This window comes from Pantherophis guttatus, chromosome 8 (genome assembly GCF_059756535.1).
Source record: "Pantherophis guttatus breed Tessera chromosome 8, ASM5975653v1, whole genome shotgun sequence".
In the NCBI taxonomy this organism is placed as follows: Eukaryota; Metazoa; Chordata; class Lepidosauria; order Squamata; family Colubridae; genus Pantherophis; species Pantherophis guttatus.
The window spans coordinates 24,259,612-24,323,798 of NC_142070.1; the positions used below are offsets into that span (position 1 = coordinate 24,259,612).

The 64,187-nt window shown below is 39.8% G+C and overlaps 3 protein-coding genes across 3 annotated transcripts; 2 read left to right on the forward strand and 1 right to left on the reverse strand.

Annotated features, from left to right (window-relative positions):
- The first annotated feature begins 3,090 nt into the window (after positions 1-3,090).
- On the forward strand, positions 3,091-9,979 carry OSTC (oligosaccharyltransferase complex non-catalytic subunit). Its single transcript, XM_034442254.3, has 4 exons — positions 3,091-3,574; positions 6,347-6,440; positions 7,894-8,091; positions 9,123-9,979. The coding sequence occupies exons 1-4, from the start codon at positions 3,436-3,438 to the stop codon at positions 9,139-9,141; spliced, it is 450 nt and encodes a 149-aa protein (XP_034298145.1). The 5' UTR covers positions 3,091-3,435; the 3' UTR covers positions 9,142-9,979.
- A 20,537-nt stretch (positions 9,980-30,516) lies between these two features.
- Positions 30,517-33,426, forward strand: LOC117679866 (uncharacterized). Its single transcript, XM_034442149.3, has one exon. The coding sequence runs from the start codon at positions 30,517-30,519 to the stop codon at positions 33,424-33,426; it is 2,910 nt and encodes a 969-aa protein (XP_034298040.3).
- Positions 33,427-38,415: 4,989 nt separating this feature from the next.
- Positions 38,416-56,845, reverse strand: ETNPPL (ethanolamine-phosphate phospho-lyase). The gene is made up of 13 exons (XM_034442256.3): positions 56,505-56,845; positions 54,179-54,297; positions 53,057-53,216; positions 51,993-52,067; positions 50,568-50,661; positions 50,163-50,279; positions 46,788-46,870; positions 45,192-45,417; positions 44,610-44,764; positions 42,489-42,578; positions 41,921-42,051; positions 40,065-40,132; positions 38,416-39,521 (listed from the first exon to the last, which is right to left on the reverse strand). The coding sequence occupies exons 1-13, from the start codon at positions 56,555-56,557 to the stop codon at positions 39,387-39,389; spliced, it is 1,506 nt and encodes a 501-aa protein (XP_034298147.1). The 5' UTR covers positions 56,558-56,845; the 3' UTR covers positions 38,416-39,386.
- Between the last annotated feature and the right edge of the window lie 7,342 nt (positions 56,846-64,187).

Here is a 64,187-nt window from a genome sequence, read left to right on the forward strand (position 1 = left end):
TCAATCAGTTAATATATCATCTGAATACATCTTTCTTTCTACATCTTACTCCTCCAATAACTGTCATTCTTAATATTGTCATTTCATTATTTATACATTTCCCCCACATTTACTTTTCTGTTAAAACATTTCTCTATTCAACACTTTTATCCCACCCCAACCCTTTTCTGCATTTTAAAACGGAGTTAAAGTGTTACTTGCAATTTTTTTTTCCTTTTTTCTCCTGATTTGCTCTGTCTGCAATCAAGGTAAAGATGTTAAAAAGTCCCCTCATTTATTTTCAGCAGATTTTGGTCGCGGCTTCTAGCTCCGCTTCAGCGGAGTCGTCCCTGGTCCGGAGCAGCTTGACAGGCTTCAAAAGGGAGCCCACACCCTTCGTGCCCCAGGATTTCTCCTAGCGCAGTTGGGGGGCTCTACCCCCACTTGTCGGCTCTTCTCTCTCCCCTTTGCCCGGGGACAGGGTTCCAAGCCTCCAGACAGCTGTTTTTCGGCTGTTCTGGGGCTTTTACGGAACCGGGGATTGGGCGCTCGTAAAAGAGCGTCTTCGAGGCTCGCGGAGCCAACCGGAAGTCCCGCACAATAATCTTGTGAAGGGTGGATGGACAGTGACTGGTATCAAATCAGCCAGTAAATGCTATAATTGATTTTCTCCTTGATGGCAGTTCAGCACAACCACTGAACAGTGTTAAGTATAACTAATTACCTAGTTAAATATTCTAATAATGACTTGTTCAAATGCCTTTCCAAATATTCATTACAGAGGTGGGTTTCACATAATTTTACCATCTGTTCGCTGTGCATCGAAAATGTGAACAGGCTTGCTTCACTTGTGCATGCGCCTTCCACGCATGTGCTTTGCTTGCGCGCACATCTTAGAGAATATAGCTAAATAGGACAGCATGTCACCACTACCAGTTCTCCCAAACCGGCTGAATACCACCAGTGATTCATTAATTTTAGAAGACTTTGCTGACCGAAAGAGAATTACAATATTTTCTAATTAAAGTATGTATTGTGAATGAGCATTGATAAGTGTTCGGTAACCCTTCAAATTTTAGGTAAGTAAAATCTTATCAGATAAAATAATCTTTTCATCTAATTACCCAGTCTCCTGATTTTCAGATGCCCTTGGAGAAAATCAAACAAGTTGTGATATACAATAGAATTTGATATATCTGTTTTTGTTCCTCCTGTACCAAGCCCACATAGTTCTCATTGTAGTTTTTATAGAAGTCATACGCTTCCTTAGCATAACACCCCAACTAGTGTACAACTATAGGAAGTAGAATCATTTTTAAAAATTAAAATGAGATTCAAAAGTTTATTAACTATGAAGATAGAATAATCTGTTTTTTTAAAAAAATTGGTAAATATCTTTCAAAACATCATCTTGATTATACATTCCATGTGTTTTAAGATAAATTCCTGCAATATGTATTGGATGCATTTGACAATGCATCTAGAGTTGGCAGAAGGATTTGAATCAAATATGCAAAGAGCAATGCTGACCATTTCTATAATCTTCAATTACTGTTGCTATTTATTTTCTGAAGAGAACAACCTAAATGTTTCATTATTTTTGATGTCAAAAATAATCAGCTTGTCAAACTGAGAAAGTAGTATAATAATACAGAATTTATTTTCTTTAATCACTTATAAGGGCCAAGTGTTTAATTTGGGGATATTTAAACAATCACCCTCAACATTGTAGCTTTGAAATATTTTGAACTACATTTCTCAGCATTCTTGACAATTGGCTTTGTTTTTTCAAGTTTATGGGAATTCTCCAAACATCTGAAGAAAGCTGCATTGGAAAAACATGTTTCAGATCCAATGCTATCATTTGCATTTTTATGGAGGGAATGAATAGCACACATTACTTTGATAGCTTTAGTTTGTGAATTGAATTTTTTCTTACCTGGTCTGAGCTATTAGTGTTTCCAGAAGAGACAGACTAATATAATTGAACTGCAAACATACATATAGTAGGACAGAGTCCAATGTTAGGATTACAGCATTGTATCCATAGACTTTGACTTCATATGTTGTGCTATGTTAGGCAAATCACAATGGTTAACAAATCAGAGTTTAAATACTAAACCAGAACCAACAAATGAGTCACATGATGTGAGAAACCGCTGGTATCTATCAAAGGTAAATTCAGAATAAAAGTACTGTATATAAAGTTTCATAAAATAACTACCATTTCATTTTATGTGTGTAAATGATTAGGCTAAGTGGCATGAATAAAATGGAAAGTAATGCTAAAATAGTGGCTACTGCTAATGAAAACCAGAATTTAGAACTCTTAAAAATCAAGGGCTGCAAAATCAGGGATTTAAAATAAAGCACAACTACTAGATTTTTAGCTGCTGAGCTCTTAAGAAAACCTGAACCACTTTTCTGTGTCTCGAGATTCTGGACATATATTCAGCAAAGAAGTTCCAAATCTTTCAGTCAACCATTAGGGAACTGACACAAAATAATAGCAGGGTTTTAAGAGATTCATAATTCTCGGGCGAGAGGTAGAGAAGAGCCAAGGGAAATTGGGTGAGAAAAGAGCTGAGTTAAGGTTGGAACTACAAAATTTGCATACATCCAGAATTTCATCTCAGCCTTAAAGAACGTTACATCTCCATATTTATTTAATTGAGGTTTAGCCTATTCTGCAGAAGGAAAACGAACAAATTAAGAAAAATAGATAGGCTAGCGAAAGCATAGTTGAGCAGAAGCCCAATTTCTGTGAGGAATTACAACTATAGTTGTCTTAATTCAGGGGTCCCCAACCTTGGCAACTTTTAAGACTTGTGGACTTCAACTCCCAGAGTTCCTCAGCCAGCAAAGCTGGCTGAGGAACTCTGGGAGTTGAAGTCCACAAGTCTTAAAAGTTGCCAAGGTTGGGGACCCCTGGTCTAATTGAAAAAAACCTCATTGTCCCTCGCACAGAATTGCAGTCTCTGGCTGGGGCGGCATCTTTTCAAACCACCTTCCAGGAAAAATACACGTATTAAACTCCAAGCTATACCATTGGCTGGTCCCATTTTGATTGTGGGCGCGGCTTTTACGTCATCCACTTCCGCCAGGGCCACGTTTATTCATTAAATGACCACGTCGAGCATGTTTAAGGTCCTGGAAGGTTAATATCGGGTTAAACGGCTTTCATCACGATAGAATGCCACCTGGTAAAACTTTTCTACCAGTAACCTGTCATTAAAAACTCGGCCCTTTTTCCGCCCATCGTTTTATTCGCTTCGTTTCTCTCCTTTAGTTAGTTCGCAGCTACAGCGTTCGCGTTCTTTCCCTTCCAGGACATGACTTTTCGGCAGTTCCGTTACAGTGCTTACGGTGGCCGCGATAGGTCAGCCCCAGTTAACCGAACTCGGTGGGCAGGAAGGCAGCGGCTACGAGATTGGCGAGGCTGGAGCTGGGATCGCTATGGAGACCCTCTACCGAGTGCCGTTTCTGGTGCTGGAATGCCCCAACATTAAACTGAAGAAGCCGAGCTGGGTGCACATGCCCTCGGCCATGACGGTCTACGCGCTAGTGGTGGTTTCTTACTTCCTCATCACGGGAGGTAATGCCAGAGACAGCGAAGGGCTGAAGCCGACGGGGTAGGACGCAGAGGGTCCCCCCCCCCACCCCCAGGTGAAGGAGATCAGGAGCCGCCTCCCAGCCAGGCTGTACCATGTTGGTGGGGGGGGGGAGAAAGAGACGAGGAGGGCGACGCCCGAATACCCACCGCCTCCTCCGTCACGCCGGGGACCCCCTTTCCTTCCCCCGCTCGACCCTTACAGAGCCCTTCTGCCCCTGCCCGCTCCTAATGTAAATTATGCATGCGGCGAAAAAACACTCCGATGTTCCCTTGAAAAGTCTTTCCAGGTGACAAGTCTGTAGAGCAGAGGTCTTCAAACGTGGCAGTTTTAAGACTTGTGGACTTCAACTCCCAGAATTCTCCAGCCAGCTATGCTATGCTATGTTGGCTGGAGAATTCTGGGAGTTGAAGTCCACAAGTCTTAAAGCGGCCATGTTTGGCGATCCCCTCCTGTAGAGATTCCCAGTTAACCAGGTCATGGTTGTCCCAAAGGGACAACTCAGATAAACCTCCAAGTGGAGGGTGGTGGTTGTTGTTTTTTATTTCATCTCTTTCCTGACATCCCTAGTTGTCTGCAGTTCTGCAGCACAGCCCAAGTGCAAAGCCTCAATTTGTCCCCTCCAAGGCAAGGAGGGGTTTGTAAGGATAGAAAGTTATGGATCAGTGAACAATACAGTCACCAAAGAACAATACAGTAACAGTATCTCCTTCTGTTATAGGGAATTCCACTGGCTCAGCCACCCTTTGTCCTTTTCTGAGCTGTGCCTTCTAGTCAGACTAGACTCTGGCAACTGCCTCTCAGTAGCCTCAAGGAGTCTGTAAAAAGAATGCAAATGACCAGCTGTCTGCAAGGAATATAAATCCTTCCATTCCCCAGTCAGAGCTGAAGAAGCTTCTTGGATGAGAAGCGAAACATCTTCCAAGACAAAAACAAGAAAGTACAGTTGCCTCCTAAAAAAGCACCTTTGGAACAACCATGACCTGGATGACTGAGAATCTCTACAGACTTTTAGCTATGCAATTTGGGATGGACACCCTTGGAATGGTGTGGGAGTAACAATGGATTTCCACAGGAAAAAATTGCAGACTACAGGAACCAAGAGCACTACTCAGGTGACCCTGAGGACACAGATAAACCTCCGAGTTCTTCAAGGGCCCTCTAAAAAATGCAAATGACCAGCTGTCTGCAAGGAATATAAATCCTTCCATTCCCCACCATCCTGTCAGAGCTGAAGAAGCTTCTTGGATGAGAAGCGAAACGTCTTCAAAGAAAATACAAAGTCCAGTTGCCTCCTGAAAAAGCAACTTTGGGATTTCCAGGAGACAGGCTTCAGCTTTTTCTTAAGCTTGTGGTGTCCGAGCTGCAAAACCCCTGGTCTATAACTAGAAGGGTCTTCAGCAACCCTTACGATTCGCTCACTCTCTTCCTCTCTGCCATGATCCTTTCCCTTTTTTGCGGTACCTAAAAGTTTGCAGGAGAGCTATGAGTCCTTGGTGACTTTGGGATCGGACAGTCTCAAGCCTAAGAAATCTTGTCAAGAAAGGACAAGATTTCTATAAGAGATCCTCAGTCATCCAGGTCATGGTTGTCCCAAAGGTGTTTTTTCTCAGGAGGCAACTGGACTTCCTTGTTTTTCTTTGAAGGCATTTTGCTTCTCATCCAAGAAGCTTCTTCAGCTCTGACTGGGGAATGGAAGGATTTATATTCCTTGCAGACAGCTGGTCATTTGCATTCTTTTTAGAGACTCCTTGAGACCACTGGGAGGCTGTTGCTAGAGTCTAGTCTGACTAGAAGGCACAGATCAGAAAAGGAGGAAGAGTGGCTAAGCCAGAGGAATTCCCTATAACAAAAGGAGATATTGTTAAATTTTAGTTACTGTATTGTTCTTTAGTTACTGTATTGTTCACTTATCCATAACTTTCTATCCTTACAAATCCTCCTTACCTTGGAGGGAACAAATTGAAGCTTTGCACTTGGGTTGGCATATCTGTGCTGCAGAACTGCAGACAACTAGGGATGTCAGGAAAGAGATGGGGAAAAAAAACCTTTTACCTCTTAGTTACATTCTAGTATTTTTCTATATTTTTGTAGCCCAAGTCTGAAAAAGTCTACTCTGTATAATCAGTTTTGCTGATGGATGGAGCAGGGAATAGGCAGCTCCTCAACAGTTGTAAAAGGGTCATTATAAGCCTAAAAGAAAATTAACTGCAAGATTCCATATTTTCATTTAAGGGCTTGCTTGCTTAATTTTGCCACATTGAATTTTGTTGCATTCTTAAAATGTTTGAATACATTTTACATTTTACATTAAGTGCTTCTGTTCTGTATGTTGAAAATACAGTAAAATGTAATTGAAAATTATTTAGAAATCCCAAACTCCATTAGTCCAAGAAGGTAGACTTACTGAAGGTGAGTATCACTCACTTCTAGCCAATTTTGCACAAAGAAGGTTTGGATCCTCCTGTGTCCATGAAGTAAATCAAAGGACTTTTTAGAAGAGAAGTAAATTTTACTGCTAAAAATTGGCTGAAGGAAATTTGAAAAGTAGCTAACTAATAAAACCTTGATGGAGGGTATGTTTCTATATATTGCAGCATTAGAACCTGAGGACAGGCAAAAGTGATGGTTTTGAACTTTTAAGAAACACCTATGTAACTATTAGCAAGAGAATGACAGACTTGTGAACGCTACCTTCCTTTTTGGAAGAATTCTTTTTAATTATTTTTCTTTATAATTTTTTTTTTCCTCTGTAGGAATAATTTATGATGTGATTGTAGAACCTCCTAGTGTTGGTTCAATGACTGATGAACATGGACATCAACGGCCTGTGGCATTCTTGGCATACAGGTAAGATGTAATTAATATTAAAAGTATATCAAAATATTAAAAAATATTGCAAAATTATTATAGTGTCAAATCTCTTGTCTACAAGAAAGAAGGATTTTAGTAGCATATTTTCATTATTATTATTAATTATTATTGTTATTTTGGTACGGATGTGCAAAATTGGTTAATCTGAGAGGATATTGTTCCAGTGTGTTCTGGCAGATTTCATCTCTTTCTGGATTCTTCCAGATCATATTATTCAGGGGAAGGGGGAGTGGAGAAAATTGGGCAGTTTTGACGTAAATTCTAAGTAGAAGCAGTTCAAGGTGTTCCAGGGGTGATCTGACCTTGTGTCTAAAATGTTGTATTTGGAACACTTTGAGCTATTTCTGGATTATTTACTTCAAAAGATTTCTAAGTCTCACTCCCTGGAACAGCATAGTCCAAAGAAAAGCACAATAAAGCAGAACAATCTAGAATTCTCCAGAACAGTCCAGCCAAGACTGAAGAATTTTGTACATTCCTTTTTTAGTCTGGAGACCTTTTTTTCCCCCTTCCCAGTGCACTGTAAAGTCTATGTTAACTGCTTATTACATTTGTTTTTCCTGGTTTGTTTTATTGCCCTTTTTATTTAGATTTATGGTGTATGGATTATTTTTGTTCCTATTTCTGGTTTTCCCTTAGTTTCTTTTTTCTTTTTCCTGTTTTCATCATCTTTCTTTCTTTCTTTCTTTCTTTCTTTCTTTCTTTCTTTCTTTCTTTCTTTCTTTCTTTCTTTCTTTCTTTTTTTGAATGATCAAAGAAAATGAGGATAGCAGCCAGTGGACTATGGTGGCTGAAGTAGATATATTAAATGTGTGCGAGGGCAGTTTCCAAAAATGTTGAAAGTAAATTTGGACTTTGGTTCGCTCCAAATAATAAACGTTCAGCAGTTCGAATCCCTAGTGCCATGTAATGCAGTGAGCTCCCGTTACTTGTCCCAGCTTCTGCCAACCTAGCAGTTTGAAAACACATAAAAAATGCAACTAGAAAAATAGGGTCCACCTTTGGTGGGAAGGTAACAGTGTTCGGTGCGCCTTTGGCATTTAGTCATGCCGGCCACATGACCACGGAGACGTCTTTGGACAGCGCTGGCTCTTCGGCTTTGAAACAGAGATGAACACCGCTCCCTAGAGTCGGGAACGACTACCACATATGTGCGAGGGGACCCTTTACCTTCAATAATAAACGTTTGAAACTGACACCTATCCCAGCTCTTTCAGCAGATTTCTCACCTTGTTTTAATGCCATTAATTCCCTAATAGGTCAGGACAAAAGGCATGTTTACCTACAAGTGAACTTGTCAACATTGTTCTTTTGCCTATCCTGAGTTAGAGGATTATGGGGTCTATTGGTATAAAATTCCTGCATGTATAAATCCCACATAAATTTCTGGACCCTTCTAATGTTGATCATTTACTCATTTTATACGCAGAGTAAATGGACAATACATTATGGAAGGCCTCGCGTCAAGTTTCCTCTTCACAATGGGTGGACTTGGTTTCATAATACTGGATCGTTCCAATGCGCCAAATATTCCAAAGCTGAATAGATTTCTGCTACTATTTATTGGATTTGTGAGCGTCTTGTTGAGTTTTTTCATGGCGAGAGTCTTTATGCGAATGAAATTACCGTAAGTCATTTTTTTTTCTCAGATTCTTTTCTCCCTTATTCTCAATATTTGTTTAAACCAAAATTTAAATTAGCACACAAAAAGAATAAAACTTGAACATAGGTTATTTCAGATTATTTTCTAAAGACATCTTATTTGGAGAAACGCAAGCAAACACGAGTCTATTGGTGTACATTTATTGGGTAGGACTGGCGATTATTACATTTATAAAATTGTAGAAATCAGTTGGAGAAATAAACTATTAATATCTGAGATAAATGAATTAAATATTTTGAAATGCTATCTAGTACTGCATTTTCATAGTACTTTAAGATAATTCAGTGTCATTCCTGGATTAGAAACTTTCAAATAAAGAATAAGATTATGGTTAGTAAAGGTTTTCAGTCTAATAATTGAACATCCAACAAAACACATGTGATTGGTGGTTAATTTGCTTTATAGCCTACTACATATGGACTACAATACATGACCATGTCTTTACACCTGGTGCAGTGGTGGGTTTCAAAAAAATTTACTACCGGTTCTGTGGGCATCGTGTGGCATGCCTTGGTGGGCGTAGCTTGGTGGGCGTGACGGCAAAGATACTATAAAATCTCCATTCCCATCCTAATCCAGGGGAAGGTTACTACAAAATCCCCATTTCTTCCCGATCAGCTGGGATTTGGGAGGGAGAGAATAGATGGGGGCAGGGGCAGTCAGAATTTTTACTACCGGTTCTCTGAACTACTCAAAATTTCTGCTATCGGTTCTCCAGAACTGGTCAGAACCTGCTGAAACCCACCTCTGACTTGGTGCAAGGAGAATCTTCTGCAGTTCCTTTAACAGAAGTACATCTTGCATCTGATCTTTTTTATCCTTCTAAATTATTTCTGTCTTGATCAAGAATGGATTTGTGGTCCTTCACATGTTCTACCTCTGATTACTGGTACTGATAGAATAAGAATTTAGCATTATGTAATGGATTCAACTGTGAACTAAAATAGCATTGCTTTTCTTTCACATTTCCATTCAAACTTTTCTTTGTCTTCTAGGGGCTACTTGATGGGTTAGTGCCTTTTTGGATTGCTGCAGATTGAAGATTGTATTTCCTTCTCATTAGGAAGAAGAATGGATAGCAAAAATACATAGCCCCATCATTCCTATCTAAAGCCACAAGAGAGAGAGAGAGAATGAGTAGACTAACTAAAGGATTGTTTTCTCATTTTCTCCTTATATAAACAGGATTTGTTGCAGGCAGTTAAACAAATGTTTCCCCATTTTTCTTCAGTATTTAAAAAAGGAACATTCTCGGGCCTAAGTGTATTATGTCAGTACAATAGAATCACCACTCTACAATCCTGTTCCCTGTCCTTCATGATCAACCTCAGAGTAATAATTCTATACTTTCCTATCTCCTTGTGAGAGAATCTATTGTGAAGGTAACATTAACTTTTTCCATATTTATAAATAACAACTCCTGGTCAGTGATTGCCACTGTATGTTTAGGAGCTTGATCAGGAAAACAGAAAAGCAACTAGCTTTGTGTTCACCTTTGGATAAGCCAACCTAGAGGACAGAGCAGATCAATTACTTACAAGATATGAAAGAGAGCAGAGTTGGTGGATTGTGGAGAATGCCTGCATGAGGGTGCCACCTCCCTCTAGCATTACTAGCAATTGGTGCTTTAAAATATTCCAGGTAATACAGTCTTCTAGCCACTTGCAAAGGGCACTGAAAAATAACTGTTTCTGCACATGGATTTGTATCTGTGTTGTGTTATGAAGAAAAGATTACACTGACATTCATCTTAGTAGATGAATCTAAACATATGCAAAATAAAACCCTGAATTGTATGATAGTAATTGTTTCTTTAAATTTTTTGAAAACATTAAACATTTTTCTATTAAAACACTGTGTATATTGTATATATTTAGTGCTCTTTTACATTTCTAATAGTCTTGTGCTTTCCTAAGTTTTTTCTACATTTCATAGTACAGATGTGGTTTTTAGTAATATTCTCATTTTTATAGAAGAAGAGATGTGTTTATGAAGGCCATGTAGTGAATCTGTGGCTTTCGGTAGTTCCAGAAACGTTTGCATTATTTCAGATGTAATATTCAAACTAAGGCCGCATATAGATAAATATAAAGCAGGCATGACTATAAAGTTAAAAGTAATTGGCATCACTGATGTGACAGCTAATAAAATTAAAAAAGAAAAAGTGGAAAAAAAGCAAAGGAAAACATTTTAAAATTTGGATTTGTCATCTAAATTTCAATAGTAATAAGTTAAGAAAGTATGTTCAAAGATACTGGAGCAGTGAAAGACATATTTATGAGATTCCCCCTTAAACACACAAGACAGCTTACATTTCAAAAAATCAAAATCAAGTAAAAGCATAAAAGTCCATAGTAAATGATTAATGAAATGAAAGTAGACTGCTGATGGCTGTTTTAAAAGAAAACTATTGGGCTGCAATTCCAAAGCTATAAAGTCACTATAAATGAATAAGACACTTCACCTAAAAAAAACCCTGAAGATGTTACCTAGTCTGGTAACAAAACGTCTGGGAGCCAAACAGAAAGTTTGGAAGACAAACTTGTCTAAAAGTCACTTTCTCTTAATCCCAGAAAATAAGAGGACATTTTAGTTGACAAGATTTTTAAGCAGATAAATACAAACATTTTAAGACTTTAAAATCAGCCCAAGCAAATTTTGAAATAGTATGGAAAGTAATGTTCCTTGCTTAACTTTAAATTATTAACTGAGTACCAGTTTACAAATTCAAACTGTTAAATGGCAGTCCCATATATTCTTAGGGCAGTTCTGATGTATTACCAGATTGTGAATACTTTGGGCTTTATTATGTGGAGCCAAGAAGAAAAGCAAATCGCACCTGGATCAGAGTATATGAAAGTACATATAAACACTGAATAGTTTGGGTACAGAGAGTGGTGCAACTAGTCCAACATCAAATAACATTCAAAAGTTAACATTTATTGAGTTATAAAATTTACCTGGGAAGTCTAACCATTTTTCAGCATCCTCATGTCAATTTATAACTTCCTTTTCATCCATTTTTTCTTAGATACAAACCTAACATTTGCCGTAGTACCATTGTCTGACCTAACCCTACTATTTCCATACATATCTCTAAAATACTTCTTGCAACATTTCTGATGTTGGCTTCTATCTTGCTTATTCACCCTGTTCCTTGTTTAATACTTTTTATTCACTTGAAAACGTTTTTATTTTTATTAAAATTTCTCTGCATTTTAGTGTTATATTATGTTTTTTTTAAAAAAAATGTCTTCCAGTTGGCTTTGGTTCCTTATGTCTATATGGGCAAGTTCATGGAACTTTCTAGACAACAATTTCAGGAGTGGTTGGCTATTGCCTTCCTCCTAATGCTAAGAAAAAGTGACTGCTGTGAAATCATCCTATTGGCTTCTATGTCTGAAGCAGGAATTATTATTATTATTATTATTATTATTATTTATTAGATTTCTATACCGCCCTACTCCCGAAGGACTCAGGGCGGTGCACAGCCAAACAATAAAAACACATACAATACAAAATTTAAAAAATAGAATAAAATCAAATTAAATAATTTTGGCCCCGACAAATTTAAAACCCCAAACTTTTAAAACCAATTTAAAATTGAATATATAAATACTAAAAAATATTTAAAATTTTAAAAATCTTTTATAAAAGAGGGGGAAAATTAGGCCAGGCCGGCCTGGTGAAATAGTAAGGTCTTTAAGGCGCGGCGGAAGGTGCGCAGATCCGGGATCCTCCGTATCTCTGGGGGGAGCTCGTTCCAGATAGTAGGTGCCCCCACAGAGAAGGCTCTCCCCCTGGGGGCCGCCAGTCGGCATTGTTTGGCTGACGGCACCCGGAGGAGCCCCTCTCTATGGGAGCGTACCGGCCGGTGGGAGGCTATTGGTGGTAGTAGGCGGTCCCGCAAGTACCCGGGTCCTAAGCCATGGAGCGCTTTAAAGGTGGTAACCAAAACCTTGAAGCGCACCCGGAAGACCACCGGGAGCCAGTGCAGCTCGCGCAGGAGAGGTGTTACATGGGAACGCCATGTCGCTCCCATTACCACCCGCGCGGCCGCACTCTGCGCCAGTTGGAGCCTCCGGGTGCTCCTCAAGGGGAGCCCCATGTAGAGAGCGTTGCAATAGTCCAGGCGGGAGGTGACAAGGGCATGAGTGACCGTGCGTAAAGAGTCCCGATCCAGAAAGGGACGCAACTGGCGAATCAGGCGAACCTGATGAAAAATCCTCCCGGTCACGGCCGTCAAGTGCTCTTCTAAAGACAGCCGTGAGTCCAGGAGGACGCCCAAGTTGCGAGCCCTCTCCGTGGGGGCCAATGATTCGCCCCCAATAGTCAGTGATGGCGTCAACTGACTATATCGGGACGTCGGAAACCACAGCCACTCAGTCTTGGATGGGTTGAGCCTGAGCCTGTTCCTCCCCATCCAGATCCGTACGGCCTCCAGGCACCGGGACATCACTTCAAGGGCATCGTTGGGGTGATCCGGGGTGGAGATGTACAGCTGGGTGTCGTCAGCGTACTGATGGTACTCCACCCCGAAACCACGGATGATCTCGCCCAGCGGCTTCACATAAATGTTGAACAGGAGAGGCGAGAGGACCGACCCTTGCGGCACCCCACATATGAGGGGCCTCGGGGTCGACCTCTGTCCCCCTGTCAACACAGACTGCGACCGGTCAGAGAGAAAGGAGGAGAACCACCGCAACACAGTGCCTCCCACCCCCAACTCTTCCAACCGGTGCAGCATGATACCATGGTCGATGGTATCAAAAGCCGCTGAGAGATCTAACAGGACCAGGACAGAGGAGCACCCCCTGTCCCGAGCCCTCCAGAGATCATCAACCAACGCGACCAATGCCGTTTCCGTGCTGTACCCGGGCCTGAAGCCCGACTGGAACGGATCCAGATACGTCGTTTCATCCAGGTGCTGGGGGAGCTGTTGCGCGACCACACTCTCAACAACCTTCGCAACAAAGCGAAGATTGGAGACCGGACGATAATTTACCAACATTGCCGGGTCCAGGGAAGGCTTCTTGAGGAGAGGCCTCACCACCGCCTCTTTCAAAGCGGCGGGAAAGTCACCCTCACTCAGCGAAGCGTTTATAATCCCCTGGAGCCAGCCTCGTGTCACTTCCCGGGAAGCCAGTACTAACCAGGAAGGACACGGGTCCAATAAACAAGTGGTCGCGTTCAGTCTACCCAGAATCCTGTCCACGTCCTCAGGGGTCACAGGATCAAACTCATCCCAGATAACATTCTCAAGACCTGCCCCTGTCTCTCCCCCTGAGACTACCCAGTCGGAGTCCAAATCCAAGGAATAGAACTTGGTTTCCCTATTACCAGTTCAGCATCATAATTACTAGTCCAGGCAACACACCATGAGAACAGAACAACAGAACAAGCTGGAAGGGACCTTGGAGGTCTTCTAATCCAGCCCCCTGCTCAAGCAGGAGAACCTATACCAATTTAGATAAGTGACTGTCTAGACTTTTCTTAAAAACATCTAGTGATGGAGCAATCACGATTTCTGGAGGCAAGCTGTTCCACTGGTTAATTGTCCTCACTGTTAGGAAGTTTCTCTCTAATTCCAGGTTGCTTCTCACTTTGATTAGTTTCCAACCATTGTTTCTTGACCTGCCCTCTGGTGCCTTGGAGAATAATTTTACCCCTTCTTTCTGGCAGCCCCTCAAATACTGGAATACTGCAATCATGTCTTCATACTTCAGCAGATGGCAGATTAGCTCACCTTGGCTAAGGAGAGTTGAGTACAAGTGGTGCTTATTACCACAATTGAATCCAAAATTTCAATTGCTAAGCAAGACAGTTGTTAAGTGAGTTTTGTCCCATTTTACTATCTTTCTTGCCACTGTTGTTAAGTGAACCACTGCAGTTAAGTTAGTAACACTGTTGTTAAATGAATCTGGCTTCCCCACTGACTTTGCTGTCAGAAGCTCAGAAAAGGTGATGTGAAGACCCCTGGACACCTCAACCTCATAAATATAGAGCAGTTGCTAAGTATCTAAATTTTGATCAGGTGACCATGGGAATGCTGCAGTGGTCGTAAGTTTGAAAAACAGTCATAAGTCACTTATCAGTTCCATTGTAACTTCGGTCACTAAACAAACGGTTGTAAGTTGAGGACTACTTGTACTTTGAGAGTGATTGATGTTGACTAAATTGGAATGTTGAAGAAAATTATTTCTATAATGCTACCATGATATACTTGAATATAGCCATTAGAAGTTGAGTTCAACTTAAGGGCACCTTTATATAATAAAACTATACCATATTTTGGTAAACGCAGTCACCCTGCTTCTAAGTTACACCATTAGACACAAGTACCAGAATAGGGTGCAATTTTGGCTTATCCTTTTTATTTCCATGCTCCATCTTGGAACATAAGAATGCATTTTTGTTGATTGATGTTCACTTCTAGTGAATTCAGTGGAAGCTGGTCATCATATCAACATTAAATAAAGAAGATGTTTTCAAAAAGTTCTGGCTGGTAATTCACACAGGATGTTTTTTTATAGCTTGCATTCTTAGTTATAAATCTGTTATTTAAAATAAAGCCTATAACATGTAAGATGAAATAAAATTAAATATTGTACCAGTTCATCAGCAGGTGGCACTGCCTGCCCAGATTATGTAAATGGATAGTCTGTTATATACACAACAGTATGAAATCACAGCTGCCAGTTCTTTAAACTGTTTTGGCCTTCTTACACATCAGGTTCTTCACAAAAATGTAGGATGTTGTAATGTATCAGTCTAATATATGTGTGGATCCAAGCAGTATAATTGACAGTGCTTTTGTAATTGACAGATGGAAATTTTTGTCAATGCACAGTTTTTCTAAGTGCTATCCAAGATTTTCTGGTATGGCACCCACTGTGTCAATAACGACTGAAACAACGACAGCTGATTAATGCCATATTCTTTTCATTTTGATTTTCAGATCTTGACAAACTGATCTTGCCATTCTTTGTCTTCTACTGTACTATCCCCTGATATTACCATATTAATTTTCCATACTTTCTTCTTTTCTTTCTTCTTTTCAACTACAATTAAAGTTCAGCTTGTGTCCATTTAATCAATTCAGTAGTGTACTGTATCCATAGGTATGCCCAGGGATTGATGGCTTTGATGCTGTTTCCTCAGTTCAATTTTGTCTTTAGCAATTTTCTCACTCTTTGTATGTATTTGTTTTTATTAATCACATTTTTAACTTGTCCATGCTTGATGTTATCCAACAGAAAAATGGCCAGATACTTTATCCACCTATAGAGCCTTGTCCATGATTCTGGGATAGGCAGGTGTTGTCTAATAGTGTTAAAGATATCATCGCAGGATGTAAGGTGTTCTACATAAATGCCTTTTGCAATTGACTGATGGGAATTTTGTCAATGTCAATGCTGTTCATGTGTTACTACAGATACTTTGGGATTGTACACAAGGTGCCTATTACTACCATGTTTCCCTGAAAATAGGATAGGTGTTATTTTGGGGGGAACAGGGTATTGATACTACCTGTCTCTTTTGCCATGATTGTTCTACTTTTATTTGCAGGTCTTTGTATTTTGTGATTTTCTCCAATTTTTTCTATTCTATTCTGCTGACTCCAGATGTTCGCTCTCCAGACTTTTCTAAATTCTTATTACGAATTGTTAAGTCTGGAGTATTGTATGGCAGGTCCTTGTCTGTTTGAATTCTAAAATCCCAGACCATTTTAGCGTCTTCATTTTTTGTGGTTTCACCAGTTCTTCCTTGCAGGCAAATGGTATTGCTTGCAGATGTTCCAATTCACTGTTTTTGCTAGTTTGTCATGTCATTGCCTCTAGTCAGTATGTGTGACCTTCTGGCAGCAACTAAGTAAATGGTCCACTGTTTCTTATTATTATTAACCACTGAATCCTTAAGGACTCCAGTGATTTGTAGGTGAGAAACATAAGACACAATGCAATGAACAAAATATATATCAATAAAGGTCTATGAGTTACTAAATATAAAAAATAAAATTAAAAATACCAAACTGTAAATGGGGTCACAGCCCAAATGCCTTCCAGAAAAGTTCAGCATGAGCAGCTTCCAGAAGAGTGTTAACATTGGACTAACCAGATGCCTACTTCAAAAAAACCAGTGCAGTCACTCAAAAGCAGTCCCATCAAACCTTGCCCCTAAGTGAGGTGCTGCAAATTATTTCCCCCCCCCAAAAAATCAAACTTGCTGAGCTAATTCCAATGGGAGAAGCCATGTAAAAATTTAGAGGTTAATATCAGTAGATGAAATTGCATGTAGAAGCCTGTCAGCACCACTGGGTGGCCTGCAGCACTGTGTGATGTGTGCCCAATGATGAATGCCAGTCAACAAATGGGCTGCTGCACTTAACTCTGCAGTTTCCAAGTGATCTTCAAAGACAATCCCATCCAGAGGGTGTTGCAGTAGTCCAACTGCAATGGGTTTAGTTACCGTAATCACTCTACCACTTGATTACGAAACCATAAGTCACAGTAACTAGATCCTTCTATTCCAGGCCTCAGCTTCCATCTCCTTTTCTAACAGCAACCCATGAGTCAAGAAATGGCAGAACCTCAGCAGCAATTCATTCATTCATTCATTCATTCATTCATTCATTCATTCATTCATTCATTCATTCAGTTTTAATGTATCTTATGAACACTGTCCAGATTTTGGAATTCTTTGAAACTAACCCACAGTTTACTATTTATGGATTTTATTTTTGTATCAATTCACATGTCTGTTATTTTTTTTAAATGGATAACAATAGTCATTCACCTACATATGGTTTCAGAAAGCAGTCTTCAAACTTCAAACTACAGCCAGTCAAGCAGATTTCATCTAAAATTGTTAGAAATGTTTTTTATCTTATAGCTTCTCGGCATAAAGGTGATATATAAATTGAACTCTTTGTCATTTCTTTTCAATGGAGTGAGGAGTCATAGTATATTGTACAACCTTTATATGGCTTATTTTATTTTACATAGAGTATACATGAATCCAATCAACTGGCTAGTTCAGGGGTCAGCAACCTGCGGCTCTGGAGCCGCATGTGGCTCTTTCACCCCTCTGCTGCGGCTCCCTGTCACTCAAAATATGTATCACAACCACCAATGTGTGACACCCACGGCATGCAATTTATTGAGCTTTTCAATCCCTGGTAGGCCAACCATGGATAAATTCAAGAAAAGAAAAGTTTCAGAAGAAAACAGAATGTTTAATTCAACTACATACAGTATGCTAGTTTTGTGGCTACTCAAGAAATAGTCAGCACAGGAAGGGTTTTGTGGCTCCCGGTATTTTTTGTTTTTCCTATGGGAAACAGGTCCAAATGGCTCTTTGAGTGTTTAAGGTTGCAGATCCCTGGGTTAGTTCAATAACCAGTGGCTGATACATGTATGAACTAGGTCTCAATCTACATGTCTGATGTTTCCTCATGTAAGCAAAAGAGATTTAATGTACAATTATTACTAAATATCCAACTAGTAATAACAAGCATTTTCTGAAATACAGAAATCATTCCTTGAGAAGCAATTATAGACATAAAATTATCAACTAGAGTTATAAATATTTTTATTATCATAATCTCTATTTTTTGCCATTTGCCTCTCTGAGGCAGATTGTATGGTTTGAAATTCTTGTAACTTTCAGAGTCAAGTGTAGGAGAACTTTGTAATTGCGTACAGCATGATGGAACTGATAATGGGACAAAATATATAGGTAAGATTGCTTTCCCCAATCTAGTGTCCTTTGAAATTCTATGATGACTAGTAATTTTGACTATTCCATTGCATCACAAAGATGCTTGGAAAAAGATAGTATCTAATTACTGCTCTTCACACTCTGTTGTTTCATTTGTTAAAATGTCCAATGAATATTAAGTACTTAGAACAATTAATGAACAGAGTGAGATTTATTCCTGTAGACAAAGAGATAAATCCTCAACGCTTGCGTAGAATCTCTTATATGGAGTGATCTGCTCTATTTCATTTTACATTTCATGCAAAGGCAGCATTTAGTTTATGTAAAATCTTTAATGTTTAGTTTCTAGGGAAGTCAGGCTACTGCAACAACTGGGATCAGAAGCATTAGATAGATTCAGTAATAGGAACAGGAAATTTCATGCCACTATAGAATTCGGTATTACCAAGGTAGCTAGCCATCCACTTAATGGGGAAAAACATTTTCCAGGTGATGCACATATTTTTAACATAGTTTTTAGATATAGTCATGTTAAAATGCTCTTACCAGTTGTCAGTTATAAATATCAGCTTTCATAAATGCCTTCTTAAGCTGATTACATGACTTGCCATTTCATGTGGGGCTTCAAAATACTTGACCTTTTAAACAGTAAGGTTGTATGGATCTCATGCAGGCTACAGGCTATTACAGCTAGATTATTTATGAATATCCTCTTAGCTGCAAAAAAAAAATGACAAAAGGTTTGTATCTTGAAGTGTAAAAGAGGAGACTGTTGCAAATATTGTTTTGGAGAATTTACAAGTACTGAAATTCCTTCTTCTATAGTATACCATCAAAAAAGAAAGAGGAATCTTATCCATTTTTAAAAAGTTATGTTGTGCATGGGTTGATGTTGGAAACTCTAAAAAACCTTGATTTTTAAGAGGTGAGCGATTGGTGATTTTGGCATACTGGGCTTACAATCTGTTTTAACTGGTTTTAATTTTTGAAGAAAAACCAGCTGGGCATATTTTAAATCTCAGGGATGGGCTTTGATTAATTCCAGACATGTATAGCAGGACTGTGTCTCTAAAGAACTGTGCTAATCATAAATCCTGTGCTTCTAACTACAATCTAAGTGTTGTGGCCTGTCGGACACTGGCCCCTCCAGCAGCCGAATCAGAGGAGGAGAAGGAGGCGGTGTATGAGTCAGAGTCGGCATCAAGGCAACCTGAGAGCTCCAAGGTGGAAGAGCTGGCAGAGAAAGAGAGAGAGAGAGAGACAGAGACAGAGACAGAGGCGGAGCCTGGACTGTTGTCAGCCCTCAGATGGAGAGTCAACAGCCCCCAGGTCTGGAAGTGGCTGATGAGGAAGAGGAGGAATAGCTGGCTCCAGTGTCTGATGCGCAGATGTGCAGAAGGCGGAGGAGAGGAGAGGAGAGCAATGGAAATCCGTGGGCTGATCCTTGGGAAGGGAGAGCCACTTCTGCTAATGAAACCCCACCCTAGCTTTGGGGATAAAAGGCATGGGGCGGAGATGAATAGATGTGCCAGACAATTATTCATCTCCCTGCTGGACAGACTTGTTACCCTGAGGTGAGAGAGAAACTTTTTGCTGGGGCTGCTGGCACTCCTAATAAAGGAATCTTTGAGTTAACTTCAGAGGATTTATTGCGTTTGGGGAGCTGGGTCAGAACACTAAGTTTATTTTTTCTTGGCCTCCTTTCTCTGTTGTTCGCCCAGAATACCTCCATGATCAGACTTTCCTGCTGGGCAGTGGTACTGTATATCAATTGCACTGCATTGGTAACAAACACACTTCTTTTTCCACTTCTATCAATGTGTGCTTCTAATGCTCACCGATGTGAAATAGGGTGGCCCTGAGGTCAGGGATCTCTATTTCATAAACTCTCATGTTTTCAGTGTCAAACTACATCGGATTTCTTTTCTGACCCATGCTTAAAGTGTCAAAGTTTTTAATGTTTCCCAGCGCCCAGTCTTGTTATTTCAGAGCTAAACCATTCCCATTTCTGATCCAGCTAGAAAGCTGAAAGCCAGCTATATGAATTGAATTTAAAACACCGTAAGGATTTCTTTATGAACATTTCTCTGTTCTTGAATTTAGTCACCGATGTTCTTTTTTATATTATTATTTGACTGCCTTTAACTTCTGAAGTTTGTGGATACCCTCATGGGAATGCCTGACCTTCTTTAACCCTCTGGGGTCTTTCTTTTAAAAAAACTGCTCGTCAATCCTTTCTCTGTTGTGGCTTTGAGCTCTTTTTTTGCCTAGGAACCAGAAAGAATACACAGACACACCCTCCACCAGCATCCAATCCACTGATGATGATGCCACATGTTTGTGCTTTGTCCTGAAGTGACCTTTTCTATTTTCACAGAACTTTATGCAAATTCTTTTATTACTTGCTTAGCATGCAAAGGGTGTGCCCAGTCCATGTTGTTGATCAAATGAGCATCAGTGGGCATTGGGTAACATCAAACTAGCTCATGTTTTACTACATTGAGTAATTTAGTGGGAATTAAGAATAAGGCTTAGTGTGGGAAGGGAGATTAGCTCAGCCATAAAGGGAGCATCAAGCAGGCTATATATGAATTGATTGTGATAGAAGAATCCTTCAGTTTTATTCAGGCAAGAATGAAGAATCTTTTTTTGCAAGATTCCAAAGGAGGAAAAGGGAGAGCTCTTAGCATTGAAGAAACTATTAGAAGTTCCCTAAAGAAGTCCTATTAATTCAGCAGTGTTTGATACTATTATTCTAGTCTTTAGGGACAGAGAGAGTTGTATTTTAATTCCTGAAGATGAATGGATTGATTGAATTTATAAGGTCACTCATTTCAGTCTAGTAACTCTGGATGGCCAACAAAACTGAAAACACAAAATAAAACAAAGTAGAAAAATACAAAGTATATTTCAGAATCAAATAACATGGGAGCCCAAGAACCTGAAGAAAAAGTCAGGTCTTTAATTTAAAATATATTTTGAGCAATATTAGGGCCAGTAAGTCAGAAATATTGTTACATGCTGACTGTGTTTGCATAATCTCATGAATCACAAAATTATATTGTAATATCTTGTGTGAATGCAGCCATTGTGGTCCAGGCTATGAGGCCCATAAAACTGGAGTACTTGAATAAAACATTAATAATGAGTAAGCATGTTGTAGAGCACAAGTTTAAACATACTCCTTGGCAAGCTAAAGGCCTCTTGCCGTTTTGCCACATATTTTTTACCTTTCCTAAACCTGAACTCTGTCTCATTTGCCCTGCTTTGGCCTGTAGTGGCATAATATATTAACAGATTAACAGAGTTGGAAGGGACCTTGTAGGTCATCTAGTCCAACCCCCCGCCCAAGCAGAAGATCCTACACTATTTCTGACAGATGACAGGTGGGAACTTGTGGTCCTCTTGATTTTGTTCTTTAAAATCCAGTATCCCTCACCATTACCCGTATGGAAAGCACCCTTAAAAGGCTGCCCCTTTTAAGATTAGGTTGCTGAAAATGTATCAGTGTGACTGAACCTGAGATGATCACATACAGGAAAAAAACTGGTGCGTTTCCGAGCAGCAGCCAAAAGGTCAAAAGACTGAACACTCAATACTACCAGGAGCAGCTTATATTACAAAATTACAGTGGAAGAGAAGCACAAAGCACATCATCGAGCTGCTAAAATAGACCGTGACTCGGAGAAGCTCCCCTTTCTTTTGTGGGAAAGAAATAAGAAGCTACTATGTAATTTACTTTTACCTGCTATTGAGTACCTACAAAAGACAAGCAAGTCAGATGGGTTCTACCAGTCAAATTTGGATGAATTTGAAGAATTTTGTGGGTCTGGCCTATTTGCCTTCAACAATGTGCCTATTGTACTTGAATCTTGGAATTTGGTTAAACAGCACATATTTTAAAGCTACCAAAATCCAGGTTTAGTAACAGTGGCAACTGCAAGAATTACTGGTTGGTTGGTTTTTTTCCCTCAGAATGACAAAATGAGAGTTAGTGTGTCATGCTACAACTTGTTTTGGATTTGCATAAAAGTACACCTAGAAAACAGGCAGGCTTATAGAGGCAATGCTTAAAAAATATCTTTCTTCAACCAACATGCAGCGTATGCTAAGAGCGTGGCAGGACTACTGCCAGACAGCAGAGAGTGACTTGCCGGAGTGACTTAGGATTTTCCCTGCCAACTTTTCCATTGACCTTGCTTGGGGGAAACTGATAGGGAAGACTCAAATGATGACCATGGGGCCATGGGACAGTGGTACTGCAGCTGTTTTAAGTGTGACCTGGTTGCCAAATACCTGAATCATGGTCAGATGACTGTTGGGGTGTTGGGATGATGAGAGCTTTGAGGGCTAGTTGTAAGTGTCACCTGTTAAGCACCATCGTAACATTGAACAGTTGCAAAACACATTGTTGATAATGGAGGACTACCTATCCATAGGGGTATGATATAATATGCAACAGTATATACTCATTCTGAGAGCTTAAAGAGTTTTGACAGAAATGTTTAAAATTGGGGGTTCTTTTAATACTGTTATTTGCTTTAGCTATAATGTGAGCTGAACAAACAAACAAAACTTTCCACTCATTAATTGTACTGAATGGAGAATGGGTATATGACATTTGTGTAAATAGAAAATTACATAGATTTAACACTGTGGAACACTGATTCTTTCCTATATAATGCCTAAGAGACCATATTGTACATTTGTCCACACGCCCTGCACTATTATTCTAAGAAGCACCAATTGCAGTGGTGTTTCATATGTAGGTTTCCTTAGAATCCTTTATGTGTTTGCTTGTCACATTTGAGGGGGGGAGTAGCACCCGAGTTAAATTATATGTTAGTAGGATTTTAATAACATCCGCAGTTCTCCAAAATACTGCTTCACAAATATTTCTCAAAAATAGGGAAGAAAGATATATGTACTATAATAACAAAGAATTCTAATTATTTTCATTTTGGTCAAATAATATTTTAATAAGAAACCTTATTTATATAGAACAATGTCTCGTGCTTATGTCTTTGTAATTATATAAACTGACTTAGTTTTAAACAAGCACAAAATTTAGGATTCCATGCAAGGTTGCACATATGCCAAAAAGGAACTACCTTTCTCAATTGTGAAAATCTTCAGCCTAATTGTCAGTGAAAGGCTTCATTGATTGATACATATATAAAAACCATTCCTTATTTTATTAACAAATTTCAAAAGTGTTCTATATCATAGACCATGTTCTATATCAGGGATGTCAAACTTGATTTGAGGGACGCTTCAGGTTTTTGTTTGACCCCAGGGGGCCAGGGTGGGCATGGCCAGCTCAATGTCATTCATGTCGGGGGTGGTGGCACGAGTGCTCTGCCAGCAAAAACAGGCTCCCAAGCTTCATTCTCAGCCATGATGACCTCCTGCAACCCTCTACCATGAAAACGGAGCTCGCGAGTCGCACACAGCCGCCCTACGCTCCATTTCGCTGGCAGAAGCATCACGGGACAGTCCTTTGCTGTTTCCGGGACGGTCCCACGGGCCAGAACTAAGCACCCCACTGGCCAGATCTGGCCCGCAGGCCTTGTGTTTGACACCCCTGTTCTATATAGTATTTCTACTAGGCTAACTAATAAAACGAGGTAGTTAAGGTTACATCGGTGGAATAATAAATATTGAAAAGGAGAAGGGATTTCAAAAAATTAGCACTGTAGCAGATTATTATTATTTTTTGCAGATTTGCTCCAGGTGCCAATAACAACCTTAATAATAACAATGCAGCTGAAATGAAAAACTCTGCCAATCTGTCTAGTCAAGGAATATTTTCTACATTAATAATTGACTTGTTTTTTTCTTCATCAAGCTATTTTCTGTTTTGTACTCTGCACAGCTTCCAAAGTCCTTTCTTGCATTCTGATGGCAATACCCTTGTGCATGCCTTTTACTTTTGTTTCATATATTAGTTTCAGCAGTTGGCAGATACTTGGCTTGGCAACAGGTTCAGAAATACATTCACCTATAAATTCTTATTAGACAATTCCATGCTCATCAGGGACCACAGTTCAGTCATATAGTTATTGTAGGAAACTAGAGAATCGGGGGTCAAGCTGAGCTCCATTGTAATATTCATCTTTTCATTCTTCTTAACAAGACATTTACAAAAGCAAGAACTCTTGGATGCCATAAAATCCATGTAGCAGAGCTGGAACAATACGTTCTAAAACTATGAAGCTGTAGTTCAAGAGCATTCAATGTTTTCTGGGTTGGTTCTTGCCAAACAAAATTATTTGTTCTGTCCTGAAGTAGGGTAAAAGCTGTACAGTCAATAAACATCTTGCAGTACAATCAACATTCTACAATCCTTTTCCTCTAATAGAATAATGGGAATAACAGGATCTCTTCCTATTATATAATGTACAACGATACATGTATTGTTGCAGATGAGTTTTTAACTACAAACTACAAGCGAGTAGGTACTTCTTTACAGTGCCTTGTCAGAAATTGAACTACTAGTTTAATAGGGAAAGTATTAAGGTTCATTTCAGTTATGACCGGTATTGATTTATTGGGCAAAGCTGGTTACCTTCTGCCTTAGAGAAATACAGGTTGACAGAAGGTGAATGTTGCTGTGACAAATCATGGCTGGGTAGGGGACAACTGCTCGTTATAAAGGAGTTAAGTAATACCAGCCAGCATGTTATAATATTTACACAGATGGTTATAATGAACCTCATGAAGTTTGCCTTGTAGCACAGATGTTAAAGAATAGCTATTATGGGTAAGAAGTTAAAATTCAGCAAAGAGTGTATGATGAAACTGGGTTTCCTAATCGAACCCTATGCATCAGAAAAATATGTGTGAGGATAAAACAATACTGTATTGCAAAAAAAAAAAAAAAAAGGAATGATACCATCCTGTTAGGGCAAAAATATCATTGCTTTATTGAGAATAACACAATAATAAAAAAGTAAATACTGAGCCTCTTTAGGTAAAGTCAATTTCAACTTTGATTCTCTAATTTATTAGTTCTGTCACTATTATTTTTACATGTACTTTCAAAGTTTATATTTTTATATACTGTATGTCAACTTTTAGTATACTATATATTTGCTGTTGATTTAAATGTTTTAATTTTATTTTAATTCTGGAAAGCTTCCTTGAAACAATAAGTTGTACATCAGGAAAGAGTTTGTAACTCTCTTTTTGACATAAATTTCATTAGGTAGGAAACCCGGAACTTTTAAGTAGCTTCATTTGTTTGAGAAAAAGGTCACCAACACAAGAAGTAGTGCAGTGGTGGGATTCAAATAATTTAATAACTGGTTCTCTGCCCTAATGACCAGCTGGATGGGCGTGGCCAGAGGGCTCCTGCAACTCCCTGGGAGCAAAAACGTGCTGCGGAGGGGATGCACTGCCCCCCACCCCCACACACCGTTTTGGGCCTAGGAGACTTACCTGGGTGTCAAAATGGGGCGTGAGGGGACTCCAGGAAGGGGCGGGGTGGGAAGGGGCAGGGCCAGTCAGCAATTTAACTACCAGTTCACCCAAACTGGCCTGAACTGGCTGAATCCCACCACTGAAGTAAGGGTGACAATAAAGGGTGACATGTAAGGAGACAATAAAAAGAGTTCAATATCCCAGAACTTATGTTTTCAGTCTGACTGCTATTGAAATATGGGTGTAAACACCACATTTTGTGAGATGCAATGGAGAAGTGCTATAAAATCTTAATTAGATAAGTGTAAGATGCAAAACTATTGTTACTGGGAAAAACATTGGGCACATTTCTTTTTCAAGTGCTAATTGGAAGCAGAGTAGAGATAAAGAGAAAACAGATCCTTCTTTTATTATTTATAGCAAAGCTAGAGATTAATTATAGGTGCTACAAGTCAAAGGACTTTTCTTTACTGCTGAGTTGAAGTGTTATCCATCCACCCTTGAGTCAGCAGAAAACTATACTGGAATAAAATTTGCTGTCTCTGCTCTCAACCCCTATTCTATCTCTGTATGACTCTGTATCAGGCTACCTGTAGCTATCTGGCTTTCAACCAAAGTAATAGGTGGCAAAGTGACAAAGACTAATAGTGACCTTGGATAATCTTGAAGTAAGGGAGTCAGAAGGAATACAGTAGCATTTTTAATTAAAAATTTTTTAATTAAAAGGCATATGTTTTTGCAAATTGCAGTCACTTCATTGGATGCATGGAGTAGTTAGACTGATGTAGGATTTCTCTTTCTTAGAAAAAAAAAATCTCATCCTTTTACTTGTCTCCAAGGTGCTTTTTTAAAAAGCATCTGGACTGGTTTTTTTTTTCCTTGAGGAAGAAGAAAACGTATTGCTTCTCATCAAGAAGCTCCATAGATTCTGGTGGGATGGTGGGAGCAATGGAAGGATTAGTTCCAACAGGATGGCGGTGGGGGTCGGAAGAATCATATTTCTTTGCAGTCATCTGTTGGTTAGCACTGTTCTAAAACTCTATTTATTTTTATTTATTTATTTATTTATTTATTTCATCAAGCATGTATTTTATGACAGATACAAGTGTAAACATAATTATAAATACATGAAAAGGACAGGAATAAAAGAAAACATTACGACAGGGACGGTAGGCACGCTGGTGCGCTTATGCACGCCCCTTACAGACCTCTTAGGAATGGGGTGAGGTCTACAGTAGATAGTCTAAGGTTAATGTTTTGGGGATTTGGGGAAGAAACCACAGAGTCAGGTAGTGAATTCCAGGTGTTGACCACTCTGTTGCTGAAGTCATATTTTCTGCAGTCTAGTTTGGATCGATCTACCATGAGTTTGTGTCTATTGTGTGCTCTTGTATTGTTTTGGTTGAAGCTGAAGTATTCATTGGCTGGTAGGACATTGTAGCAGATGATTTTATGTACTATGCTTAGGTCAGACTGAAGACGGCGAAGTTCTAAGTTGTCTAAACCCAAAATGTCAAGTCTGGTGGCATAAGGTATTTTGTTGCGAGCAGAGAAGTGGAGGACTCTTCTTGTGAAATATCTCTGGACTCGTTCAATTGTATTAGTGTCCGATATGCAGTGCGGGTTCCAGACAGATGAGCTGTATTCAAGAATTGGTCTGGCAAAAGTTTTGTATGCCCTAGTTTGCAGTTCAATATTCCCGGAGAAAAAATTACGCAAGATTAGGTTAACAACTCTTAATGCTTTTTTAGCAATGCTGTTACAGTGAGCTCTGGCACTTAGATCATTTGAAATGAGTACTCCAAGGTCTTTGACAGAGTGAGGGTCATCTGTTAGGTCATATCCATCCAGCTTTTATTTTGTGTTCTGATTTTTTTTGCCACTCTGCTAGAGAGAAGTTCCCTGAAGATGGGCTCCAGGACGAGTTCAAAAGCTCAGAAGACAAAATCTGGTGATACTGTAAAATCTCCATTCCCACCCCACTCCAGGGGAAGGGTACTGCAAAATCGCCATTTCCTCCCGGTCAGCTGGGACTTTGGAGGCAGAGAATAGATGGGGGTGCGGCCAGTCAGAATTTTTACTACCGATTCTCCGAACTACTCAAAATTTCCGCTACCAGTTCTCCAGAACTGGTCAGAACCTGCTAAAACCCACCTGTGGTTAGTACTCTCCCTGAGAGCTCTCCCTGAGGCCAGTTGGGGGTTTATATGTCAAGCTCACCTGTGTCAGAGTGCAAATAGGTGTGGAACTTTCTTGGAACTACAATGGGTGTGGCACCTTCTTGGAACAAGTAAAAGGAGTTTGGGATTTTTCAGAACACAGCCTTCCCTCAACAGAGGGGGAGGAATCTGACACCACCTATTTTCTGTCTGTTCCAGGAAATAGGTACTGTGTTCCAACACAGTAGACAGGAAATAGGTGGTGTCGGATTCCTTCCCCTCTGTTGAGGGAGGGCTGTGTTCTGAGAAATTCCCAAATTTCTTTTACTTGTGCTCATTCAAGTACATTGTTCAGATATTAAATGATCTAGGAATGCTGCTAACCTCTCTGTGTGTTTTTTAAGCAGCTGTTGCAAGATTGTAAATGTAGTTTCCATCTTGTCCTTGTCTTATGAGTATATGACTTAGATAGGGTGATAGTAATCTTATAAAAAGAGATGCCTGGTTTTCCACAAATCAATCTCATGGGCAAAGCACAAAGGTGGTTTAGGCCTGACATCAATCCTGTGGAAAGATAGCATCATCTGATTACCTAACTTGGAAACTCAACAGTGAAGTATTTACAGATCAGTTGCAAAAAGTGCTGCCAACGTATTCTGTACAAGGTTCGTAGAGCCAAGAACTTGTCACTCCTGAGTTGATTGCTGGGCTCAATTTCTTTACAGATTTGGACCAGCAGCCAAGAAGATTCTTTAGGTCATTTGTTTTATTTGGTTCAGGGATTCATTTTAAGAAAGAATGAACAAAAGATAATGTTATTTGATTTTTTGGGGTCCAGCCATATTCAAGACAAATTCATTATTTTACTCCTTTGTCAAACATTTTATTGTTTTGTCTGTTTAACAGGCCCCTCCAAGGTTTTATTTCAAGTCCCCAAATGCAATGGATATTACTGTAAAGCTGAAGTTCCTTGGTAACATTAAGACTTGTGGCCTTCAACTCCCAGATTCCCCAGCCAGCATAGATACCTGGAATTTGGAAAATATATGCTTTGCTAATAGGTTACCAGGGATACAAAGGGATACAAGAGATGGGATACAAAAATCCAGATGACTACCATATTAATATGGAAAACCAAAACCAAATGGAATAATGAAATTAGATATAAAAGTGATATAATACTTGGGTCAGTCTAGAGGATCTCTGGAGGGCCCCCTTTCTTTGGCATTAGGTTCAAAAAGTGGAACCACAGAGTTAAGGCAATCCTCCTCAGCTGGAAAGTTCAGGAAACACCATCACGAGCAAGATATCACATCTAGCTAAGCAAAGGTAACCACAGATATAACGGCGGGAAACTTGGATAGGTTTGCAAGAACACCTGTGACCCACTTAAGAGGGGAAACACGTTAGTAAGCTTGTAGGGTATAGCAGCAAAGGGAGGGGGGAATTATCGCTATGGGCTGTCAGAAATGTAACCAATCCTAAAATGTCAAAAGTATGTATAAATGTAACTGCATTAGAATCTTTTTTTCGTCCACTCTTTGCTTCTTGTGTTGCACTGAACTTTGCGCAATAAACCTCTCTGATCACCCATGAAAATCTTGTGAGTCTTAATTTCTATAACATTTCATGGCGACCATGAAGGGACTCATAAGAAGGAGCCATTGACTCTCCTGGCAGATTTAGTCCTGCACAGCTCTCGCTATCTACCAGGCCGGCCAACCCTCCGTTGAAGGGTTCAGTACATCTACAGCCACAGCGGGATCACATTGCCCGCACTCGAAATCATGCCAAGGATCCTCAGGGTGACAGACCGGTTGCTGAGTGGACGTCCAGGACCAAAAGACCTGCAGGCGAGTATGGAATAGGTCTGTACCCAATCTGTAGGATTGGAAGCTGGGAAGGAACATCCTCGACTGGACAGATAGGCGTGCCTAAATCCAGATAGGTAGGAAACTGTGTGGGTTGGTTCTCCTAATGAGAGTCCGATTGCTTACAGGACCAGGAGTCGAATCGTATCAGATTCTAAAGAAAAAAAAATCCAAGTTGTGGCTCCTCTAAGAACAATAGTTACAACCAATGCTGCCGGAAATTTGGTAAACAATTGATCTTTTAAATTGGAAACAATAATATGGATCCTTTTCTCAAAATTCACAACAGATAATTGAGTTAATGGACTCTATTTTTAAAAGTCACCAGCCTACCTGGGGTGACATTCAAACTCTTTTGACTACATTATTAGATTTGGAAGAACAGGAAAAGTATAGATTAGCTAAGGAAAAGATCCTTTGCCAATTACACCCGGGAGACACAGCTAATGACCAACAACAAAGAGATAACATTGGAAAACCAGATGATCCTGATTGGAATCCATTGAATGCTAATCATATAACTGAATTACTTCAGTACCGGGGACTGGTGATGAGATGCCTTCGTGATGCAGGGAGGAAACCTCAGAATTTCTCCCTCATTACTACAGTGATACAAGGGAAAGATGAAAGTCCTCAAGCCTACTTGGAACGGATCATGCAAATGTACAGGGAACATACAGGAATAGACCCCAACGCTCCTGAAAACTGCCTTTTGATTGCTGAACGATTTATGACCCAGGCATGGCCAGACATTAAGCGCAAATTAGCAAAAGTGGAGAGGGTGGCAGGAAAATCTTTGGCTGAGATTGTCGAAATCGCTTCCAAAGTATATAGAAACCGATCAAGTTGAAATGTTGGCAGCCGCAATAACCCATATGCAGTTGGGGCCGAACCAATGTGCCTATTGTAAACAGACTGGCCATTGGAAGGGTGAATGTCCTCGAAGGCAAGGAGAACGTGGAACAGGAGGTTTTGGACAGAGTCGGGGAAGGGGAAGAGGATATCAAACTCCTCCGCAAGGACAATTCCATAGGCAGAAGTGTCAAAGAGGTGAAGGGTGCCAAGGAGGGTACCGACCTCGACCACCCCCTCCTGAAGAACCAGAGGAACTAATGGCCCTAGGAGGATTAGAATGGGATGATTAGAGGGGTCAGGGTTCTCAGGAAACACCCCCGGAACCCATTGTAAATGTTAGGGTGGGAAAATATACCGTCCCTATGTTAATAGACACTGGAGCAAGTAGGTCAATATTAAATCAACCTCTTGCAAAAATGTCAAAACAATGTATCAAAGTTCAGGGTGTGGCTGGTACTATACAATCCCAATCCCTGACTCAACCAATACAATGTCAGATCGGGAAAGTGGTGACTCAACATCAATTCATTTATATGCCCGACTGTCCCATTCCACTGTTAGGCAGAGATTTGCTCCAGAAATTGCAGGCACAAATTACGTTCTCAGCAGACTCCAATTATTTTACTTTGACTCACCTGAATACTGAAACCTGGCGCTTGTTACATGTGTCAGAGCCCAATTCGTCTAATTCTTGGAAAGCATTTAATGTGTCTTCTCTCTGGGCTGAAGATAATCCACCTGGCTTTGCAAAATATGCCACTCCAATTCAAGTCGATCTATGCCCCGGAGCATATCCTGTCAATATCCCGCAGCGTCAATATTCCTTAGAAGCAGTACGGGGTATACATGAATTTATTAGGTTATATTTAAAGGAAGGCATTTTGCGAAGGTGCCGCTCTCATTGGAACACCGCTATTTTACCTGGAAATTGGAGACCTGTACAGGATCTGAGACCCCTCAACCGGCAGGTTCTAACTGTCCATGCAATCGTGTCCAATCCCTATACTCTTTTTAGTAATATCCCGGCTACTTCCCAGTGGTTTTCAGTTATTGATCTTAAAGATGCTTTCTTTACTATTCCTTTAACTGAAAAGAGTCAATTTCTTTTTGCTTTTGAGTGGACTGATCCCGATAGATATACTCAATATACATGGACTCATTTACCCCAAGGTTTTAAAAACTCTCCTACACACTTTTCTCAAGCTCTAGCTAATGATTTGCACCACCTGATTCTTCCAGTGCCTGATGGCATCTTTTTACAGTATATAGATGATATTCTGATCACAGGTGACACAAAAGATTCCTGTTGGCAAAATACCAATGCCCTCTTACATAGACTACAGGATTGTGGCTATCGAGCCTCTCGTGAGAAAGCCCAATTAGTGCAGAATGAGGTTAATTACCTGGGGTTTATTTTAACTCATGGGAAAAGACTTTTAGGAACGGCTCGTATTCAAGCCATACAACAGATCCCCATCCCAATAAACAAGCATGAACTTCAAGGATTCTTAGGGTCTTCTGGATATTGCCGAATGTGGATTCCTAATTTTGCAATGATTGCGACTCCTCTTTACGAAGCGACCAAGGGAAAGGATACTGACTCCTTCAATTGGACTACGGAATGTAAAAATCCTTTTGAGACCTTGAAATCATTGCTCTCTACTTCCCCCGCTTTGGGTTTGCCAGATTTGACCAAGCCTTTTCATTTATATGTTGAGGTCAGACGTAATGTTGCATTAGGAGTCTTTACTCAACGTAAGGGAAAGTGGCAACGCCCTGTAGCATATCTGTCTAAACAACTTGATCCGGCTTCTAAGGGATGGCCACACTGTCTCAAAATAATTGCTGCCATTGTTCTCTTGCTAGTCGAAGCTCAGAAACTAACCTTTGCTTCTAAAATTCAAGTTTACACTTCTCATGCTATTTCTGCGATTTTGGAAAACAAGGGACACTTGTGGCTTAGCAATCAAAGACTGCATAAATACCAAGCGTTACTTCTGGATTCTCCGGATCTTACATTCCATCAATGTGCTACTTTAAACCCTGCTACCCTTTTACCTTCACCAGACACTTCTCTGCCTTTACATGATTGCTTAATGACTATTGATGCATCTTATTCATGCAGACCTGACCTTTCAGATCAACCACTGTCAAAATCTGATTACACCTGGTTTACAGATGGTTCTAGTTTCATGGAAGGTGGCATCCATTACACTGGATTTGCAGTAGTCTCTTTGAAAGACACTATTTGTTCTGGGGCCCTCCCTTCTTCCTGGAGTGCACAGGCTGCAGAATTGTGGACATTGATTAAAGCTATGATTAAAGCCAAAGGAAAATCCGTGAATCTTTATACTGATAGCAAATATGCTTTCCTCACTGTACAAGCTCATGCTGCCATTTATCGGGAGCGAGGATTTGTTGATTCCTTGGGAAAACCCATACAGCATTTGATATTAGTTAAGGCCCTCTTAAAGGCAGCTCAACTCCCCTCTAAGCTGGCACTCATTCATTGTCCCGGTCATAAAAGAGATTTGTCCGATATCTCAAAGGGAAATCGTAAGGCAGACGCAGCTGCCCGATTTGCTGCCAGACAGGGTGAGCCATATTCTAACGAACTCTTTGGAAAACTCTATTTCCTGGATGACTTCATCCAACAACATACGCCCTCCTACACCAAGACAGAAACAGAACAATTCCAAACAGACTTAGATGCGACTTTCCGAAATGGATGGTATTATTTGCCTAATCAGCAACCTGTTATCCTAGCATCTTTAGCCAAACCTTTAGTCATGCAAGCACACTCTTCTCACCATTGTGGAAAAAGTTCTTTAGCACAGTTACTTAATTGCGCCTTCTACATTCCCCTCTTACCCACACTTGTTGCTTCTGTAACTGCGACCTGTGCTACTTGTGCCCAGGTCAATCCTAGACAAGGCAAGAAACCCCCTCCCGGGGTCCAGCCGGTTACCTTTATCCCCATGGACTATCTGATTCTGGATTTTATCGATATGCCTAAATGCCAAGGATACTCTGCTTTGTTAATGATTATTGACTCCTATACTGGCTGGCTTGAATCATATCCCTGCCTCAATAAAACTGCTCTAACTGTAGCCAAATGCCTTCTAAAAGATATCATTCGTCGCTTTGGTTGTCCTTCACAGCTTTCTTCTGATAATAGACCCGAATTTGTTCACAAAATAAATCAACAACTAGCAGACACTATAGGCACTAGATGGCGCTATCACTGTTCATTTCACTCCCAAAGTTCTTGAAAAATTGAACATGCTAACAGGACTCTTAAAACCATTCTTACTAAAATCTGTATGGAAACTCATCTTCACTGGCCTCAAGCTTTACCTTTAGCTCTTTATATTTGTAGGACAACTCCACGGACCAAACTTCAACTTACACCATTCGAATTATTATATGGTTTTCCACCTACTGTTACTCGTAATACACTCTCTAGTGTTGATTTATCTATTAAGGGGGGAATAGGGCAGCAAGAATTGTTAAAACAGGTACAGCAAATTAATTTACAACAGCAAAAATTAAGGCATTATGTGATGGAACAAAACCCCCCACCAATAGCTTTGGAACCTCATTGGTTCAAAATAGGTGATAGAGTATGGGTAAAGTATTGGAAGGATAGCCCTTTAAAACCCAAATGGAAAGGCCCATAAACTATGATAATGTGTTCTCCTTTAGCAGTTAAGACCTTGGAATCTAAATCCTGGATCCATTGGACCAGACTGAAAAGTGCTGAACAAACTGATCCAGTCCAGTATACAATAAAGGCCACTGATAAGTCCCTAGTGCTGAAATTCACCAGAAAGCATTCTACTGAACCTGACCGGAAAAGGGTTCTCAATGTATGATGCGAAGGACTCTGCTGAATCCTACTGGCAACGGATTCTCTACGCACAATCTAAGACAACGAGCCTTGCTGAACCACCCCGGAAGCTGGTTCCCTGCGCACGGCAGAAGAAGAGAATGGAGGAGAGTAAAATGAATTAAGAATCTAACCATTTGTCAAGGAATGGAAATCCGCTCATACATAGCTATAAGTGCATTAGGGTTAGGTTTAGCGTGTGTGATTGCTTTTATTGTAATTTGCTGTGTAGGATACCTATTATTCTGGAATCGCCCCAAAACCCAAGGAACTGGTACTGAGTTAAAAACTAGTAGCTGTGCTAGGAACCAGTATGAAACTCCTGTAGATACTTATGTTTGAGGAAACTTGGGAGTGGGGACTCTGTATCGCTGTCCTACTCCTGGGACTGTGGACATTGTGTTTAACAAAAAAGGACTGGTTCTGTGGGATACCTAAGACTGATATTGCCCTACAAGTCACATATTCTCCCAACCCCCTTCCTGATGTAGTAATTCTGTAAACTAAGAGGGTTGGGATTGGATAAGAACCCTGAGTCGGTAGGAAGGAGATAACGATGACTCTCCTGTGGCTTTGGATATTATTTATTATTATTATTTATATTATTGGATATCTTTTCCATGAGCATGGGTGTGTGTGTAGAGGAAAATGGAGTTTTCTTCTTGTGTGGGAAAAATGCATATTTGTGTTTACCAACAAATCGGACAGGAACATGCACACTAGTATATCTGTTTCCTGAAATGGGTGTTGTTGGTGGGGAACATACTATCCCTGTTCCCCTCATGGGACATGTTCAGAAAAGGGCACCTATCTTGATCCTCCTATTAGTAATCTTAGGAATGGGAACAGCAATTGGAACAGGTGTAAGTGGGATGACACACTCCATAATAAAGTTTTAGCAATTGTCAGAAGAATTTCAAGAAAGCCTGAATCAAATTGCTGGGTCCTTAGTAGAAGTCCAAAATCAGATAGATTCTTTAGCAGCATGGTCTTGCAAAATCGACGTGCCATAGACCTCCTAACGGCAGAGAAAGGAGGTTTGTGTGTATTCCTAGGAGAAGACTGTTGTTTCTACATGAACAACTCAGGTATGGTGAGAGAGGTTGCCAAGGAATTGCAGGACCGAGCATCTAGGATAGGCCAGAGGGTACAAACAACAGACATGTGGTTTTCCTGGTTGCCTGGTCTGACTGGATAAAACAGATGCTATTCATATTGATCTGTGCTACAATGGGCCTCGCTTTTATTCCTTGTGCAATCCCTCTACTCAGACAGCTGGCTAAAAGAGCAGTGAAGGAGATACAAGTTGAGAAAGAGTTAGTTTTGATGGAATGCCACCTTGACCGTCAGATGGACTCTAATGCCCTTGATGAAGATGAAGATTCTGATACAGATACATATGTACAATTTGCACCCATAGAAATGGAGAGAGTGCCTTCAGAAATTGAGGATTGAAAGTCATTTCACATGTATCTTTTCTGTCTCTTTTATTATGTACCCCTATCCTGAAATGATTATGCTATGCAAAATATTATATGCTTGCTTACTTATTAAAAAGTATAGAATGGTTACCTACTGAAAATCATGAACAGATGGGAAGCAGTGGAAGTTTCTGCATGGAAAAACTTCCAAAGGGGGGAAATAATATGGAAAACCAAAACCAAATGGAATAATGAAATTAGATATAAAAGTGATATAATACTTGGGTCAGTCTAGAGGATCCCTGGAGGGCCCCCTTTCTTTGGCATTAGGTTCAAAAAGTGGAACCACAGAGTTAATGCAATCCTCCTCAGCTGGAAAGTTCAGGAAACACCATCACGAGCAAGATATCATATCTAGCTAAGCAAAGGTAACCACAGATATAACGGCAAGAAACTTAGATAGGTTTGCAAGAACACCTGTGACCCACTTAAGAGGGGAAACACGTTAGTAAGCTTGTAGGGTATAGCAGCAAAGGGAGGGGGGAATTATCGCTATGGGCTGTCAGAAATGTAACCAATCCTAAAATGTCAAAAGTATGTATAAATGTAACTGCATTAGAATCTTTTTTTCGTTCAGTCTTTGCTTCTTGTGTTGCACTGAACCTTGCACAATAAACCTCTCTGATCACCCGTGGAAATCTTATGAGTCTTAATTTCTATAACAATATTAACAGAACATCATAGAGATATTGAAGAGTAATTGTTTGATTATTATATAGTGATAATTTGGATCTTGTAACACATACCTGTCATACCTAGTTGTCATAGCTGACAACTAGGGTTTCCTATCCCAGTGTCCTAACATGGTGCCTTTCAGAAGTATATAACAGAAATTTCTAGAATGTTCAAAAGCTTCCCAAGAATGTGGCCTATATTCTTAGGTTTACATTAACAGCTGGTTGCTATGGGATTATTGATAAACCCATAAATCAAATATTGGTAAACTTGAGAAATAGAAAATAATATTTATAGTTCAAGGTTGAATTGTGGGGTCCTAAGATCAGAGAGCACCAAGCACCCCACAATCTTGAGAAAACATATTCAGCAGTTTTGCAGGTATTCTTCTCCTGTTTGGCTATCTTCATGAGAACCTTCATGAGAAGGTTGGAACTGAGAATCTCATGAAGGAAGAGAACATTGTTTTATTCCATTTATCTAACCTTCTGACAAAGATTTAAAAATATATGTGCCAGCCAGGTTTGTGGACAGTTTATCAGAAACTAAAACAATAAAGCTTTTCCTGGGTTCAAACTCTTCACAATGTATGAGTCTGCAGGAGGCTGTTGTGGTCCGCCAGCAGCCTGCGGAGCTGGCAGCGGAGTTGGACAGTGAGGAGGCTGGGGAGGAACATGGGCCACTCTTGGAGTCTGAGGAAGGCCCAGACGAGGGCTCTGCATCAGAGGCAGAGATGGGGCCAGGGCCATCTTGGAGTGATGCGGACTCCGGAGCCTCCAGAGGCGGACAACAGAGAGGCAGAGGAACAGGAGGAGCCTGTTCCTAGTACGCGCATGCGCAGAGCTGCCAGAAAGCATGAACAGTTAAAATAAAAGGGACGACTCAGGAGTAAGGCCTGGAAATGATTGGCCCCTCCCATAAGGCTTAAAAGAGAAGCAAAGCCACATGGGCCCTTTGAAGGAAAGCAATGTTGTTAATTCTGTTCCCAGTCGGCATCTCTGTTTGATTCTGGACTTCGTGTGACTTTGCCAAGTAGGTCTTGGCAGTGTGTCAAAGGAGATAAAGGTTGGTGATTATCCCGAAGGACTTCTCCTGAAGGACTTTTTGAAACTAATTGGGACACAGCTGTGAATGAAAGTAATTCACAGCTGTTGCAATAAGGTTTTTGGGACTACTCATGTGTTTTAATGACTCAGTAAGCCTAGGTCACAACAGAGGCAGAATGACTAAAATAGATTAGAAATAAAGTCAGAAGGAAAGTCAGTAGTGACAGATGTTATTTTCCTGGGCTCCAAGATCATCACAGATGGGACTGCAGCCAAGAAATTAAAAGACGCTTGCTCCTGGGGAGGAAAGCTATGGCAAATCTAGACAGCATTCTAAAAAGCAGAGACATCACCCTGCCAACAAAAGTGTGTATAGTCAAGGCTATGGTTTTCCCAGTTGCAATGTATGGCTGTGAAAGTTGGACCATAAGAAAGACTGAGCGCCAAAGAATTGAGGCCTTTGCACTATAGTGCTGGAGAAGACTCATGTAAGTTCCTTGGACTGCAAGGTGATCAAACCGGTCAGTCCTAGAAGAGATCAACCCTGACTGCTCTTTAGAAGGCCAGATCCTGAAGATGAAACTCAAATTTTTACTTTGGCCACCTAATGAGAAGGAAGGACTCACTGGAGAAGAGCCTAATGCTGGGAAAGATTGAGGGCAAAAGAAGGGGACGATAGAGAATGACGTGGCTGGATGGAATCACTGAAACAGTAAGTATGAGCTTAAATGGACTCCAGAGGATGGTAGAGGACAGGAAGGCCTGAAGGAATGTTGTCCATGGGGTTGCTATGGGTTGGATATGACTTTGTAACTAACAACAACAACAGAAGGAAATATAAAAGAGCTCACTTCCTTTTTCAGAAAAAAAGGGAACACAAATAATTTCATAAACATGTTAAATATAAACTTTGCTCCTCCTATTTTGGGCTATGAATGCAAATTGAGGTAATTGCTCTACCTTGAATATTTAAAATTCACAGCAATATGGGTTTGAACTTCAAATAATAATTCATCCATTCCAAGCAGCTGATGTCCATAGGCATTAACCATGTTAATTTATAGCTATGCTAGTTTGAGATGGGAGTAAAGATCAACCCAAAAAAGAAAGTAACATTACCAAGTAATGATTACACATTGATGGCAAATTATTCATTTAAATACACAAGGATTCCATGGTTAGATAATTTTATTCTTTGAAAAAGAATAAAGAATACTGATAACATTAAAGAAACAATTGACAAACATCTGCTAAAATGTATACAATAAATGTCATAGGACATCAAAATGTTTAGTCAAGTTTAATGAGGTTTTATCATGCTACATTATACTAATACAAATCCAACATTGAGTATAAGCCATGTTATTTTCCATATTGTATACATAAGGAATCACAATTTATTTTCTCTTTCATATATACACAAATACAAACACAACAAAACCTATCATCTGATTCACAAATCAGAAGGAGGCTTTTTGGTGGGACTTAATTTCATAAGTCTTAAAAATGTACCCACCATCACAGATTCTTCTATGCGTCCTTTTGACTACTTTTGAGATGTGCAAGTTATATGTTTGTAAGGCATAGGACTATACGTTCATCATTAAATGTGACGCATCATTAATATTTAAATTTGCTCACTGAAATGTCAAACGGCGAGTCAAAATGTATCCGTGGCATCTCAAGCAAAGAAGGCAATACTAATTTTGTCTAATAAAATAGTATTGCAAAACCGGATGCTCCAAATGTTGACCATAAGTAAAAATGGGTATTTCTCTATCATATATAATGAATTATATATAAGAGCCTTGGTAGTACAGTGGTTTAATGCACCCTGTTATTAACACAGCTGCCTGCAATTTCTGCAGGTTCGAATCTCACCAGGCTCAAGGTTGACTCAGCTTTCCATCCTTTCCATGGTAGGTGAAATGAGGACCCAGTTTGTGGGGGCAATAAGCTGACTTTGTATAAATATACAAAAGTATGAAGGCTGTTGCTTAATGCATTGTAAGCCGCCCTGAGTCTCCGGAGAAGGGCGACATATAAATCAAAAATTAAAAAATAAAATAAAATTATAAGAAATAGTAGTCTGAAGCCATTTTTCTTTAAACACCATCAGTTGCACAGGAAATCCTTCCGTTTCACGTCCTAATTCTTTTACAAGGCATTGCATGGCTTTCACCAGAAAACCCATTTTCATGTCTGCAGATGTTTCCATTAATTGGACTGATGTTTTCATTGTTGGATTCTAACTGGGAACTCCCACAAGGAGGCAACTGAAAGAAATGAGTAAATTGAGAAACAAGCAGATATTGACTTCAACAAATATTTGATCTATTCAGAACAGCCAGAACTATTTCTCATTCCTGCTTTTTACTCATGTAGTTCCAAGAGAGGAATGCAATTTGGCCTGATTGATTGGATGAATGAGCTGATCAAAATATTGATATTCAGAGTTTGTATCTCTTCACATTTGGCAGAATAGTTCTTGTATGTGTTTATGTGTACAGCATGTATACATCTATAGACACACATACACACACATATATCAGAATGCATTTTATATAGAAAATATATTTATAAAATGGGAGTTTTTGAGAAGAGAAAAGAAAGCAAGAAAACATATCCAGTATTTCAAGATATTTTTGTAGATTTTTATTTGTGAACTAATGTGTTGGAATGACTAATGAAAATATAAAACAGAAAGTGACACAGACTGGAAATATTTGATGCACTATTAGTGACTGTACATGTATTACTGTAATTATGTAGAAAAGAAAGCAAGGTAATAGTACAAAATTTGCTTTTTCCAAACTTACTTTTCTTTTAGACTGAGTATTTGTAGATAGATTGTTTTTAGCCCTGATTTGAGTGGCTTCTTCTAAATCTAGAACACAAAATAAATTTATTTCATTATGAATAACCTCTTTTGAGTGTAAAGAAATATAAGTAATTTATCACACAATTCCACACATGAATCTTGAAGATTACCTAATTCACTTCCACTTAGTATAAGGATTCTAAACTTGAAGCCCAATGTATCTGGAAGCAGCAGGCTGGACAAATCAAATCCATGCAATCCTTCTTTAAATTTGCTCTTTTTTCAAATTATTTATTAAATGTATTAAATTATTGGAGTTTGTAGTCCATAACCAATACTACTTCCTAGCTTATCAAAGTTGTAAAGAAATAAAGTTGTTTTATTCCCCTTTGGATTCCGTTCAAAGAATACATTTCAACAACAGTTATCTAAATTACACAAAGAGCTTACCTGAGAGCTGAAAGCTATTTAGTACTGTTTATTAACAAAATACAACTAGACTAAATACAATCTAAGACCCTATCTATCATGATCATGCAGATGGTTATGAAATTATTTATATGTTTGTCTTAAGGAGCAAGTCTTATTTTTCCCCTAATTTGGACTAGCCAGGTTCTCCATGGAATGGAGCTATGGATTTCCTTCCCCCCCCCTTTTTTTAGTAATATAAATAGAAAGAACATGTTCAAAATCAATATAGACTGTGTGCTGTCTGGTTACAATTCTTTTGAGTAATATTCTCTAATAGTAATCTCATAATAACAGTGTTTGTCCCTCATAACATTAATACATATTGTTAATACTAATCAAAATTAATAAGTTACAGTAATCAACTCTAATAATAAAATTATTCTTTCTCTTGTAATTTTAGAAGTTCTAACTCCTGTTTCTCTTATCTAACCATTGATAAAAAGCTATGGATTTCCTATTTACACTGAGCAAAGCTATGGCCACTGTCTGTATCCAACTCCACTCCTTCTCCTGTGGGTCAATGATTACGTACCAATCTCTTCCTATTATACAGTTTGTTTGTTTGTTTGTTTGTTTGTTTATTATTTATTAGATTTATATACCACCCTTCTCCCGAAGGACTCAGGGCAGTGAACAGCCAAATAAAGCACATAACAATATATAAAATTTAAAAAACAATTTAAAACATATTAAATGAATTTGGCCCTTACGCATTAAAACACCCCCTTTTTTAAAAACGAATTAAAATTAGCAATTAAAAGAGTTAGGCCAGCCCAGCTTGTTGGAATAAAAAAGTCTTGAGGGCGCGGCGGAAAGTGCGTACATCCGGAATCCTCCATATCTCCGGGGGGATTTCGTTCCAAAGGGCAGGTGCCCCCACAGAGAAGGCTCTCCCCCTGGGGGCCGCCAGCCAACACTGTTTGACCGACGGCACCCTGAGGAGCCGCCCTCTGTGGGAGCGTACTGGCTGGTGGGAGGCTATTGGTGGCAGAAGGCTCTCGTAAATACCCAGGTCCTAAGCCATGGAGCGCTCTAAAGGTGGTAACCAATACCTTGAAGCGCACCCAGAAGACCACCGGAAGCCAGTGCAGCTCGCGCAGGAGAGGTGTTACATGGGAGCGCCATGACACTCCCATAACCACCCGCGCGGCTGCATTCTGGACCAGTTGAAGCCCCCGGGTGCTCTTCAAGGGGAGCCTCATGTAGAGAGCATTACAGTAGTCCAAGTGAGAAGTGACGAGGGCATGAGGAGTGTAAGGAGTCCCGATCCAGAAAGGGATGCAACTGGAGAATCAGGCGGACCTGATAAAAAGTGGCGTATTATTAGAATGTGGCTTTTAAAATAAATCTAGACAAAGTCAGTATTCTACCAAAATACTTTACCTGTAAGGAGCTCGTCAATTTGATCAACTACAAACTTTGCATCTTCCATGCTGAAGCACATGGGTGGCTTAAACTTCAAGACATTTCTGTAAGGCCCGTCTGCACTCAGAAGGATCTTCCTTTCTTTCAGCCTAATTAGATAGAAGCAAAAAAGTTACTCTTGAACACTAAGAAAACTATGTGATGTTTAATTTTAAGAAATTACTTTAAAACTACTTTTAATCTGGGTGAATTTAGTAACAATTTGGTGGTGGCAGTTTGAGAATACATACATGCTGTACGTTCATACATACATACTATTGGAAGCATAATAGGAGGGGAATTCATGGGACTTTCAGGAAGTTTCAGGAAGACACAGGAACTTAAGGATAAGAAGACATCTTACAGCAATAATATATTCAGCAAATTTCCCTTCCATGGTGCCTCAATTGCCTAAGGTAGGTAATGCACTCTATATTTTGGTGGGGCTAATTTCTTGGCAAAGATAAGTAAATAGGTAAAAATGAGGACCTGCTGGATATGAATTTATTTACTTCAGTTTAACATTACATTTTGATAAGATATTTACTTGTAAATGATATGCTGGGCTTCAGCAGTAGCTGGTGTTCTCCTTATTTGATCTTTCACAAGGTCCACACCAATAAATAAGCCAGCACCTCTAAAAACATAAAGAAGGACATGTAACAAAATCACAAAAATCACATTTCACTATTAAACAATAGGTCACTTCATGATAGCTGGGTGTGTTTATATCTGTCTGTCTTTCTGTGTGTATGTTTGTGCAGGCAAAACTGCGGAGTGCTAGGCAGACTTTTCTACAAAGGTGTCCATGGGGTTAGGGGTCAAAAAAAAGTCAAATGGCAATCACCACCATGCAACTGAACCCCTGCCTCTTTTTCACATGTACTGCACAGAGCATCTTAACTTTTCTGACCCTTTCCTTCAAGTGGACATCTCTGCTTTCCTTTGAATTTGGAGCACAGGCAGGGCTATTCTTTCTCTGCATGCAGCAGAGATGTGGCAAAACAGGAAAGAATGCCAGAACAGCTTATCTCTAAGAATGTAACATCTGGAGAGTGATCAAACATTAACTAAGTATACACTAGCCTTAACCAACAGGAAGAAAATTTGCAGTGGGTAGCCATCCTTGAAAAGGTTTTTCTATTGTAAGACTATTGTATGCACAATGAAGTTGGCTGAAATGGCAAAACTGACCACTTTGATTAAAGAAAAGAACACAAGTACTTCAGTGGTGGGTTTCAAAATTTTTTACTACCGGTTCTGTGGGTGTGGCTTGGTGGATGTGGCAGGGGAAAGATACTGTAAAATCTCCATTTCCACCCCACTCCAGGGGAAGGTTACTGAAAAATACCCATTTCCTCCCGATCAGCTGGGACTTGGGAGGCAGAAAATAGATCGGGGCGGGGCCGGTCAGAGGTGGTATTTACCAGTTCTCCGAACTACTCAAAATTTCCGCTACCGGTTCTCCAGAACTGGTTAGAACCTGCTGAAACCAGGGGTGAAATCCAGTTCAGGTTCTGAATGGAAATTTTGAGTAGTTCGGAGAACTGGCAAATACCACCTCTGGCCCCAGAGTGAGGTGGGAATGGACATTTTGCAATATCCTTCCCCTGCGATGCCCACCCACCAAGCCACACCACAGCCAAGCCACGCCCACAGAACCGGTAATTAAAAAATTTGGATTTCACCACTGGCTGAAACCCACCTCTGAAGTACTTGTGCTTCCATATGGAAACCACTTCTGAACTTCGTGCTTGATGTAGAGAAGAATGAAACTTTTGACTTTGGGATTTACTGATTAGATTTATAGAAATGACTTGTGTATACTATCAGGAAAAAGCAAAAAGTTGTGATTTGATGTTACTACCTTGTTTTACTGTAACAGAGTCGGAAGTCAACACTTCCTTTTCTCTCTTTCTTATCTTTCTTCACTTCTCCTTCCCCTTTCCCTCCCCACTGCTTTCCTATTTACTTTGTATTTTGTATTTTATATAACTTTATAACTCAATAAAAATGTTAACTTGAAAAAGTTTTCCTTGTTTCTCTTAGAAAGTAAAAGTTCCAACTGGTAACTGGTAACAGTTACTTCTTCAGAAACACGCTTTCTAATCTATGTTGACCTTTAGAAGGTAAGCATCATCATTCTAAACTATATCTAGAAACTGTAAAATTCTTTCAGCATAGGCTAGATATCTTTATCTTCACTATAACCAGTAAATAGGTCGGCAGCTGCATCTTGAACTATCTTTTCTTCAGAGTCTTCCAAAGGAGTTTTTTAGTCTTGCATTACTTTGGTGAAGCCTAGAGATCTGAGGGCAGTATGTAACAGTAATGTTTATTTGACCAATGCACAGGTTTATTCTAATCTGGATGATTTATTTATTATTTATTTATTAGTCATATTCTATGCCACCCACTTTCCGAGGACTCTGGGTGGCTTACACCAAAGACAGTATACTAAATAGCATATTGCCCCCAACAATCTGGGTCCTCATTTTACCCACCTCGGAAGGATGGAAGGCTGAGTCAACCTTGAGCCGGTGAGATTTGATCCACTGATCTGCTGAACTAGCAGTCAGCTGAAGTAGCTGCAGTACTGCACTCTAATCATTGCGCCACCTCGGCTCTTTTTTTGATGGTAATAACCTAAAAGTACTTTTTACCTTACCTGACATCTCCCACCAATGAGTGTTTTTTCTGTTGTTCCTTGAGTAGTCCAAAGAGGTAGTTTCCAACGTGTGTGGCATTACCTTGTAGATCTTCCTGTTCTATTATATCCAAGACAGCCAAACCAATTGCACAAGATACTGGGTTGCCACCAAACTGAAAGCAAGAATAGTTGAGAATGTAGGACAGCAATTTCAAATATCTCTTTCCCCCTAAATGTGACCTTATTTCGCCGAGGGCAACTCTCTATTTGAACGGCTGCAAGAAGAGATGAGTTTTTGGCAAAATTCTCTATTTGAAAGATTATGTGGTCCAATTTAGAGATGATAAGAATGAAACAGTAGAAAGCTAACCTTCAGCATCTCAGTAACAGACTGAGTAGGTACACAAATAACCTCTTCTCAATTGCCTTATTAAATATTCCACTTCCTTTTAAATCAGGCTGGCTGATTTATATTTTAATAGCATAAGTACCATAGTTTCCATTTTGGAAGACTATATATCACTACAAACTTGATGTGTATTCTGATGATCAGAATTTATGATTTAACTGACTGATTATAACACTAAAAGTGATACTCACAGTATTGAAGTATTCTAACCCCGAGGCACCAAAGGTTTCTGCAATTTCTCTTGTTGTAACAACACAAGACATTGGGTGGCCATTGCCAATGGGCTTCCCCATGGTGACAATGTCAGGCACAAAGTCTTCACCTTGTAGCTGGAATGCCCAGAAATTCTTCCCAACCCGACCAAATCCAACTTGGACTTCATCTGCTATGAAAACTCCTCCTGCTTTGTGGACAAATCTGAGGGGGGGAAAAAGTTCAGATGTCTCATTATGACCTTAGATAATTTCTAACCATTGATTTATAACCTTCCCCCACATGATAAAATGATTAATTATATGAACTTTAAACAGAGCTCCTAAAAATCTCCTTTGAGATCTGAGAATTACAAATAGTGCTATTGTTATAAAATACATGCTGCACTCTTTATTAGAGTGATTCATCGGGGCCTGAAAGGAACTAAATGGACTTGAAACATTGCCCGGGGCCCAACATACTGTTGGTTCTTAGTTACTGAAAGGCCAAATCAAATGAAAAATTTGAAATTGCTACCTTTGATCAGAAAAATCATCAGGTATATAGTTCATAAAACTATTCCCTCAATATATCCATAGGGGTGCCAAGTCTGAATGCTTTTCCAAACCACTCTTTGCATTATTTCACTCTATACATGTTTATTACAATATTCATTTCAAATTATTATTTTGCTATATACAAGCTAAAAATAAAACAAGGGAAATATTCAGTAGCACGATAACTCTTCTCAAACACTGTTTCCCTAAATGTATACATTACTGGGAACAGTGCATACTAAGATATTACAGTGGGGAAAAAAATTACCATCATTGCTATTGGGCTGAATTACTTGCCAAAATCTTGTTACAAGTTGTGTGCTACTTCAGGGAACAAAAATTACAGCCACAAGCCACTATTTCTTAATAGGTACTGTGTTTCCCCAAAAATAAGATATTGTCTTATATTTTTTGCCACCAAAAAAAGACACCAGGTCTTATTTTCGGGGAGGAATGTCATCCACTGACTCACCTCACTTGCACGCGTCGCCCCTGGCATCTTTTTCACTATCAGAGCCTTCAGGAACTTCACCATCTGGCAAGGCCAGCAAGGCTTTCCTGAAGGCCTCTGCAGCCAATAACAGTGTTCTAGAGTTCTGTTACTGGCTAGAGAGGCGTTCAGGAAAGACTTACCTGCAAAAGAAATGGGCCGAGGTGTGCAAGGCCTAGTTGCAATTATCTGAAGGTAAGTAGTAGGGCAGCTCCACCCCCATCCCCACCCTAGCTTAATTTTTACCTGTGCACCCTGGAGTGGGCGGGGTCTTAACTAGGGCTTACTTTGGTAGTAGGGTTTATATTGGGCGCACATGTAAAAATCAAGCTAGGTCTTCTCTGAATAGATTGTATTTTTGGGGAAACACGGTAGAATGGGGCAAAATTAAATTACTATTCACCAATCTGGTGCCCTCCATATATATTGGGACTCTTAGATGCTGGTTATATTGCTATATTGAAAATTGTAGGAAGGCACGATAGTAGATTGGAGAACTCCTGCTAATTGTCCTGCTACAATTAAGCCATTCCACGCACTATACATACTGCGCCACTTCCTGGAAATAGCCTGCAGGTGGAATTATTTGGCCTCCACAACTCTGCATGGATTCAGCAATAAAGGCAGCAATCTAAGTCAGAGAAGATGTTGCAGAAGAAGGTGTTACAGAAGAAAGAATGGTCCTCAACCTAGTCTTTTGCAAATAACCCAACAATTAAATGTAGACTATCAAAACAAGGAAAGTAAATGAACAAAGAATTTGGGCAATTGTATGCATAACTATAAGTAAGGGATGCCCAATTTTTCAATGCCAGATCAGGCATCCAATTGAATTATTAAATTACCACAAAACATTTATTGAGAAAGTGTTGGACTGATCTTCAAAGTGTACCAACATATTTAAGTATCTACTTTAGATGGAATACCCAGAGAGATTTTACTTCCAGATTATCTAATAAATGATGAGGTTCCATATTTTGATTAATCATTCATGATTCCAAACCCCCAAAATCAAAAGAATATTTGGCACATTCTTTTATCATATATGGCACACTGGGATAGCCAGTTGCATCTTCTTTTTCTCAGCTAAGGTACCTAAACATATTGCCCAGGGTTAAATGTTCCACAGGGTGAAATTTTGGACATCCCTGCTTTAGAAAAGACTTAAAGAGAAAGTTCACAAAAAAGAGCCACTGGACAAAAAGAAGCCTACAGATAAAGTAATTTCAGTCGTTGGGAATAAAAACAACGCAAACAAACACAAAGACATTATGTCAAATCAAGAGTCAGTATCAGCACTTTGGTAGACCAGAACATGAAGCTTACGTTTTTTCTCTCTGTTTTTTTGCCCTCAGCATTAAGTCACTGCTGTCCCCCAAAACTGCCTGCAGCGTACGTTTGCTATTTAACTGACTGCCTCCCACACTGTGCGCAACCCTCCCTGAGAATCTGTAGGTTCCATGGTAGCTGGGCAGGAGGGTCTTCCTGGAAAGAAGCTCATGCGGTAACGTGTAAAGAAGCGCACATAGACTTGAAGAGGTACACTACAGCCAGGCAGTAGAAGATTCCCCATTGTCTGTAAAACGTTATCACAGGTCTACGGCACCAAAACCTATAAAGATATATATGAAAAGGGAGAGAAACAGACAAAGGGAAGAAAATAGAAACTACCTGTTAGATTTTGTTTTTTTTTAAAGGGAGAGAAACAGACAAAGGGAAGAAAATAGAAACTACCTGTTAGATTTTGGTTTTTTTAAAAAAAAAACTGGTTAAGGAATTAAAGACTGATAGATTTCTGGACTTTAAGGTAGTTGGGAGAAAATAAGTTAAAAAATGATGCAGCACTTTTTAGGACTTTAAGCATCCCTGGAAACTGTATTATTAGGACTATTTATAGTTTGTTTTTGTTAGAACTGGGCAGTGCTTCAGATCTGATTGGGAAGAATTAGGTACAGAAATGTAGTACCTCCTTGTGAATTATTAAGGCAATCCTTAATCACATGATTGCAGATAAGTGTTAGATTTGTAATACAGTATGTTCCAAAGTGCTTCTTACCAAATAAATTTGAAGCAGTGCATATTCTTAATTCTATACATTTAGCTAACTTTAAATTATTAGCTGGTTTAATTTTCAGCTTGTTTTCCTGTTTTGCTTTTTAGTTAAACTTTGTGAGTATACTACTTATTGGATCCTCACAAAAAAATATATCAATAATTATTAGTAACTAAAATGAAATTTAATCAGCACTGTCATCATCTTCATGTGAAGTCTAAAACTCACTGATCAGCTGATGGTTGCAATTTCACTTTTGTTGATCCTTTGTGATGGTGATTTTTGTACCGTAATTAATTACCTGCTAATAGACAAAGTCTATTCTTCTGAAATTCCTTTTTTAAAATCACTTTAAAATAGTTGTAATTGCTGGTTTTAAATAGCAACTTTTGCTCTGGTATTCAGCCTTTCTTACTTGGACTTTTAGTTAACCAGAGTGTTTTATTTTAAACCCAATCACACTACATTGTGTTTTGTTATCCTTTTATCCTTTTGTATTTATTTTGGTTGAGTTTGGTGGATAAGGTTTTGTGGTTTCTAATTCTAAATTCTATTTCACCTTTTTTCAGCCAAAATGCTAAAGAGTTTTAATTATGATTGAGAATCCCAAAAGTGGTAATCTAACAATTTTAGCAAGTGCTAGGTTAGGGAAGGCAGCTTTATTATATACTATTTAGTTTCCCTTTAGTTAATGTATAATTATGTAACTTGCTGGAAACTCAGTGAGACAGATAATGACTTATTGGAAGCCCTTTTCTAAGATCAGACATAAACTGGAGTGTAAAACATATTTCTGGGGCATCCATGGAACCAAACCAGGAGCTGGTTTCAAAACCTGTCGCTACCAGTTTGCTCATGGGTGCATGGGCGCTACTGCATGCACAAAATGTCTAGGCGAGTGGGCAGACCCTCCCGCCGCCACTATCGGTTCGCCCGATCTGGGGCGAACCGGTAGCAACCAACCACTGAACCATACTGATTTTCTGAATTCAGTATTATCTGAAAGAAGACATGTGGTGAAATTGTTGGGCTTTTAGCATAATCTTCTTGTAGTACGGAAATTTAAAACACCCAATTTAAAATCATTTCATTGATAGCCCGGCCTGGCGGAACAGCAGGGTCTCGAGGGCACAGCGAAATACACAGAGGATCTGTGGGCTCCCTGGGATCCCCACACGAGGCTGCAGAGTCATGTTTTGTCTTCTTTTCAGAAGCCCAGGAGAGTGGGGGACCTGCCTCACCTTCGTGGGGAGAATATTCCACAACGCGGAAAAGGGGAGGGGGCAATGGTACAAAAGGCCTTCTTCCCAGAACCTGTCACTTTACTTTAACTGATGGGGTATGTAACATACCTTCCCTTCTGACTGGGTGGGATGGGCTGATGTAATAGGAATTTTAATTTGTCTACAAGTTGCACACTGTATGCATTCCAATTCATGCTTGGGTTCAAATAAAGGATATCCCTTCAAACACTGCTTATAATTCACAGATGGAAGATTTGTGCATCTTCACCTATTATTACATTAGTTTGCAAAAGAGGATCCCTCAGCACAGATAGAGAAAGCAGACTTTTGCTAGGATACTTCCTATTCATAGCCACGAAAAGATATCAAGAAGGTAAAGAGAGGGAGGGGAAATCCAGATTTATTCAACCCACATCGGTCCTCATTTAAAACAGTGCTTGTAAAACTCACAAATATGAATTAAAGGGGATAGGGAACACCTTAAAATCCAGAATCTGTTAAAAAAAATGAAAGACATTTCAACTATGTAAGATAGTTAAGTGGTCTTAATCAGGACGAACATTGATGGATGGGGAAGAGGTAAGAGAAATCTTTTTTTTAAAAAAAAGTTTCAAGAGCTAATGTACCTTACGGCCATTCTTTTGAGCTTTTTCAATAATATTTCTCACTTCATCAGCATAAGCACCTGCTGAATCTTCATGGTCTTCTCTATACTTTCCTCTGTAAATATCTGGGGAAGGTGCCTAAAAAGGCAAGACAAATCTTTGAAATATTTGTTTCAATGGAAGTTCCCTTCCAAAAGGCATAGCAAAGCTATACTTAAAAACCAGCAATCTTTCTCTCTGTGCATATGAGAGTATGCAAAGTACGTATTGATTTTTCTTTTTAAGACTTTTTACATGAAAATAATAACAGATTGCATGAAGCCTGCCCCATTTTAGCTCAGTAGATCCAACTTCTGGTAGGCATGTGCAGGAATTGACAGTAAGACTATGTTGGTAGGGAGAACTTGAAATATTATAAATACTCACCACATGTATAAATTCCTTTTTGGCCTCTTTTCCCAGCTGATTAAATTTATATGGACTGATATCAATCAAGGAGGTCAAGTGACCATGATAGGCGCTGAAAAAAAGTATGAGTACAATGTGATTCAAAATACAGGAACAATGTTTAAGATTTTGGACTTGGATTGGGAAGACTCAATCTAAGGTCCAAGTCTCTATATCAGAGGTCTTCAAACTTGGCAGCTTTAAGACTTGTGGACTTGTGGAATTCTGGGAGTTGAAATCCACAAGTCTTAAAGCTGCCAAGTTTGAAGACCTCTGCTCTATATGAACATGCAGTTGACTAGAGGACCTTGGGCCCATTAATATGTCTCAGTTCACATGGTTCTCACAGGGTTCTCAGGATAAGGTTAAAGGAGACCTCTGTGTGTCATTTTTGGAATACCTGAAAGACCAGGCTGAAGACCATGGAGAAAATCTATGTGATTGCTAAGAGTAAATACCAACTTGAGGACTGAGTCAGTCAGTCTGTCTGTCTGTCTGTCTCTATCTGTCTATCCATCTGTTTCAGCACCAAGAGGAAAAGCAGACTATCATCAGTATATTAAAGGTAAAGATTCCCCTCGCACCTGCGTGCTAGTTGCTCCTGACTCTAGGGAGTGGTGCTCATCTCCGTTTCAAAGCCGAAGATCCAGCGCTGTCCGAAGAAGTCTCCGTGGTCATGTGGCCGGCATGACTAAACACCAGTGGTGCACGTAACGCTGTTACCTTCCCATCAAAGGTGGTCTCTATTTTTCTACTTGCATTTTTTATGAGCTTTCAAACTGCTAGGTTGGCAGAAGCTGGGACAAGTAACGGGAGTTCATCCCGTTACATCGCACTAGGGATTTGAACCGCTTTACTGCTGACCTTTCAATTGACAAGCTCAGCAGCTTAGCCACTGAGCCACTGTGTCCCCTTTATCATCAGTATAATAATAAGTAAATAAACCACTGGTGGAACAGTGGTTAAGTACAGGATTGCAGGCATACTGACCATAGTCTAGAGTTTGATCCTGATTGGGTCAAGGTTGACTCAGCTTTTCATCCTTCCGATGTCAGGACAATGAGGACCCAGATTGTTGGGGGCAATAAACAAATAATGCTGACATTCTAAACCAGCCAGAGAGTGCTATAAAGCACTATGGGACAGTGTATGAGTTCAAATTCTAATGCTAAGTAAATAAAATTGTTCTACTGAATAATTACAGATTAACCAATTTGTCTTCCCACATTTCATATAAATGACTGAGGCAGTATACAGCTCAAATTGCATTTCTATAAAAACAAAAATTCATCATAATCTATGCCTGCATTTATGTGATTCAAGGCAACAGAGAATCAGCTGTTGTAGCATTTATTATTTTATGTTGCAAAGAGCTGACCTCATCTATACATTCTGCACACTTACTGGTCAAGGGTTATCACATCATAGTGACCACTATACTGCCGAGCCAGGCGCAAAGCAAGGTCATTTGCTTCAGAGCTGTAAAAGAGTATTAGAAAAGCAATTCAGGGGTTTTAGCCCAAAACATAGTAATTGAAAAAAAAAACAGCAGAAATGTATTTATAGCATAAACACAATATTAAAACATTAATATTGCTGGTTAGGTTACATCTGATTCAATCAGATAAAAGCAGGGCAACTGCCTGAATTGCAATCAAAGTTGCATAATATAACAGAATTCTCTTTGGGCATTAAAACCAAAACGTTGTCCATACATGTTTGCACACACCTATAGAATTGACAACCTCACTAAATCTTTGTGTAAGGCTCTTTGGCAGTTGCCAAAAAATAATTTAATTATTTCCAAACATAATTTTCACTGAGTTTCTTAAGCAGGATTTATAAAGAAAAGCGGACTGATGTTAAATACCGTATTTTTCAGAGTATAAGACACTTTCCCCACCCCTAAGAGGGTGAAAATTTGGGTGTGTCTTATACACCAAATGTAGTCCCACCCACCCACTGGCCCCCAACCTTTGGCTTCTGCCTCCCAGCAATTTACCTCCTTGCAGCAAACAGCAAGCAGCCTGTTTCAGCGTCAGCAGAGCCTGATTAGCACAAGCATCTGGGATCAGCCTCCCGACCATCAGCTATTTTAGGTTGCAGGGATTGCCATTGCCTATTGCTGCACGGACTCCGCTGTTTGCTGCAAGGAGTCAAATTGCTGGGAGGCAGATTTTTTTTCCCTTGTGCTAATCAGGCTATGCTGAAACAGGCTGTTTGTTGTTTGCTGCAAGGAGACAAATTGCAGAGGCAGATTTTTTTTTTCTTCCCCAAAAAAGGTGGGTGCGTTTTATAATCCGGAGCGTTTTATACACCGAAAAATATGGTAAATAGCAGCAACTATTTGTCATTCAAAACTAATATGCCCTCAACTACATGAAGGAGAAAGGAAGATATTTTTTCTTTCTTAACAGATTTTTCTTCCTATGATCCAGAGAACTGGCAGAAAAATCCTTCTGACATACCCAGAGTTCACAAAGTAGCAAACGGAAAGCTTCTCTGGTAGGGTAGCTGTGAGGCGTTTGGCATACTGGACCAGACTGTCATGCAGGAATCGAGAATTGGTATTAAGCAGCTCCATTTGTTTCACTGCAGCCTTGACTACATCAGGATGGCTGTGTCCAACTAAAAAGGATCAAGTATAGGAAATATCTTAGTCCACGGATCTCTCTAGCAACACAGTGTAAGTATACTTAATTCTGTCCTGGCTTAATGATTTGCTTTCAACATCGCTGTAGACATGTATCAAAATGAAGGCAATTATTGCCTGATTTTGTGTGGCTTTTGGTTGTTAATTAGGATGTTTGACCCTCAACACCCTAACTGACTATACAGATACAACACATAGAACAGCCAATGCAAACATTCTGGAGACAGAGAAATTCGCTGAGGATGGGTTCCAGCACGAGCCCCCAAAGCTTGGAAAACTCAGCCTTTGGTCTTGGTGATCGACTCATATTGAATCCTGCAACACATCAAATTTTATTTGCTGTCCCTGTGGGTCTAGAACAGGGATGTCAAACTCAAACCCAGCGGGTTGGATTTGGCCCATGGCATGCTTAGATCTGGCCCACGGGGTCTCCCTGGAAACAACAAAGGACCAGCCTGCGGTGCCTCTGCCAGCAAAAATTGAGCTCAGGCAGGCTGTGTGCTGTCCTCCTCAGGCTCCGTTTTCGCTGGCATAAGGCTGCAGGAGGCCATCGCGGCCAAAAACGGAGCCTCGACAAGTGACGTCAAGCTGGCCACCCCTCCCCCAGGCCACCCCCCCCCCAGCCACACATACACACCAACCCCCCAAGGTCAAACACAATCCTGATGCTGCCCTCAATAAAATCAAATCTGATACTCCTGGTCTAGAAATGGTGGACCATCTGTACACACACCTTTGAGGAAATCTTCCCCCCCCCTTACTTAAACTTTCTTTTCTAAACTTGACAAGAAGGATGATGAAAATTTATGTACTTTGTCTATTAATGGAAACATTTCTGGTAGAATGGGTGAGCTTCATGCCATGGCTACTGAATGTGTCAATTTGGTAATTTGATTGTAGTTGATGTTGGGACATTAGCAGAATCCTTAATTCTTACCATGTGCTACATTGTTAATGCAATCCAAGTATTTTTCTCCATTCTCATCGAACATGTATTGTCCATGAGCCCGCACAATCTTAATGGGATCTTTAGCAAAGAAAACTTTGCATGATGGCCTGCAAGAGATGACATCAAATTGTTTCGGTTTGGATCAGCTCAACAGCGTTGCTAAGCCTACATGTACACAAACACAAAAATGCTTTGCATTCTTTACTTTCAGTAGTCCTTTAGCACTGAGACCTATTAATGTGCTTGGCGATACATTAAACAGAGCTGAAGTTCATGATGCATGCACATTCATTGTTGAGTGTGAGGAATTTGAGGAAAGGCCGTGCCAGGTCAAAACATGACAATTCAGTTTAGCCAATTCAGTCATTAATCTGCAAGACACTTAGTAATGGCAGCAAGCGTTGATACACTAATGGAGTTGGTGTCTGAATTGGAATATAGAATAGAATAGAATAGAATAGAATAGAATAGAATAGAATAGAATAGAATAGAATAGAATAGAATAGAATAGAATTCTTTATTGGCCAAGTGTGATTGGACACACAAGGAATTTGTCTTGGTGCATATACTCTCAGTGTACATAAAAGAAAAGATATGTTCATCAAGAATCATAAGGTACAACACTTAATGATAGTGTTATACCTTATAGAACTGAGATAGAATCTCAATTCTACTGTCATATGTTAACTGAGAACTTTTTTTCCCTACAATCCATTTTGAAAACCATGTGAGCAGGTTCCTCTGTTCCAAGCTAAGAACCTAAATCAAGTTTTAACCAAGAAATCATTTTGAAACAATAGACATTTAAACACATTACAAAAAGGAGACTAACCCCCCCTCCCACTTCCTGCCTGACCTGTCCTAGATTTGTGCCTGGGGATGCATGAAAGGGATCCTTCCACCTTGGGGGATAAACTGTGTGCAAGGAAAGACAAATCAATAACACAGTTCTGTTATTGAGGGAGGAAAAAACCCAATCTAAGTAACTTACAAGTCTGTCTACTTTTATGTTTGGAAGGTTATATACCAGGAAGAACAAAATAGTTTTTGGTTTTTTTTTTGCAATAGTGTTTTGCAAAAACCCTGATGAAACAACCCTTATCTGTTTGTACAGAATTTTTGTCTTGGCAAGCAACTTAAGTTTTGCATAACATCAGCAGGCTGGTTATGCAAGAACTATACTTGCTGATGGTTATATAAACCGATGGTTATATGTCACTGACACTGACATCTAACTTTGGCTCATCTAATCCAATTCATGATACATGCATCTTAGTGTGCTTACTATATTTATCACATATCCTTTAGGGAAATCAATACTGATCTAGTCTTTTAGGTGTTAATGTGACTATTTTTACAGAAGTGAAATCATTGGAAACCAAGCTATGAAAGCAAGGATGATTTTAGGGTGGAAGATAGACTTTTATAGTTCAACATGTGCCTTTAAATGAAAAAGGAAAGTACTTTTGTTATTCATAGGACTTCCACACGTTACAAAATAAAAGTAAGTATACTGCAAGTGTAAATGTCACTGAAAGTTAGTAAACGTACGAACAATTAAAATTAAGTGTTTCTAAAATGCAACCTCCAATGCAAAATTAATCAGCAATAAGCAATCGGCCTAGTTTATATAAGATTTCTTTGCAAATGTACGCAGCTGCAACAGAAGCCCTGCTGAACTCAGGGAAACCTCCACCCAAGTTTTGTAGGGAAATTTTAAACTAATAAAATGAAGAATCACTGGAGCTTGTAAACCAAGGCAGCTCTATTTTCCATTGTAAATACTTTCTGAAAGTAAGAGGCTCAGAAAAGATGTCATTTTGATAACATAAATATGCCTCCCAGTAAGGAAGCCTGCAATATTTTCAGTATTTCCAAGAATCTTTGTCTTTGCTTATCTTTTCATTTCAACCCCAGCACTTCTTTATTCCAACGGGTCCTGAGGTATCAGTAGAGCAGAAAGCTGAGAGTTTGAGTATTGGCTCTGTCTTGAATTGCTTCTCCTTCAACTCCTGGCTTGACTTGGCAAGAATGGACCGAACCCCTCCCTGCCTTCATAAGGGTCTTGGCCGGCTGGCCGCCTCTCGCAACCCTAAACCGTCCAGTGGGAAGCCCTAATCCCATTTTGGCGGGCCGGAGTCACTTTCAATGGGGGGGGGAAGCATCTTTCGTGGGCTTTCCGTCGGGCAAAAGGGCGGCCGCGGACTGGCGGGAGGAGAGGGGCGCCCCTACGACTAGTCTGCATGGGGGGCAATGCCACCGCCCTTGTCCCGCTCCATCTCTCCAGCTCCTGGGCTTTGCCCTCTCCGCTCACCCGATGTGTTTCTTCCGCAGTTCGAGGGTCTCCGCTTTGCTGTACATCTCCATCCTCCTGGCCGCTCCCGAAAGCTCCCTTGCTCTCCGCAGCCGTCGGGGACTCGCTCGGTGCCAGCCCTGCCAGCGAGAGACATCTTCCTTATATCCCGCGCCGCCTGGGCGCCGGACTCCGCCTCCACAGGCCGCTGCCAACCTTCCTTGCCCATCCCCGATCCTCCCACCTTCGCTCCAGGCCACGCCAGGCCAAGGCAGGGCAGGGCAGGCGCACGGCCGGGCGAACGGGCAGCGCAAGGAGGGCTGTTTTCGCCTCGGCGGTCACGTGCAGAGCGAATGACTCCCTCCGCCCTTCCAGGCTATTTATCCCTCCGTCAGTACAACGCCGCTTGCCGGCGACGGTCTGGCACGAATTGGCCACGCTGCGAAGGAGCAGCCCGTTGAGGCTTCAGGAGACGATCCAGTAACGATGAAGTAGTAGATGGTTTTTCATTGCAGGCATTAAAATATTCAGTTCAGCTATACACCGAAGTCGACTGTGTTGTTTCTCTGTGTCATACAATGTATGTGGGCATATGCATAATTATGTATGTATCTATGTATGCCTCAGAGGTGGGTTTCAGCAGGTTCTGACCAGTTCTGGAGAATCGATGGCAGAAATTTTGAGTAGTTGGGAGAACCGGTAGTAAAAATTCTGACTGGCCCCGCCCCCATCTATTCTCTGCCTCCCAAGTCCCAGCTGATCGGGAGGGAATGGAGATTTTGCAGTATCCTTTCCCTGCCACGCCCACCAAGCCACATCCACAGAACTGGTAGTAAAAAAAATTGAAACCCACCACTGGTATGCATGTAGCTAGTTTAGTTAGTTATTTTTCTGTCATGGTGTATATTGGAGGTGGCGACCCTTTGAGAGTTGTATGCAACAAAATTTCACTTTTAATGAGTATATTGATTGGTGTACATTCAAAGTGACAATAAAAATTTATTCTATTCTATTCTATTCTATTCTATTCTATTCTATTCTATTCTATTCTATTTTCCTACGGCTTTTTTCAGTCTTTAATTTTTCCACGTGCTGCTATTGATTTCAATGGACCAAAATCAACAGAGAGAGGAGGGGAAAAATCACATTGATGGAGAATTCACTAGAAGAAAGGAGAGGATTCAGACGTTGTTCTTCCCACCTTCTTCATATTTAATTCTTCAAAAAATTATTTTCTAAGACACCAGAGGTACGTTAAAGGTTTTAGGAGATATAACCGACCTGTAGCTAATGAGTTGGAATTCCTATGCAGACTTAACATTGTTCGGTAAACTGAAAATAGTATCACCACAGATTTTGTTTTGATTAGACCTATTGGGTTTGACTGACTCTTATTTTCATTTGTGCTTCATTTGTGATAATCATACATACCTCACTTATTTTTTATTTGTGTTCCATTTGTGGTAATCACACACACCTATTTCTCCTAACCATAAGCCTTTTATGATTCCTTTGAAGAGATGCCAGAATGCTAGTTGCGCAAGAGTCAGGTATGTCCAATAGACTTCCAAATCTTCTAATTTACCCCCCACACACACACACACACCCCTGATGGTCATTTACTTGTTTGTTTAAAAAACCCTGAAAAGGTTTTGGAAATCATTGATTTCCAAGGCATCAAAAATCTAATATTCTTTTGAACCAATTGGTATTTATTTATCTTCTGAAGCAACACAAGTGTTCTCAGATATAAAATAGTAATAGCTTTTATCTACTTCTTCAGTAGATAAAGGTGCTTTTTCAAGATGTAAGTGGACGTTATTGTTTTTCTTTGAAGATGTTTTGCTTCTCATCCAAGAAGTTTCTTCAGCTCTGACTTCCCCACTATCCAGTCAGAGCTGAAGAAGCTTCTTGGATGAGAAGCAAAATGTCTTCAAAGAAAAACAAGGAAGTCCAGTTGTCTCTTGAAAAAGAACCTTTGGGACAACCATGATCTGAATGACTGAGAAGCTCCATAGACATTCTTCAGCCTATGCATATTTAATCTGATTGTATTTTTTATAAAAAATACCAGTGCTGTAAAAAATATTGATATGGCTTCAACTAAAGCAATATTTCAGATACTTACCTCCAACACAAAATGTCCATTCATTGACCATGAATGTGAACTGATAACTTTGATAGAATTCAACAATTGTCTTTTTCTAGGCTCAGGAATTATTAAAGGAGGTTTGCCCACTGGAGAGGAGTCAAACTATAGTAAAAGATGAAAGATCACCAGCCAAACACAAGTCACCAAATTGAGTAAACAAAGCTTTAGCCTCAAGGTCATATGAATATGCAGTTTGAATGACTGTCCCAAGGACTTGTCTTTGGACTGGATTGTTCTGAAAGAAACAATCGAGCTATTGCAGGGGTATCAAATTCAAAGCCCAGGAGCTGGATCCGGCCTGGTGGGTGTTTAGATATGGCCCCCAGGGCTGTCCTGGAAATAGCAAAGGGCCAGCCTGCAATGCCTCTGCCAGCAAAAATGGAGGTCGGGAGGGCCGTGAGCTCTGTTTTCACTAGCAGACGGTTGCAGGAAGCTGAAAATGGAACTCAGGAGCCCGTTATCGCACTTAGGCCACCACAGGCGCTCCTGACACGAGTAACAAGCTGGCCACACCTCCAGGCCATGCTCCCCCCCAGGTCAAACAACCCTGATGTGGCCCTCAATGAAATCAAGTTTGATACCTTGCGCTATTGACTTTACTGAGCTTTATATAAGAGCTGAGCCAATATCTTCACATCAAGTTGTTTGAGGGCAGCAGGCAAAAAAAAAAAAAAACCCAAACCCAGAACATTAATACATTGTGGCTTCCTGAGGCAGGAATTCTATGCCCACACATTTAATACATTTAATCTGCTTAACAATGTATCATTGGAGGATTACGTATCTTTTGGCAAACCTTTTTTCTTTGATAATTAATAAAAATTATTATTATTACTACAATACTGAGCACCGGTCCTTAAGGTTCTTTTGAGGACACATGAAATGACAGATTCCTAGCAATTATATACGATTATAAGAAAGAAATGATGCTACTTTGGGATATCATAATATTTTTCAACCCCATGTTATTCATCCAGATTTGGCCATAGTGGAATATGTTCTAAAATCCTGTTCTTTGTATATACTCTTTCCTTTTCCAAACTGACCTCAACCTTCCAATTTACACACTTACGTTATTATGCACAGACACCACACAATAATTGTCTTAATCAGATGAGCTAGAATTGAATTATTCTAGCCACTCTTTGCAATGTATTAAATCATGGCCTGATTTTACAGTGTGAAATTTCCAGCTAACTGGACCTTGCTACTATGTGCAGATCCTCTGTGACCATGTACTCAGTGAATACTGATTAGAATGAGGATATGCTGATGACAGTAATTACTAATGTTAGTAGATCAGTAACCAGTGATTAATATTTTTGTTCTCTAATGAAATTTATTTATGCAATTTATCTCCCCTATTATTATAATATATTTTTAATAACATAAATAACTTTACATCTCCTTAACACATTGATAACTTAATTAACTTTAACTAATGACTTAATAGCTCAGACTTACAGTTAATAATATAGACTACTACAAGCATCACAGCTAAATCCTTCAGACAGGTGTTTTTACAGTCTAGCATATCACCCCCAAATTAGCCTTCAAAGTCTTTTTGATTCGCTTTACTGAATTGCATAAATCTAGTATCAGATTAAGCAAATATATCACTGCAGCAAATATATTCATAAGTAGTGTCAGTTGTATACAACAACAACAACAACAACAACAACAACAACAGAAGATAAGGTGCTTGTAAAACCTCACAAATACTGGGTCTCTGCTCATTTAATTATGTCTATGAAATACTAATTTTACAGATATTCCATGCCCAAACACATAAAGAACAAAAGAAAGCAGAAAACAAATAACCAAGGAACTATTTTCTTATCCTAATCCTTCTCACCACTGTTTTCTATTGCTCCTAATGATTATTAATCAGCCCCTGCCACATTGAACTAAGGGTGCCAAGTATTATTAAGGCTCAGTCCTGGGCCAGGATTCTGATTTCAGGATTCAGTATTGCATTCGATACCTCTGCTGTTGTCAGACAGCAACCAATCTCACTGATACTATACCTGTATGAAAGAACTTTGCAATCTTGGCATCTCTGTTGAATTTAGGCTATTTAAATCTAGAAAAGGCCAAATCAATAGTAAAAGAAAAAATCAAGGCTCTGGTTTTCCAAAATGCCCCTCAATTCTATTGCCAAATATTAGATAGCCACAAGACCTTTACCAAGGGATAGCTATACACTCTAACCCTAAGCAAATATATATGGCTCTTTTCCGGAGTCTGCTTTGATGCCTTCCCTTCAGCACTGCTGGTGGGAAAATCTCAAGGGACTCCTTATTTACAGAGAAATGATTCTTGTGGATCCATTTTGCCCATGTCCTCATAAGGTGTCCTTTTTAAAGGTTTCTTCAAGACATGCTTTGAACTTCCCAATCACCTCTAAATTTGGGGGTCATCCTGAGACATTTTATGTTTATTTCTTTTTAAGGGATACTAACTCTACATTCAGGTACTTTCATAAAGCCATAGAGTTGTGTAGCATTTAATTAGATATGTTATCTTATTGTCTTATTGGGTTTTTTTTCCGCTGATAATGAATTGCTGTACCACACAATTTCTCTTTTCCTGCTGCAAAGGCAGGTCCAAAGGCTATAAGAAAGATGTTTGATTTGCCTTCAGATTTATATCTTCCTTCCACTGATTTGTAAGTGTCTTTATCAACTTGATTCAAGTACAGAGCATACATACTGTAAGTAAATACCGTATTTTTCGAAGTATAAGACACACCTTAGTTTTTGGGGACAGAAATAAGAAAAAAGCTGATTGGTAGGTGGATTGGCCTCCCGGACAGGGGTGGGTTCTACCAGTTTGCAACGGGATTGCGCATGCGCAGATCGCTTCTGGTGATGTCAGGGTCAGCGAGCAGAGCCTCCCGCCGGTTTTATTACTGGTTCTATAGAAACGGTCTGTACCGGGGGCAACCCACCACTGCTCCCGGAATACCCCCAATCAACTGTTCCCAGAGGTGAATTTTAGCAACAGGTTCCTTGGTTGTGAGCTCTGCGCCTTGCTTTTTTTTGCTTTTTTTTTCTGCCTCTGAAACTTCTGAAACTCTGTTTCAGAAAAAACTTTTTTTCCTGCCAATGAAAGCCTCCGAAACAGAGCTTAAAAAAAAAAAAAGCCTCTGAAGCTCTGTTTGGAGGCTTCGTTTCTGAAGCTCTGTTTGGGGGCTTCTTTTCTGAAGCTCTGTTTGGGGGCCTTTTTTCTGAAGCTTCATTTCTTATGCTTTTTTCAGCCTCTGAAACCTTCGTTTGAGAAGCTGGGTGGGGCTACATTCAGAATATAAGACACACCCAGATTTTCACCCACTTTTTTGGGGGAAAAAGGTGCGTCTTATACTCCGAAAAATACAGTAAAATGAGGTCAAGAGGCCCAGCAAAATTTGCCAGTAATATGCAAAGCCTGATCAAAAGAATAAAATCGTCTCATTCAGAGAAAGAGGAATCCAATCCCAATTGAGATGAATTGATAAAGCCTATAAATATCTGATGGGAATTGCTTTTATATTTATTTTATTTGCTTGTAAAATGACATCTTACTCCTTTTACCATACTTGCAATTAATTATTTAACTTCCACCTTATTTTCCTAAGAACTTCAAGTTGAGTTTGGATCCATGACTTCCCCTCTAAACCATTCCATTCAGTGGTGGGTTGCTCCCGGTTCTGTCTGGTTCTTTAGAACCAGTAGTAAAAGTGGCGGAAGGCTCTACCTACCCGCCCGGACATCATAATTGACGATCTGTGCATGCGCAGAAGCGTGCGCAAGAGAGAGAGCAAAGCGAGCATGCATGCTCCCATTGCAAACCGGTAGTAAAGGTAAGTAGAACCCTGATTCCATTGATCACTGTCCTAGTCAAAAGAATATTGGTTCCTCAGAACACTAACCAATCTTATGTGAAGAGAGAGTCTTAGAGACCATGTGAAACTTTTCCAAATTACATTTGAATGTTAGGAAATCAAACATCAAAAATCACAGACATTTTGTTAATAAGACATTATGCTGATAGTATCACTGAAAGATCCCATTTCTTGTTAGCTTCCCACTTATATCCATGGATTTATTCAACACCTGGAAGTATAGGACTGTTTAGCATGGCCATAATATTTTTGTTAGCACACTAAAACCTCACAAAACTAAGTTCTTTCTGTTTCCAAGTCATTCCTGTTTTTCTAGTACCTTACAGTAATTGAAATGACCTTTCGACACACCGCACATCACCTTGTCTTAGTTATATCAGGGTTCAAAACTTTCTAGATACAGAAATAATACCACCACCCTGCCAATGGACCAACTTGGAAGTTGGGTTAAGTTAGCTGACTGGCATTGGAACAGGTATATGCTAGATACCTTCTGTCATTTTTACAGAAGATGAACCATATCACTGATTATTTTAAAGAATGTTTATATCACTTAAAATTAGTCAATTTTTTCATTAAATTACCCAAAAGAGAGCCACTGTTGAGTAGTGGTTAAGACACCAGGCTAGAAACCAGGGGATCGTGAGTTCTAGTTCATTCCAAGGTACAAAGCCAGCTAGATGACCTTAGGGCAATGATTGTCTTTCAGCCTGGGAAGGAGGTAATGGCAAACCACTTCTGAAATCTCACCACAAAAACAGCAGAGAGTTGTCTAGATGGTTGCCCGGAATCAAAAATTGATTGCTTTGTAGGAGTGCGCACATGCGCACGCGCACACACACAAACCAGTGGTGGGATTCAAATTTTTTTACTACCAGTTCTGTGGGTGTGGCTTGGTGGGCGTGGCATGACTTGGTGGGCATGGCAATGGAATAATACTGTAAAATCTCCATTCCTGTCCACTCCTGGGGTAGGATACTGTCAAATCCCCATTTCCTCCTGATCAGCTGGGACTCGGAAGGCAAAGAATAGATGGGGGTGGGGCCAATCAGAGGTAGCATTTACTGGTTCTCCGAACTACTCAAAATTTCCGCTACCGGTTCTCCAGAACTGGTCAGAACCTGCTGAATACCACCTCTGACATACACATACACACACACACACTTTCTAACAGACAAGCATATTGTTTTCTGTTTATAATTTTCCACTTTCTAAAAATTTCAAGCAAATCACTGCAAGCATCCTTACTGTCAATCTAATTCCCAAATTGATCCTAATGTAAATAAAAAGCAACAAAGTTCAAGTACTTTTTTCATAGTTTATCAGAAAATAAACAAGTATTATATGGTTCCTTGTCAGCATCTGCCACCTGTTGGTGAGATATCACCCTTGTGGTTCATAAAGCACAATAAGCAGCTAGTAAGCCTGGAAAGGGAAGAATTTATAATTTAGATGACTCAAAGACCTTCCACATGCATATTTTTCATTTACATCCAATATTCTTGTAAATAGCTACAACGTACATGTGATGGTCTATTTGTTGGTATGTTTAGCTGAGATTTTATCATAAATCCTATGTTATCTAAAACTCAACTCCGTTTCTAAAGAAGCAACTCATTTATAGAGAAGACCAAGGTCATAAAATGGGGCAAAACGTATTTAACAAATA

Bases quoted from the DNA above. Each gene is read 5' to 3' on its own strand.
- OSTC (XM_034442254.3), top strand. From the start codon at position 3,436: ATGGAGACCCTCTACCGAGTGCCGTTTCTGGTGCTGGAATGCCCCAAC. The intron at 3,575-6,346 runs GTAATGCCAGAG...TTTCCTCTGTAG, and splicing joins TTACTTCCTCATCACGGGAG to GAATAATTTATGATGTGATT. The intron at 6,441-7,893 runs GTAAGATGTAAT...TTTTATACGCAG, and splicing joins GTGGCATTCTTGGCATACAG to AGTAAATGGACAATACATTA.
- LOC117679866 (XM_034442149.3), top strand. From the start codon at position 30,517: ATGTTAATAGACACTGGAGCAAGTAGGTCAATATTAAATCAACCTCTT.
- ETNPPL (XM_034442256.3), bottom strand. From the start codon at position 56,557: ATGGAGATGTACAGCAAAGCGGAGACCCTCGAACTGCGGAAGAAACAC. The intron at 50,280-50,567 runs GTGAGTATTTAT...TTGCCTTTTTAG, and splicing joins AAAAGGAATTTATACATGTG to GCACCTTCCCCAGATATTTA. The intron at 42,579-44,609 runs GTAAGGTAAAAA...TTATGTTTTTAG, and splicing joins TCATTGGTGGGAGATGTCAG to AGGTGCTGGCTTATTTATTG.